This window comes from Bidens hawaiensis, unplaced genomic scaffold, assembly GCF_021521415.1.
Source record: "Bidens hawaiensis isolate Kalapana, Puna unplaced genomic scaffold, B.hawaiensis_p1.1 tig00023191_1, whole genome shotgun sequence".
Taxonomy (NCBI): Eukaryota; Viridiplantae; Streptophyta; class Magnoliopsida; order Asterales; family Asteraceae; genus Bidens; species Bidens hawaiensis.
The window spans coordinates 199,512-271,600 of NW_027493625.1; the positions used below are offsets into that span (position 1 = coordinate 199,512).

Genomic DNA, 72,089 nt, shown 5'->3' on the forward strand with positions numbered 1-72,089 from the left:
ATACTAATGAGAATCCAAGACTTGATAGATTCAAACACACTTAAACAAATAGCAATTAGCAAATAGCATTTAATTGATACAACACACAATGATCACGTTTGCGATTGTTTGAGATATATATGATAGAAAATATGAGTAAGTATGCATATGTCCCCAAAACGTTTGAAAACAGTATATAAAAAGGGAAATGATCAAACTCACCTGATTGATTAAGCCAAACGGGAATGATTACGACAAGAAAGTAGTAAGCACACTCTTCTAGAATTACCGAGACGAATCCTAATTAAATAATATTTTGAGTGAATTATAAATGATATGATACGTATAACGAATTTAGGATTTTGATGTGATTTGAGTTACAATTATGATTAGTACGTTATGGATTGTAAGTCCCGTGAACGGATCTTTCAATGTGATACCAATATACTCGATAATTAGGCGGAAACTAATCACCAAACTGATTCTATAAGGCAACTAAGAACACAAGCAAAACACACAAAGAAGCTTCAAAACACACATATATTATATGTCGGGTGCTTAAGCCCTTAACTTACACGGTTGAATAATAATGAACGAACAACTCACGAACCAACTGGCAACCCTACAAATGTAAACATACATCCTATATATAGACTGCCAACCTAGGCCCAAAACAAAGTAAAGCCCACCGAAATCAATAGATTTAAGTTTACACATAAATGCCCAACTAAGCCCAATCTAAGTCTAACAATACCAAGCATAAACCACAAAATATAGCCCAACAATCTCCCCCTTGGTTTATTGTTTGATTTTAGTCGTGCTCGAGGATATCTTCAAAAATCTGTTCTTGAGTGTGCTTAGCAGCATGAGATGGGCCTTGAGCTGTCTGAGCTTCAATAGTGACAGGCTCAGCAACAGTTGGGTGAGTAGTTGGTATCACATCACTAGCCAGCACACCCGGTCTCGGATCTTTCTTTCGTCGTTTGCGTAGAATAAGATCGGTGGCTGGCTCTTCATCAATATCATCTTCAACATATGTCGCAGTGATTGGTTGAGGAGGCTTCAATGCAGTCAACTGAAGCTTTTTCTTGAACGCTTCGAACTCTTTAACTTGTTCAGCAGTAGGTACTGATTGTTGTACCTTTGAGCAGAAACCACATGTTCCTCAGCTGCAGCTTCACCAGCAGCATCAACATCTACCTCGTTCTCAGCAAATCTTCCAAACTTAACCAACGGATGAAGACCTTGATAAACCACTTTGACTCCCTTCCAAACTTAAGCAAATCTGTAAACAAAACCTTTTGAACTTCTAAGATAACCATCTGGGCCGAGAACCCGGATGAGCCTGAGAACATCAATATTATGGACACATTGGGTCAAACATAATGGCCCAAGGATCAAGACTAGCAACCGTCAAATTTCATGATCTAAAAAACAATCCCGATTCATGAAAAAAACGATTTCTTAAAGACATTTGTTTCGACACAAGCAGTCATGAGGTAAAAATTAAAAAGTAAAATAAAATAAAATTAGAATAAAAACTAAACTAGAACAAAAAAAAATTTAACCATCTGGCCTTCAGTAAATTTAACATATTTTTGGGATCAAATTTCAGCTGTTTTAAACAAGCGACACCTTTTTATGAAAAGATCCGAACATGAAATCATATTGATTAAGATACTTTCACAATGGTTCATTTTCAGCATTATTGTGACATAGTGAAAAGGTTGATAGCAGGTAATTATCATGATTTTCATTGTGCCAGTGATATGATTAGATTCAATTAGGCATAAAACTTACATGGACATCACTTATGGACCTATGATGCCCCTTATCTATTCTCAAGGCGTATTTGGCTTTCCTTAGATCACCCCAATTTGACTCCAACTCTCTAATGCTTGATCAAAAGAATTTTCTCTATACAAAAATAATTTTAAGCTTTAAATTTGAACGTTGGACTTACATGCCATCCGGACTTACAAGCCTTACATACAGGGTGTTTAGGACTTATTTAAATGCCCCACCCCTATAGTTCCCTGGGACCCCTTTAAGCTTTTGCAAAACAAATTTGAATGACATTAATTTTCATATATATTTACATCATTTTTTTTAAATGAAATATAATATTTTTGGTGATAAAGACACTAACGGGCTCCTGTATGACTGGGTAATTACTTTTCTGCCTATCATTCGGAGAGATGTATCTAGGGACATGCAAACATCTTCAAAATGACTCTCCATAATAAGTTTAGAAGATTTAGTTTATATCACTTCAAACTTTTAGTTATCATGGAAAGCTACAATACACATCAATCACTAATCAAAAGCCTTTTTAGCCTAATAACTTCACACGTTTGGCACACAAAATCAATTTATCTATCATTTCTCAAAGGTTGGATCAATTTTCATTTGAAAATATTTTGAGCTTCTAAAAAGCTTTAGCTGAATAATAATATCATTTCCCAGATGATAACCCTGAAGATGATTTAAATTCAATCACCCCAGTTACCTTCAGTTTTCAGGTGAATGGCTATCCTATGTTTCTACAGGTAGACGATAGAACCAAACACATAATAAAATGTGTCCCTCAAACTTAGGCGGCCGACATAAATTTCAGTGAGAGAACTTAAACCGATAGTTAAACCAAAAATAATTAATTTTTATGTATGTTAAGTCGCCCCGGTCACTTTCAGTCCTAATTAATTTAATTTTTATGACGGGACAAATATATAACATATGTCCGTTGAACTTGAGTAACCGGCATGATTTTAAGCAACAGAACAAAACGATTTTTAAATTTTAATTTTTTTTGGATAACGCACACACACTCTTTTTGTCTTTTTCTTTTTCTTTTTCTCCCCCTAAATTTGTGCAAAAATTTTTTACCGAAAACCGAAAAGCTTTTATGTACTTACCTCACGTAAGACTCAATCATCAAAATGAAGCATCTTAAGGAATCCCACAAGCACATTGAACCTGGCTGTTCCGACCGGTTTAGTAAATAAGTCCGCCACGTTATTATCGGTGTGGACTTGTTCAAGATGAATCAGTTTCCGGTCGTAACAGTCACGAATAAAATGGACTTTGATGTCATTGTGCTTGGTTTTGGAATGCTGAACAGGATTTTTAACAATTGCAATAGTAGCATCATTATCACAAAAAATGGGAGTGTCAAGAAATTCCAAACCATAATCCAGCAATTGATGTTGCATCCAGATAACCTGTGAGCAGCATGCGGAAGCAGCTACATACTCGGCCTCGGTGGTAGAAATAGACACCGTCTGTTGTTTCTTGCATTGCCACGAAATCAGGCGATCACCTAAGTACTGACATCCCACAGATGTGGATTTCCTGTCAATATCATCACCTTCATAATTGCTGTCAGCAAAAGCATACAAATCAAATTCTGAGTTTTTGGGATACCAAAGACCAAGCTTCGGTTTCCCTTTCAGATAACAAAAAATACGTTTAACAGCAATTAAATGAGAGAGTTTAGGGTTAGCCTTGAAACTCGCGCATTGACAAACGGCAAACATGGTGTCGGGACGACTAGCAGTGATATACATAAGGGAACCGATCATCGATCGATAGTATGTTTGATCTACGGATTTCCCTTCAGCATCAGAAGAAAGAAGTGGTCTTTCCACCATGGGAGTCGTTGCCGATTTGGAATCTTGGAACTCGAACTTTGCTAGAATGTCTTCGACATATTTCCCTTGATGCAGTAAAATCCCTGTTGCACTCTGACGAACCTGTAAACCCAAAAATGTCGTCATCTCTCCCAGTGAACTCATCTCAAACCTCTTCTTCATAACCCCCTCAAATTCAGTACACAGAGTGGTGTTGGTAGAACCGAAAATGATGTCATCCACATAGATTTGAACAAGGATGAGGTCCTTTCCAACCGTCTTCAGAAACAGTGTTTGGTCAATGGTCCCACGCTTGTAACCATGTTCCAACAAGTGAGCTGTTAGCGTAGCATACCACGCCCGAGGGGCTTTGTGAAGACCATAGAGAGCTTTGTCTAGCTTGTAGACGTGATCAGGATACTTAAAACTTCTGAAGCCTAGTGGCTGATCCACATAGATTTCTTCCTTTACTTCCCCGTACAGAAAGGCGGTCTTGACATCCATTTGATAGACAGTAAATTCCATATAGGATGCATATGCCAAGAATATACGAATTGCCTCAAATCGAGCTACGGGAGTGTAAACTTCTGTGTAGTCCAACCCTTCTACCTGACGAAATCCACGAACTACAAGACGAGCCTTGTTTCTGACAATAACCCTAGTATCGTCTTGTTTGTTTCTGAAAACCCATCTCATGTCAAGCGACTTTTTTCCTTTATGCAGTTCCACCGATTTCCAGACATTTAGCTTGTCAACCTGATTCAGCTCTTCATGCATTGCATCTACCCAGCTAGGTTCCTAAAGTGCCATGTCAACTGATTTTGGTTCGATCTGAGAAATGAAACAGGAGTAGAGACAATTGTTTATGTTTCCTGTTTGACTTCTAGTTGACACACCCGATTCAAGGGGACCAATGATATTTTCGATTCGATGATCCTGTTGAATTCTTGATGGAACGGAATGATCTGGAACACTGCTGGTGGCCGGCAAGTTTGTTAGTTCGTCAAGTGAATCAATTAGAGGATTTCTCCAACCAGAAGCTACTGTACTATGCTGATACGAGCTACTAGCAATGTATTCGTTTGGAATAGCATCTGGAAAGAGAGTACTGCCGAAAACTTGTTTGATGAGACTCTCCCCCTCAACTGATGGAACATTAGCCAAAGATGTTGAGGTTGAAGGCAAACTACTCTCAACCGGAGAACTTGGAGTTGATTCTGAGACAGGTGTCGGATCAGGATCTTGAGAACCCAAGGATGAGGGGTGACTATTGTCGAACAATTCTGGCGGATCAATACCCGCAACCGGCCCCTTTTGAAGAATGTCAAACAACTCTTCATCAGCACATCCCACTATATCAGAAGTTTCAGCATCGACGGCTGAAGGCACATTGAATGGCTTGAACAGTTCGTTGTGATCAAACAACCATTTAGGTCCAACTCTAGCATCCGTCTAGTTTTCCTCAAGCCACCGAATATCGTATGATTCCTCGATTTGCTTTGTGGACTTGTTGTATACCATGTAAGCAGTGTGACCCGCATAACCCACAAAATAGCAGTCATCGGCCTTTGCTCCAAATTTCGGAGTCGAGTCAAGGTTCAACAGTGTGCATGGACATCGGAACGCACGAAAATGAGCAACAGTGGGTTTGTGTCCATAGACGATCTCATATGGAGTCTTCATCTGGCTTTTGTTGATCAGAACCCGATTCTGCACATAGCATGCAGTGTTAACAGCTTCTGCCCAGAAAAGCAGCGGTAGTTTTGAGTCACACAGCATAGTTCTTCCTCCCTCGATAAGAGTTCGGTTTCTTCTCTCAGCAACTCCATTTTGTTGCGGTGTGCGAGCTGAACTGTATTGTTTGAGCACACCCCTTTCCGCACAGAAGTGATTCAATACGGAGTTCTTGAACTCAGTTCCATTGTCGCAACGAATACTCTTGAGCTTCAGATTCAGCTGATTTTCCATTAGTACCACGAACCTCGTGATCAGCTCTGCAGTTTCACTCTTATTTGACAAGAAAAATACCCAAGTAAAACGTGAGTAATCATCAGTACTAACTAAGCAATAAGAGCTACGTGAAAGACTTAGTACGTGTACCGGACCAAACAGATCCATGTGAAGCAATTGAAACACAGATGAGATGGAATTAAACACTTTCGGCCTGTGAGGTTTGCGGTGATGTTTGCCCAAAGCCCAAGCAACACATTTTTCAATTGTTATAAAATCTTTGATTGGCAAACCTCGGACAATTTTGTTTTTAGAAAGATGGTTCAAGTTTTTTGACATTTGCATGTCCAAGATGACGATGCCACAACATGGCATTATGTTCCGATACTTTAGAAAATAGACATGTAATTTCTTCTGGAACATTTCTGTTCATGTCGATCACGTAAGCATTATCTTTTCTTTGTGATCGAACAAGACCCAGTCCTCTGGTATAATTATACCAGGTTTTAAAATCAAGCACTCTTTGTTTGTGAAATGAGTTGAAAAGCCTTTATCACAGATCTGCAAAACACTGAGCAGACTGTGTTTTAATTTAGGAACAAAGTTTACGTTTTCAAATCTCAATACTCCATTACTTACCGTACCCTTCTGTGTGATTTTACCTTTCTCCCCTCCCGCAAAGGAAACATAGCCTCCATTAAAGATCTGAATGTCGTTCAGTTGAGATATGTCCCCTGTCATGTGCCTGGAACAGCCACTATCAACAAACCACGGTCTGATGATATTCTTCCATAGCCGTTCCTGCAACATGTGCGAGATCAGTTAGATTTTAGTACTGTAAGGCCCCGTACCCCGGGAAACCCCACAGCTGGTAATCATACAAAACACTTGAGAAATTAAATAAACTTAAAAACAATTCTTTGCATTAAAATAGCATTACAGAGTATAATTTGGAGGAAAACGTAAAATAGATGATTAAGTTCCCAAAATCAAAATTAATTATACTTTTAAAAGTCTTTTGAAATAAAAGGTTCATAAGTAATTCTTCATTCCAGTATGCCCTTCACCGTCCAAGTAGCTCCGTGCACGTCCAAGCAATAAGGCATCTTCTTCCTAACTTGAAACTCACACTAACACGCACACAAAGTCAGCTTAAGCTGAGTGAGTTCAAGTTTTAAATAAGTATCAAAAGTCTTAAATAATCATTCCAACGGTTTTAAAACGGTAAACGGAAATGCATCGATTAAGTCACCACATTCGATAAATACTCATTCTTACGTATGAGCATCTCTATACGTGTATTCCTATATATATATATATATATAACATTCAATAATAATATTAAGGGCCGAGAAAACGTACAACCCAAACACGTAACATTCAGCGCATGCGAACACAAAGTAGGCATACGCAACATTCAGTAGTCGATACGACTACAAACATTCAGGGTCGAGCAAACGTACAACCCAAATACGTAACATTCGGCGCATGCAAACACAAGGTAAGCGTACGCAACATTCAGTAGTCGAGACGACTACAACATTCGCCAAATATTGGCCATTCTAAATATATATAAATATATATACATACATACACATTCTATGACATTCCAAGGCCTACCAATACTAGAAAGGCTATGTAAAACCATTCAAAATATTTCATCAAGTAAGAAAAACACTTAGGTGTGCATGCTAGCCCAAAATTTAAAAAGAGTTAAACGGGGCTTCAAGAACTCACCTGAGATCGATCGAATACTTGCAATGAGCTAGGAAGTTCCTAAGGGCACAATCACAAGCAAGGGCCTGTAAATTATACATAACGCGTTACTAAACTAGACTGTAGGAACACTCTAGCCTAATGGGCCGTACAAGCCCAACACTTTGGCCCAGGGCCCAACAACGTTTCCCAAGGCCCAACACTTGGCCCAAGGCCCAACAACTTGGCCCAAGGCCCAAAGATAGTCAAATCGGGTCGAATGCGCGTGAAAAAATCTTTAAAACCATTTGTTAACCGAATCAGCCCCGAATGGACCAAATTCCGTCTTAAACCTTTTCATTCATCATAAATATGTCACCCGAGTTGATAGGGTTGACGGTTCCTTTTTACAACACTTACTTTAACATTTAAACGAAAATTCGCGCACCGCCGACTCGATTGACGAAGCACTAACCCCGACAGCCCCGAGCACCAAAAAAATAATTTTTCCACAGCCCTTAAACCTCCCTAGCGCTGCACAAACTGAATCGGTCGGTCATTCGATCAACTAACGCATCAAGCTCAACAATTTGCAATTCTACACCCGGTAAACCCTAGTTTTCGAACTAAAATCGATTGACCGACCTAAACACCTCCAATGACCACAAAATTTTAATATGATGTAAATGCCATACCTGGGGATCTTTCTACACTGGAAACTCTAATTTTTATCCACGGGAAGTGGGTCAATTGCACTCTAGCCGAAATCTGCCCAACGAAAAGTTTCGGCAAAATTGAGCATCAAAACGATTAGGGGTGAGCAGAAAGAGTGTAGGGGATTGTAGTACATACCTTGAACTACCTCTAGGAACTTGGAATCGATCAAAAAGTCAAAGCAATGAGGGGGGGGGGCTGGAGTAGTCCGATCGCAGGCAGCAACAGCAGCTAGGGTTTTATTTATTTATTTTTTATGTTATAATATCAAACATTTTCATTCTAGCCCCCGAAATTTAATAATAATGCAACTTGGAAGAAAAGTTAAGCGATTAGGCGTACCGTGACGACGTAAAGGCTTCGGAGAAACGTCGGATGAATCCCGAGAATTATACATACTCAACAATCTTTAATTCTTGAAATCGGAATCAACGGGCGTTACAGGTACCTAGTCCATAGTCACTTTGGGCACACCAAGTTTATCAATTTTAGATACAGGTAACCAAGACATGTCTTCCCGATTATCTGGAATTGTACATGAAGAGTTCTGAGGTTTAGAAACCGAAGACTTAGGTAACCATTTGTATTTCGGTTTTAAAATTTTGTGGCTTACACAAATGATTTGCTTTGTCTCAGATTTACGATCGGAAGACCGTGAAAGATTTGATTTGTTTTTTAATTTCGATCCCGAAACGTGTGAAGGTTTCGAAACCAAACTCGGTTTTCCGACGTGTTTTCGAGACATAGTAGAAGTTGCTTGTCTAACTTTGGCACGATCGGCCTTGTCTCGAATCCAATTTCCATCAGAAGGACTTGCCTTGAAATACTTTGATTTATTTGAATGTGATTTGTTGATAGTATTTCGAGGCACGCTCCTCTGACGGTGTCCATAATATGGGACATAAGGACGATGCAGGCAGTTTCTAGCAATGTGACCACGAATGCCATAGTTGAAGCAAGTGTGTTGCTTCACATGTAAATCTGGGTGGCCAAGTCCTGGTCTCGATCTACTCTGCAAATTTGGCTGTCTCACATCAACCTTAGTGGTTGATTTACTTGCACTTTTCATGCCTGTGTTTGCTTCTTTAACAGGTTTTGGTGGTGTATATTTACCAGCATTTTCATGTTTAACATCAGTATTTAAAGATACATCACACTTATTAATACTACTAGAACATTCAACCACACAATTTTTTATGCTCTTAAAAACAGAGCCCACACAAGCATTAGTCTTTACGGAGGATAAATCACACAATTCAAAACAAGCATTATTAAAATTGTCTTTATTGGGCAAAACAAGTAAATCTTCCTCGTCGTCCACCCAATCCTCAATAATTACTTCATCTGCACGCGAAGTAGAAACATTAGTATCATTCACTTTCACAAATGATTGAGCTGGTTACAAACCCGGGTATTATCCTTTCATTAATTTCAGGTTTACCATATTTCAGAGATTTCTCTTTATTTTCCTCAATAACAAAAGGAGAGCAGTATAATTATCATTGTATGGATGTGGAACCTCATTATACCCAATTCCCACACCCTTCTTTTCTTTCCATCTTAATTGGTTTTTAATCATTGACTCAACGACCGCACTAGAAACATCAAACTATTTAAAATTGAACTCATCGTTTTCAAATTTATTCGTTAACTTAGCATTTTCCAAAATAGATGCTTCAAGTTTGGCGGTTAGATTAGCAATTTTCTTATTGGCATCTAAGATGTGACAACACTTGACACTGAAATCACTTTGCAGTTTGATGCTTCTAGTTTTTCTGTAAGACCCTTCTCAAGTTTCTTAAGTGTATAGTTTTCGTGTTTTATATTTTCCATTTCCCTAACAAGATTACTATTATGCACACAAAATAGCTCTACCTTTCTAATGTAAGCTTGATAACATAAATTTGAGTTTACCTCAGATGAACCAGCAGGAGTAGAAGCCATGAAAGCAAACTGGAGACTCTTTACCTGATCTTCAGTCTCATTTCCTTCTTGAATATCATCAACTTGAGCGAGGTTTGCATTCTGACCCTGAACAGTGAGTGCCTCCATCTGATCAGCCCAATCAAACTGTTGTGCAACTAATCCTTGCTCGTTTCTTCCAGCAACAGCATTATCTCCCATTGCATCATTCACAGGAACCAGAGCTCTTTCAGTATTTCCCTCCTTTGTTGGTTTTGTGCATTCTCTAGCAAAGTGTCCTGGTTCATGATAGTTGTAGCACATGAGGTTTTCCTTGTTGAAACCCACCTTTTTGTTTGCAGGTAAGTTCCAATTGTTCCTGCCAGTCCTTTTGTTGAACTTCTTCTCTCTGAATACAGCCATGGCAATTTGCTAGGAGATGTCCATCACTTCCACGTCATCAGGATGGATCTGATCTAGTTCAGTAGAACCAACTAGTTGAACAAGGTCTCCAGCAAGAAAAGCATTATAACAGTTCATGAAGCCTGCCATGAGGGTAATATTCTCTTGAGTTTCTTTTGAGATGGCAGGTCCTTGGGCAGGAAACTTGCTGGAAAAAGCAACACTGGGTTGGGGTTGAGACTGTGGAGATGGCTGTGGAAAGAATACGGAAGCAGGCGGCTGTGGTTGAGATGTAGGTGGAGTGAATTGGCTTTGAGTTGATCTGAACACACCCTGAGAAGACTTGAACATGGAGAAGTTGTCTTGTGATATAAGTGCATTGTTTGATGACACGGCGTATCCAGCAGCAGTATACGAATTTGCATGGTTGATTGCTCGCTGTTTGTCATCCATATCAAATGACTTGATGATAGCGATCACCTCAGATAAGGTTAGTCTAGAAAGATCCTTTGTCTTCTTGATAACAGCGTTCATATCCCATCCTTGTGGCAGAGAGTTGATCAACTTGTTGTTGGTTTCCATGAGAGTTAAGTGTATGTTGGCTGATCTCATCTCGGTTACAAGTGTGACGAATCTTTGCAGCTGACTTTCCAGGGACTCACCCAGAACATGATTGAACATATTAAAATTTTGGCGTAGCAAGTCCTGACGACTGCGCTTCATGTCTTCGTTTCCCTCATAGACTTCTATCAGTGCCTCCCATAAGGCCTTTGCTGATTGCAACTCGCGGAAACCTTGAGCAATCTCAGGTGACAGGGCCATAGTAAGAGTGGCAAGTGCCTTCTCATCTTCTTCTACCTTGTCATAGTCAGCATCAACATACATTTCGATGGGCTTGGCAGCAATCTCTCCTTCGGCTGTCTCATATGTGATCGGTTGAGGACCTCTAACTATGCCCCTCCACATCTTAGCATCTTTCATCTTTCATCTTGACATACTTTTCAAATCTGAACTTCCATTCATAGTAGTCTTCATGCTTCAGCAGACGGGGCGCACGGGTAGCAGTACCCATAATGGAGTCTAGCTCCTGGTGAAGTGCTGAGCTAATGGATGCGTTGATGGATTGATCCATGATGATAATAAACCCAAAACAAACCCAAAGTCTTCAAACAGAGAACCCAAAGACTGACCCGAGAACTAGATACTTGACCCGAGAACCCAATTAATTACCCGAGAACCCAAATAATTACCCGAGAACCTGAATAATGACCCGTGAACTGCTGAGTCAACCAGAGAACCAGTAAACTATCCCGAAAACAAAAACCATCGAGAACTGTCAAAACTTTCCCGAGAACCTTCAAACCGTGATCGAGAACTTTGATTATTGACCAAGAACAATCAAATCTGCCCGAGAACGATGAATTGAACCCGAGAACTATAAATTCAGCCAGAGAACTTGAGAATACCCCTGAAAACCTTGAATGCAGACCGTGAACCTTGAAATCTTCCCGAGAACTACGAATTCACCCCGAGAACTAAGAATAGACAAAGATATGGTAAATCTTGAATATTTAACTAAATCCCGAGAAAGATGGGATTCAAATTAAATGCAAGATATACCAAAATCTATTCTGAATTCAGCCTTCCTTACCCTAAGAACACGAAGAACAACCTTCTTCAATCTCCAGAAATCTTCAACTGGACAATACCCCGTAGACCAATAGAATCCTTGATATCACCAATAACCGAGCCTAGAAAAGGTCTATAGGCTCTTATACCAATTGTAAGTCCCGTGAGCGGATCTTTCAATGTGATATCAATATACTCGATGATTAGGCGGAAACTAATCACCAAGCTGATTCTATAAGGCAACTAAGAACACAAGCAAAACACACAAAGAAGCTTCAAAACACACGTATATTATACGTCGGGTGCTTAAGCCCTTAACTTACACGGTTGAATAATAATAAACGAACAACTCATGAACCAACTGGCAACCCTACAAATGTAAACATACATCCTATATATAGACTACCAACCTAGGCCCAAAATAATGTAAAGCCCACTGGAATCAATAGATTTCGGTTTACACATAAATGCCCAACTAAGCCCAATCTAAGTCTAACAATACCAAGCATAAACCACAAAATATAGCCCGACATGGATTAAACGATTGATCTTCTAGGAATTATTGTTATCATTTAATTATAAAAATCATTGTTTATCGTATAATCGAACTTACAAATAATTAGTTTGAATAAATATAAGTTGAGATCTATTATAATAACAACCGTTTAAATATATAATTATCGTAAGATTTATATTTTAGAAATCTTAACGAAATTTGGTGGTAAAATATAGTTAACACTTTTAATACGTGTAATACGTTTATTCTATTTTTGTTTTAAAAATAATACATACATACATACATACATACATATAGGGAGAGGATCAAGAGAAAACTCACCTTTAGAAAGAAAACTAAAAAACTCCTAAAGAATTATTTTTAATTAAAAATAAAAAAATATTTTCAAAATTCTGTTTTAGCAATTATTCTTATATTTTCTTATATTTCACTCAAAAATATAAAAAAAAAATAAAAAAACCCGCTGTAATGCACATACGTATTACTGTGCGATACCGTTGTATTACACATGTGTATTACTATGTATTTTTGAGTTTAATAGTGTTTTATTGCATATATTCAATATTTGTGTATTGTATATGTGTAGTAGTATTGTATTATATGGAAAAATAATAATAATAAAATAAAAGTCGATGTGGTGCACATGTGCGTCAATGTTGTATTACACATACGTACTAATGTGTATTCGAAGTGTGTATTTGTCTTATATTGCATATATACAATAGTGTGTATCAAATATGTGTAATAGTGTTGTATTCTATGCAATACAAACACTTTTGCATATATGCAATGCACACTATTACACATGCGCACTATACCGACGAGGTTACCGACAAGTTTTTTTTTTCTTTTTTTGAACCAATAACAACATTTAAGAATAATGGGAAAAAAGAAACATCAAAAAAAAATTTAAAAAAAGTTAAAAATAGTTTTTTAGAAGTTTTTAGGAGTTTTTAAGTTTTCTCTTTAAAAGGAGTTTTCACTAGAACCCACCCCTATATATATATATATATATATATATATATAATATGTCTAATAAATATAAGCTAATTTATAAAGACGTTTTACAACGAGAAACATCAATATTAGTGTCGGTTTTAATAATATAATGAAGATTTATTACTAATAATATATATGCATAGATACACGAAAACTTATAACAAGACCAATTGACACAAAACGTTAACTTATGATGTCGGCTGGAATAAAATATTGTTTATTGAATATTTAATATTAATTATAATATATTATAAATGATTAAAACAATCTAAAACAATCAATAAAAAAATACCAAAAAAAATATGGCCGGCCTGGACTCAAACCCGCGCCTATGGCCGGACCTGAGTGGAACACACACACACACCAGCCAGCTGTGCTGGTGTGTCAGTTAGTTTAAGCTTGTAAACAGATAAATATATACAGAAACAAATCAAGACCAATTTGATTATAAAACCCCAGATCATGAAATTGATAAATCCGTTAAGCATTTGAATAATTAAGGTTAGGGCTATTGATTATTGTTGAAAAACGACAGTATGAATATTCCAATTACCTGATTTGATGTTTAAACGCGGATTAATTGAATCACGACAGGGCCGGCGAGATAGGATGACGAACAGGCTTAACGAGACATCGATACTTCAATTAAACATAGGGTTTCAGTTGGCGCTGGATGTTGACGGGTGGATTGTAGAGCCACCCTTAATGTAGTAATTCTAACCAAAACATGAGCGTTTACGTGTTATTTCAAGGATTTAGGTTACTACCGTATATGGTGCGTGTTTGCACGTACAGGTGCTAAAAATGGCGATTCAAGTGAACTATGATGGAGAGGAGCAAAGGACTTGAGAGTTGGTGATAGCAGTCAACAAGTCAAAGAAGAACAAAGGTTTTGGAGCTGAGGCTACCGTAGCTTACGGTAGCCACCGTAAGCTACGGTAGAATTCTGGCGTGGAAGGCTAGCGTAAACAGAAGTTTGGTGGCGTAGAGCTTTTGAAGCCACCGTAAGCTACGGTGGCCACCGTAGCTTACGGTGGGGCCTGAACACAGGTGACGGTTACAACTCCAATTTGATGTTATAATTGGCTTTTGAGATCCTTTTCATGGTATTCCGATCTAGACAATTGTGTGGGCTGATTTTGGTGCTTTGGAACAATATTTTGGGTGTTTCTAATTGAAGATTAACATCATAATCTTGGATTACTTCGGATTGGTATGATGATTTTAATTATGTGTGGCTAAAACTTTTAGTATTTCTCTTGGTTGTAAGGTTATTACAAAACTCTTTTTGCTTATTGTTCTTGCACTTAGATTGATTATCGAATTGTTTAGATTAATATAATCACGTTGTTTGTTTGTAATTTGTCCATATCGTTTAACCTAGTTTCATTCTATACGTTCTTGGTGTTGGTGACAATCGAGATTTAGTAGAAGAAATTAGGGTTAAGATTATATTGATTGATTACCAAGTAACGACCTCGCGTTCTAGGAATCCGAGTACTTAGTTCTTTATTAATCACAAACAATTACACTTACACGAAATCAAGGTATTATGATTTATCCATTGAACTTAAACAAAAGAGTTGCGTAATAACCGAACTCTAAGAGGAATGCTAATTTAATCAATTGTTTACAACCTTCGTTTAGTTTATGTAATTTATAAAATCAAATCAAAACCAATTTGAGAATTACTTTTTCGTTATTTACATTTATAATGGTTAATTGTTGAGCTACTCTATTAACACATATTCCACAAACTCCTCGTGTTCAACACCCACTTACCGCTATCTAGTTAGTTGTAATTGGTTTATTTTTACGCGAATCTTCGACCTCGTGTCAAATTTTGGCACCGTTTTCGGGGAGTAGTTCGCAACGTGTGTTATTTTTGTAGTATTTGTTTTATTTGTTATTGTCAGTTTTACGCGGGTTGTGCTAGTGTGCAGGTATCTACAGGTATATGCATACAAGAAGCTCTTGGTTTTCATCACCGTTAGCTTTTGATCCTAAAATATAGCGAACTTTTCGTCAGAATCGGATTTTTCAAAGGGAGAACGAGATTGTTGGGTCACCAAGCACAAAAAGTCAAACAACTGACACCACAATCATGACTTCGGAACAAACTTTACCGCCAATGCCACCACCCTTTAATCCACCAAACCCACCATCCACTGCACCCATTACCACCACCAATACCATAAGTGAACCTACTTCAGCCGTGTTTAGCTTTCAACCACCAATCAACCTTCCACCCTTGATAAGTTTTATGCCCGGTCAAGGACAATCTTCAAACTCATCACAACACTCACCTTTTCATTCTCAACAACACCCACTTTACAGTCAACAACCATACACTTTTCCTCAAGACCCACCCATAACCCATACTTCACCGGGTCAGAGATCGGGCCCGCAGTTATTTGGTGGGCCACGGTATGGAGATGGCAATGAAGGGTATGAAGATTTTGAAGAAGGATACGCAAGTGCGGTTGATGGGAGTCAATTGAGGATTCAAGGGCAATTCGGGTATGGACCCGAAAGTCAACCATAACAACAAGTGCAACAATAGGGTGGACCTCCAATTATTCAAGAACAACTACAGCAACCACAACCATTGCAACAATTCCACAACAACCGCAATATCAACAACCTCAATTTCAACAACCAATTCTCCAACTGCAAATTCAACAAAATGTGCAACAAAGGCCCGTTCATCAGCAAATGGGCCAACCGAGAGTACCGTTGGGGGTACCAAGACGTCATGCAAGAGAAATGGTTAGAGGAATTGAAGCTCACTATAGACCGGTCATCACCAATAACCCATCTCCGGTAGTTATTCCCCAAAACCAAAATGGAAGAACGTTTGAGGTGATAACTAATGCACTCCAAAGTTTACCAAAGTACAAGGGTCTCGCAACAGAAGAACCTTATTTTCATTTGGAGGCATATGACTCTATTTGCAACATAATTGGGGGTCAAGGTTTCTCACCGGATGAGGTTAAGTTGGTTTTATTTCAATTTTCGTTTGATGACAAGGTGAAGAGATGGTTCTATACATTGCCATCCGCATCGATTTACACTTGGTCCAAGATGCAACAAAGGTTTTTGGAAGAGTTTTATACGGCCCAAAAGACTAATGATGCGAGACGAAGTTTGAGATCTTTCCAACAACAATCAGGTGAAATGTTTCATGAAGCATTTGAGAGGTTCAACATGATGATCAAGAATTGTCCTCATCATGGTATTTCTTTGTGGGAGTTGCTATATGCTTTTCACGAGGGTTTGAATTCTGAAGATGAACGGGATTTGATGTCAATCACAAATGGTACTTTCGGTACCAATTATGAACAAGATGATTGGGCATTTTTAGAGCAAATGTCGGTCACTTTAAAGAGAAAATCTCAAGCTGCAAGAAGAGCAAGACCGGCAATTGGAAGACCACAAGTTCATGCCGTGGAGGATGTGGGGGTACAAACTACTAATCAAAGAATTGATGTTTGTACCAATTGTAATGAGTTGGGTCATGGGGCTGATGTGTGTACAGTAGTAGGGCAAGCACAAGTTGAAGAGGTAAATGCACTTCAAGGTCAAGGAGGTGGTAATCGAATTACAACATGAACTCAAACACTTACCACCCCGGTTTGAGGAATCATCCAAATTTCCGTTATGGAAATCAATCAGCTCAACTAAATCCTAATTTCCAAGGGACTTCGCAAACCCATTTTCTTCCTCGTCAACAATACTTTAATCAAGGAAATGCTCAAAGTAGGAATAATCAAGCGAATAACCAAGGAAATCAAGGTCAATTTCAGCAATCTGGTGGAAATCAAAGTGGGTCTTCGGGTCAAGGTTCATCAAGTGGGAATGAAGTGATGGACATGTTAAAGTTGATGCAGCAAGAGATGCAAAAGAGGAATCAGTTGGATGAGCTCGTGTACCAAAAGGATGAAATTCGTGACAAGGCCATTCAATCATTAACAACTCAAATGGGCCAACTTGGAACCGAGGTATCCAACTTGAAAAAGAACAAAGGTCAACTCCCGAGTGACACCAAGGTGAACCCTACTCATACTACTTCTCGCAATGTGCCGATTAATCAGGTAAGTGTTTTAAGAAGTGGTAAGGAGTTTAAAATCAATACTACACCGGAATTAGTTGAAGGTGTGGTAGAGGATGTGACGGGGGTAGAAAGTGAAGATGAACAAGCTTCACCCATTCAACCCCCTAAACCATCCATGTTTTTAAACAAAGATTCAGGTCAAAATGAACTTTTAAACGATAAAAGCAAGGAAGTGGGAGAGGTTCCCATTCCATTTCCTTCGGCTTTGATCGATCCGGGTAAGAAAAAAATTGATTTTAAAATGGGGTCCTCAAAAGGAGGATATGTGGGAGGTATTCAAACAGGTTAAGGTTAATCTTCCTTTACTTGAGGCAATAAAACAAGTACCCGCATATGCAAAATTTTTAAAAGAATTGTGTACTCAGAAATGACAGCAAAACGTTCCTAAACGAGTTGATTTGACTGAATGAGTTAGTGCAATTCTTAAGGGTGATCTTCCACCTAAGCTTCAAGACCCGAGAGCGCCTTTGATTAACATTCAAGTGGGTGACTTTCAAATGTCACGGGCGCTATTGGATCTTGGAGCAGGTGTGAGTATCCTATCGGGGGGTTTGTATGACCAATACGATTTTGGTCCGCTTAAACGAGTCGAACCCACAGTGGTATTGGCTGATTTGTCTCATAAACTTTCTCGGGGGATCGTGCGGGATGTTATTGTAAAAGTAGAGGAATTTTATTATCCTGTAGACTTTTTGGTTTTGGATTACTCGTCGGTTGACCCAACACAACAACAAAATGTTATATTGGGTCGGCCATTTTTAAATACTGCTCTTGCTATTATTGACTACCGGTTTGGTACAGTTGACATGGCCTTTGGAAATAGAAAAATGCGTTTAAATGTGTTTACTAATGTTTCTAATTCATTGGCTAGTGAAGAATGTTTTATGGCAGATATCATAGATGGGTGTGTACCACACGAGTATGAGGAAGGTATGTTGGATGTTTGTGTTTGTGATGATTCTGAACAGGTTCACATTTGTGCAGTGGAGTTAGAGGAAAGGAAACAAGAGGTATTGGCATCGCAAGACGGAAGAGCACCGTGGACTCATCAGGTTGAGATTCTACCAACAGAAATCAATTCGGATACTAAACCCTCATTGATTTGTCCTCCCAAGGTAGAATTGAAAGAATTGCCAAGTAATCTCAAGTATGCGTTCTTGGGAGAAGGTGAGACGTTGCCGGTTATCATTGCCTCTAACTTGGATGAGGCTCAAGAAAAAGGATTGTTGGAATTTTTGAAAGCTCACAAGGCGGCGATTGGGTGGACTATAGCCGATTTGAAGGGTATTATTCCATCTATAGTCATGCACAAAATCATCACCACGGATGAGGCAAAGCCCACTCGGGAAACTCAAAGAAGATTGAATCTTAACTTACGTGAGGTGGTGAAAAAGGAAGTCATCAAATGGCTGGATGCGAGAATTATCTATCCCATTTCAGACAGTGCATGGGTAAGTCCAACACAAGTATTTCCAAAAAAAGCCGGCATCCAGGTAATTAAAGATGAAAGTGGTGAACAAATCGCCACCCGACTGGTAACCGGGTGGCGAGTGTGCATTGATTATAGGAAGTTAAATGCGGCTACTTCAAAAGACCATTTTCCACTACCTTTTATGACCAAATTATTGAAAAATTATCGGGTCAAAAATTTTATTGTTTTTTGGATAGGTACTCAGGATATAATCAAATTGCTATTCACCAGGATGACCAACACAAAACCACGTTTACATGTCCATATGGTACTTTTGTCTCTAGGCGGATGCCATTTGGATTGTGTAATGCCCCGGCTACGTTTCAATGATGTATGATGAGTATTTTCTCGGACATTATTGAGGATTCACTTGAAATATTTATGGATGACTTTTCCATTTTTGAGTCAACTTTTGAAAGATGTCTTGATGAATTGGAAAAAGTTTTTAAACGTTGTGTCGAGACTAATTTGGTTTTAAGTAGGGAGAAATGTCATTTCATGGTACAAGAGGGTATAGTGTTGGGTCATTTAGTTTCAAGTCGGGAAATGGAGGTGGGTAAAGCAAAAATTAAGATTATTTCTTCATTACCCCCACCGAAAAATTTAAAAGGGGTAAAGTCATTTTTGGGGCACGCCGGGTTTTACTGGCGGTTTACTGAAGGTTTTAGTGTGATTACTAAACCTTTATGCAATTTTTTGCTAAAAGACGTTGCATTTGATTTTACTAACGATTGTATGCAAGAATTTGATGTTTTAAAGGAAAAACTAGTGCAAGAACCGATCTTGCAACCGCCGGATTGGACGAAGCCATTTGAGATTACGTGTGATGCAAGTGACACCACGATTGGAGCAGTTTTGGGTCAAAGAATTGATAAGAAGCCGGTGGTGATTTACTACGCAAGCAAAATGTTATCCGAGGCACAATTGAACTACACCACTACTGAAAAAGAATTACTTACGGTGGTGTATGCATTGGATAAGTTTCGGTCATACATATGGGGAAGTAAGGTGGTGGTTTATTCGGATCATAGTGCGATTCGTTACCTCATAGAGAAGAAAGATGCAAAATCCCGTTTGATTCGTTGGGTCTTATTGTTACAAGAGTTCGATTTGGAGATCCGAGATAAGAAGGGGTGTGAAAATGTGGTGGCGGACCATTTATCGAGGATTCCTTTGGAAGGGGTTGATGATTCACATGAAATCAATGAGAGATTTTCGGATGAACAATTGTTAGCCGTTTCTACTACACCATGGTATGCTCATTTTGTCAATTATCGGGCCACGGGTGAGATGCCGAAACATTGGACCAAGAAAAGGAGGCAACAATTTCTATCCCAAGTCAAGCAATATATTTGGGATGAGCCCGATTTGTTCAAAATTGGTGCCGATCAAATCATTAGGCGTTGTATTCCCGAGTCAGAAGTTCAAGAGATTTTGGCACATGCTCATACATCGGCTTGTGGTGGTCATTTTAGTGGGCAAAAGACGGGTTATCGAGTTCTTACAAGTGGGTTTTATTGGCCCATTATTTTTAAAGATGCAAGTGAATATGCCCGCCATTGTGTTAATTGTCAAAAGATGGGCGAAATTTCAAAACGGGATGAGATGCCTTTGCAACCCATTTTGGTGGTTGATATTTTTGATGTATGGGGCATTGACTTTATGGGCCCGTTTCAAAATTCTTGCAGGTACTTATATATTTTTGTGGCGGTGGATTATGTTTCAAAATGGGTCGAGGCTATAGCAACAAGGACCAATGATCACACTATGGTATGTAAGTTTTTTCAATCCAATATTTTTGCAAGATTTGGAATCCAAGAGTGATTATAAGCGATGGTGGAACACATTTCAAGAACCTCCAATTTCGGGAAATTGTTGAAGCGGTATAATGTGAATCATCGAATTGCTACTTCATATCACCCGCAACAAGTGGACAAGTTGAAGTGTCCAACCGACAAATTAAAGAAATATTGATGAAAACAGTGCGGGTTGATAGGAAGGATTGGTCGGTGAAGTTGGATGATGCACTATGGGCGTATCGAACTGCTTATAAAACGCCCATAGGAACGACTCCTTATCGGTTGGTTTATGGGAAAGGATGTCATTTGCCTATGGAGTTGGCTCACCGGGCATTGTGGGCTATTAAGAGTGTGAACATGGATTACAATGAAGCCGGTGGTTTGAGAAAGTTGAAGTTGACGGAATTGGAAGAGATAAGGGATGAAGCTTATGAGTGTGCATCGGCATACAAAGATAAGTTGAAAAAGGTTCATGACGCCAAGTTGAGGAAACGGGTTTTTGAAGAAGGGCAAAAGGTGTGGTTATATAATTCACGGCTTAAGTTTTTTCCCGGAAAGTTGAAAAGCAAATGGATGGGCCCGTATGTTATAACAAGAATGGGTAAGTTTAGTGATGTGGAAATTGAAGACTTGCACAACCAAGCAAGACAAACTATGAACGGACACCAACTTAAACCATATTTGGAGGGTAAGGATATCAACATGTGTGAAGTGGACAACAAGGTAGGCTACCTGTTGCGGTCGCCTGAGGAATCAACCAATTAAACGGTCCAGGTTTGTTGTATAATTTAGTTTAGATTTTGTTCAAATTTGGTTTTAAAAATTACCTTTCTCGTTTAGGAGGTTGTCCAAATCAAGTGTGGGGAATTCGCAGGAATCTCTTCACCGTGTTGAGGACAACTTGGGTTTTTCATGGGGGGTAGGGTAATTTTTAGTTTTTGAATTTTAGTTTTTGGTGTTTATATATATATATATATATATATATATATATATATATATATATATATATATATATATATATATATATATATATATATATAATTTACTCATCAGGTGCCACCATAGCCTACGGTGTCCACTTTAAGCTACGGTGGACCTGAAATCTTACACCAGCCAACTTCTGTTTATGCTGGGTTTCTTACGCCAAGGACCTACCGTAAACTACGGTAGCCACCGTAGCTTACGGTGGCTGTGAAAGGGGCGACGGGCTAATGCAGTACATATAAAATAAATTAATAAATTTTATATTATAATAACCGAAAATCATAAAAATTTCCATCCACATATTTTCCTTATCTTCTTCTTATTTCCATTCATCTCACCATCTTCATCTTACATTCCTCTCTACCAAACCCTAATCCCCAAATTCATAAATTCTTCAAATCTTAACCAAAATTGACGATTTTCGGGTCTAACTTGACTAGATTTTGCAAGGAATCACATTCTTTGCTCGGTTTTCATCAATCTTAACTTTTTGGGGTTCGATTTTGGACGTTTTTGGTCCGAAAATTTTGAACAACAAGTGGGTTTTGCAAGTGACTAGTGATTAGTGTGATTAGAGTGTTTAATTCGGCTTAAAGGTATGTTTCTCTTCACTCGATTGCTATAAAATTCATTGGTTAAGATTACATGTTGGTACATTTTGCTTACACTTGCTTGTTGAATATGAGAAAGTTTGATGTTAGTTTGAAATTGTGCTATGGTTGTGAATATGGTATGGAAAATTATAGTTTGACAAAAGTAGAAAATGGAATATGTTCTATGTTTAAACGAAATGCTGTCAAAATTTTGTGAAAAATGGTTTATGACTTTCATATATTCACAACCGTAAAAACAACCAAGTGTGGGAATGTAAATAGAGATGAATACTGACTTGGTTAATGTTTGTCATTGTTTAGATGCGACGTTCTGCTAAGGATAAAGGAAAAGGGATTGCGGGTTCATCTAGCAACTCTGCCGCCGAACAAGCAAAAAAGTGGAGGTTAGAACAACAACAAGAACGGGAAGAAGAGGTGCAGTATGTTAAACCGGATTGGAGTCATGGGCCACTAACAGATCATGATTTGAGATGATAACTAGAGTTGTTTCACGAGAAAATGAATACATTGACAAAAAAGTACGGCACTTTTTTTTGTGAGAAAGTGGTCCCGGAACGTGAGTTTGGTCCGTTTGATGTGTTTGATCGATTCAAGTCATTGGGTTAGGAAGCAACCCTCAAGTGTTATGATCGAAACGAGAAGTATGTTTTCATCGATGAAATTGAAGAATGGGTGGCAAATTTGAGATGTCCTTCGTTTAATAAACCCTCGGGGATGAAGGTTATTGGTACTGTTAACAACATTGAAGTAACCATGTCGTTTGAAACATTGAGGCAGATTGCATGATTTGATAGTAAGCCTCAAAGCAGTTTTGTTTATCCAGCTTTGAGTGATTTGTATTACCAACCAGACAGGCATCCAACTTGGAGAATAATGTTGGAAGCATTGTTTTTACCCGGCACTTATGATGGGAAGTTATTGAGAAAGAATTTGAAGATTGAGCCAAAAATGTTGCTCGTCATTTGTTTACACAATGTCATGCCAAGAAGAGGGGATATGACAGAGGTTAGATATCCCGATGTCCCAATCCTATACTCTTTGATGCATGGAGGACCACTTGTTTCGTTCCGGTATCTAGTACTTAACAATATTTGGATAAGCCGGAATAATATGACTAGAAAAAATATTCCACATTGTCAGTTGATTACCGCGCTGTTGATGCGGTTTGGTGTGATTGGAGATGATGATATTGGAGTTGGGAAGAAACACACGCCGTTTGATGTGACGAAGCTGGGGGTTGGTTGAGAATACCGAGCAAGTGACAGGTATCACATGTTGAAAAGTAAGGGACAGAGATGGAGGGCATTGAAGGTTGATGCTAGACCCTTGGAACCGGGAGAAGAAGATGAAGTTGAGAGTGATGATGAAGAGGGAGAGAGTGGAGAGGATGATTATGATGATGAACCGGGTGAGCGGGTTGCGATGGAAAGTGAAGGGGTAGGTGGTAGTTCAAGTGTGCAAGGACGGGGACGGGGAAGTACCCTACCATTTGACTATTCGAGGCAAACATTTTACTCAAATTGGGCGCACCATGACAGCATGCAGGATGTAATAATCAACACCAGGCCAGCACACTTCTATAATTGGGCCGAGACAACCCAGACATTGTTTGATCACCTAACATTCATGGGCGCAAGCATGGAACAGGCCCAAAAGCAAATGTATGATCGCCAAGAAGTGTGGAACCGGACCCACGCTTATGCTGCGCAAAGAGAAATCAACCATCGGTATGAGGGTTGACCGTCAAATACAAATGCATGAAGCATGGCATTCGGGGCAACCTATGGTGGCTGACCCACCGATCATTGACTACACCACTTTTCCACCATACGACGGTACGGTGAATTATCCCATGCCACCATTGCATTATTCAGAATGGTTGGATCCGCGACAAACTCAAGGTTCAGGACAAGCTCAAGGAGAAGGTCAAGCTGGTGGAGAGGATCAGGGGGCATTTGGTTTTGGCAAATTCACGGACGTGATGACGTCCATCTTTGGACCACCACAACCACGTTACTATGAGCTGCGTCGGTAGCAAATCAGGTGTTCCCTTGTACATTTTTGTATCTTATTTTTCTGTTTATGTTTTGGTCTTGGGAGGTTGGGTGGAGTAATGACAAGTTGGAATTTAAGGGTCGTGCTCATGGTGGTGTTTTGTTATCCTAAATACCCTACATTGAGGACAATGTATCTCAAGTGTGGGAATGAGGGATGAAAATAAAAAAAAAAAGAAAAAAAACTAAAAAAAAAATTGAAAGAAAAACACCAGAAAGTGGTAAGATAGTAGGGGTAAAGTTTTGGTCCCTTTTCCATGGCCATAATTCCCTTAAAGTCAAGTTTGCTTAGTTGTTTTAAAAAAAAGAAATGAGGTTGAGAAGCATTTTAGTCAAGGTTAGCATGCTTTCGGTATAATAACCTGCATAACATATCCATAATCACTTGAGTATTTGGAAAAAGGAAAACGGTGACGGATTGGGTATTCTCCGTTAGAACTTGTGTTATTAATGCATTTCGAGACCTTAGCTTGACATAAGTGCGAAAGGGATAGAGGCAATTAGGTTTAAGCCTCGTCTGGATGAGCGCGAGTGTGGGTTTTGGCGGTTGGGCCTCATACATTACACATATGAGGGAGGACAATGAGAGGGGCGGGGGGTTGGTCTTTTAGTAAACCTACTTGGACATTATTCTGTTTACTTGATTAACCCCGATGCATGTTGTGAGATGATCCGGCTTGATAGGTTTTTCTTTGTAATTGTATTTGTTTTGCTATTAATTAGCAGAGAGTAGTGAATCTCATTTTTGTACAAGTCTACGTTATTATAAATATATATATATATATAATAAAAATAAATAAATAAATAAAAGAGAAAAGAAAATGATTGGGATTTGATACCCTAAGTGATGTGTATCGAGTTAGTGATACAAGTTGGTAGTATATATAGTAGTCTTCGAGTTTATTTTATTTTTTATTTAGTTTTGATTTAACAAGCCGGATCGGATCACGTGAGTCACTTTAAATATTCTCATTGCATACCTCTACACCTGGCCTCATTACAACCCGTTTTAAGATCTCTTGATTTGCATTTATGTTAAAGGATGAATAGGTGGAGATTTGATGGTGGCACAAGCGTATGCGAGGAGATTATTGGAAAATATGGAACAATCACCGATAAAAGAGTTAATGAGGATGGTGTGTTATGTGTGAATAAAACCGAAAGCATGTTAAGGTTGACTAAAATTCTATATTTTAATACTAAGTGATGCTAATGCAAACCTCTAACAATGGGGGAATAGGGTATGATTAGGGACCTTAACCGAGCTGGGCTTGTGGTTTGTGTGGTGGTTGTGTTTGAAAAACGATTGGTTTGAAGAGTTGCTTGAGGGCAAGCAACGAACAAGTGTTGGAATGTGACGGGTGGATTGTAGAGCCACCCTTAAATGTAGTAATTCTAAGCAAAACATGAGCGTTTATGTGTTATTTCAAGGATTTAGGTTAATACCGTATATGGTGCGTGTTTGCAGGTACAGGTGCGAAAAATGGTGATTCAAGTGAACTATGATGGAGAGGAGCAAAGGACTTGAGAGTTGGTGATAGCAGTCAACAAGTCAAAGAAGAACAAACGTTTTGGAGCTGAGGCTACGGTAGCCACCGTAAGCTACGGTAGAATTATGGCGTGGAAGGCTAGCGTAAACAGAAGTTTGGTGGCATAGAGTTTTTGAAGCCACCTTAAGCTACGGTGGCCACCGTAGCTTACGGTGGGGCCTGCACGCTGGTGACGGTAACAACTTCAATTTGATGTTATAATTGGCTTTTGAGATCCTTTTCATGGTATTCCGATCTAGACAATTGTGTGGGGTGATTTTGGTGCTTTGGAACAATATTTTGGGTGTTTCTAATTGAAGATTAACATCATGATCTTGGATTACTTCGGATTAAACTTGGTATGATGATTTCAATTATGTGTGGCTAAAACTTTTTAGTACTTCTCTTGGTTGTAAGGTTATTACAAAACTCTTTTTGTTTATTGTTCTTGCACTTGGATTGATTATCGAATCGTTTAGATTAATATAATCACGTTGTTTGTTTGATTGTTTGTAATTTGTCCATATCGTTTAACCTAGTTTCGTTCTATACGTTCTTGGTGTTAGTGACAATCGAGATTTAGTAGAAGAAATTAGGGTTAAGATTATATTGATTGATTACCAAGTAACGACCTCGCGTTCTAGGAATCCGAGTACTTAGTTCTAGATTAATCACAACAATTACACTTACATGAAATCAAGGTATAATGATTTATCCATTGAACTTAAACAAAAGAGTTGCGTAATAACCGAACTCCAAGAGGAATGCTCATTTAATCAATTGTTTACAACCTTCCTTTAGTTTATTTAGTTTATAAAATCAAATCAAAACCAATTTGAGAATTACTTTTTCATCATTTACATTTATAATAGTTAATTGTTGAGCTACTCTATTAACACATATTCCACAAACTCCTCGTGTTCGACACCCACTTACCGCTATCTAGTTATTTGTAATTGGTTTATTTCTGTGCGAGTCTTCGACCTCGTGTCAGATATACAAGTGTGAAGACGCGTTTAATTAAGTTATGACCGATCCTAAGTTATATAATTGATTTTTAGGTCAAGACGGTTTAGCAATTGAATCAATACGTATTATACCAGATCTTGTTTCTTAATTAGTTTTGACGGTTAGAACGAGAATGGCAAGAATAACCATAATCAAGATTCAATTCCGAGTTTAGATCGTTATTTGAGGCTCAAGTAATCTAAACGGGTTACCCGGTCATAGGTACGGGTCTGGGTAACTGGGTTACAAAGATAATATGTAAAATTTTGCCTTTTAGTCCCTGGAGAATTGAGATGGACACAATAAGGATTTAGTTATATTTTTGGGTTAAAAATGAACACTTTCTATAGTTATATATATATATATATATATATATATATATATTAAATAAATATAAATTGTATAGTAATTCCTCGATAAACGTGATACTTTTTAGTTATAAATTTGCCGAACGTAAGACGGGTCGGGTAACAAATATAAATTCGTACGTGGAAATGTTGTTACATGTGAATACGGGTCTTCAGATCCCAGTCTGTTAAAATGGGGAACTATGTTGATGTAGGACGGACGGGATTTAAATGCCGGTTGTCCCTGTACGTGAACCTGTGGGACAATCGGTAAGGCGCCATCTGAAATAGCCGGTCTGAACCGACTGTTAACACCCTGAGCCGAGGGGCCATAATTCCTTTGTCTGGCCCTCGGGTTCTCAAAACCTCCTTGATTAACTGGAATTCCCTGTCTTCATTCTTCCCGAAATCTGCCAATTCCCATTCTACCCCTGCCTTGACCTCTACGACCGCCACCCCTCCAATTAACCGGCTCCTCAACGTCATCATAATAACCCATATCTTCTTCGTTAACCAGCTCGAACCCATCATTCTGTATGACTCTCTAGTCACCCTTGTTACTACCATCGTGTCCCTGATCTGACTCATTCCAATCCCCCCTCTTCTTCATCCTCGGTATGAATGCTGACATGGTCAAAATCTTGGATAACCGGTTGTCGGTGACGTGGGGCATTGTTCGGGGCTGATGGCCCGGGTCTGTCAGGGTTTCGGTTTTGGTTTCTGGATTGTCGGGCAGAATTTTATGGTTGTTGGTTCATGTTTATCGGTGGAGGCTGGTTATTGTTTGGTGGGGCTTCATTATTTGGTAGATTCTGTTCGGGTTGGAAAGCTTCAAGTTGTGGGTTTTGGTTTTGATTCTGGTTCTAACCTTCTATTTCTGAATTTCTAATCTGAGCTTAGTTCTGTCGAGCTATACGTTCGATTTGTGGCTCGTAAATCAGTGGAGAATCTCTTTCTGAATGGTGGGTGTGCATAAACCTGTTACCTGCACAAATAACACACCCCGCGTAAAATGGGAAAATAAAACTAAACTAAAAACAATAATAACAACTAACTAAGAAATCAATTAATACAAAAACACTAATCGCACTAACTCCCCGGCAACGGCGCCATTTTGATGCTAGATTGTCGCTATCTAGTCAAAAACTATTAAATCGGTGTCCTAATCACCTAAGCAAGCTAGGGAAAGTAGGGTGTCGAACCACGAGGAATATGTGGTCAGTGTGCAGTGAAATCGATTCCTAACATTATGAAGTGAATTCTATCAAAGTGCTTATCACACTAGCAAACAGTTTACGTTTTATAATAAACGAACAATTAATCAAGTATTCAATCAATCAAACAAAGCAAATCACACCCGGGAATTCAAGTAAGCAAACTAACAGCAAACTCATGCACATAACAGATAAACTACCTTGTGTCAACTACAGACTGACTAACCGGTTAAACCCTAGGCATCCACGCTCGCTAACACACGGCACTAGTTATCAAACAGTCCCTGCCAGTGTGACTCAACTAAGAGTAAACGTATGCTTTCTTGTAATTAACAGGTCAAAACAATCCTACGAGCAATTATTATAGCAACCGACAAACTAATCGTTCTGATCGACAAAAACCTAAACCGACTGAATGCACGGACATACTAAACATCAATACTCATAGATTAACATCAAGACAGTTACAATTAGTTGTTCTATTACATGAGAAATAAACTGAGAGATTACAAACTATACATCCCGGGTATGACTCGAAGGATCTAGCCGCATCTTGGCATCTCTCGGTCTTCGATTATGATGACTTTGAGATGAATGGAAGTGATGGTAGGCTGCTATTCTCTCCAAAAATGCTCAGAAAACTGAATGATAGCGTCTAGGTTCGTCAAAACGAGATATAACATCAAACCCTAACTTTCATGACTATGGGGATCATCGCGTAACGCGATGGTCTCCTCCCCTAGTCCATCGCACTACGCAATGGACCAAAAGTCAACGCTTTCGAATATTTTAATGGGCATCCCGTAGCGCGATGCCCTGTCTCCATTACCCATCGCGCTACGCGATTGGTGGCTTCACTCAGCATATCTGTTTTGTGTTCTCGATTCGCATGCTGGACATCCCGGGTCTTCATCCTGTGCTCTTATAGGTCCAAATTAAGCGCGTTAAGTACCTGTGACCTGAAACACAATAAACACGTATGAAGTACCGAAGTTCCGAAACTAAACGAATAAAACGACTAAGTTAGAACACTAATATATGTACTAATAAACCGAACATCGTGCATCAATAAAAATATTAGTTTTCCTTTTTTGTTTTTTATGCCATTTGGCAACCCATCTCAAATGAGGTTGCCAATAAATGTAGTTTTAGGGAAAAAACTTATTCTGATAATATATTTTCTGTTACTTGAAGCGATTTGTATTAGGATGCAGTGGAGGGTGTGGTACTTGAGGTATCAAACTACCCTAAGGGTTGTCCGTGGTGTATTCGAACTATCCTAAAGAATTTTACTTTTTTTACAATTTAAACACAGATAAATAAAAATACTATTAAAATTAAAAAGACAAACTAAAAATAAATAATTTCACATGTTGTGTATTGACTGATAATAATTTCACATTTAAAAATCATTATCAACGGTCCAACTTTTCTACTATTTTTGTCCCAATGGACATCCGCGAAAAAACACTTAGCGTCGTTAAGTTTTTTTTAAGTTTCAAACCGATGCTTTAAAGCTTTTGATCGGAAGAAGGGTAAGAGTCAACTAATGTAAAACTTATCTCGAAACGGTGATCCAAATGACAAACAGTGTTTCACTTCAGGTGTTCGAATTTCCAATTAACAAGGATCAAGCCATTTGAATCACCGTTTCGAGATAAGTTTTGCATCAGTCGACTCGTATCTTTCTTCCGATAAAAAGATCTTAAAAATATCGGTTTGAAACTCTGAAAAATTACATAATTGAAACTAAAAGAACAAACATAAATCTAAAAATCACAAGGCAAACCTCACTTTTCAGCTATATTGCGTTTATACTTAAGAATTAATTCTAATAACATGCCAGACAAACCTCAACATGACTCCTATACGCCTTCATGCTGTTATCAAACTCTTGTCGTGCCACCGCCACCCGATGCTCTGCCATCGCCGTCCGTTGCTCTTTAAATAAGCGCAAAGTTTCTTCTTCTTGTTTCCTTTTCATTTCCATGCCCTCCTTGTGTTGTTCGCTCCCTTATGATGTGTAGGAATCAAGTGTGTCAAAGAAACTGCTTTTTTCGCTTGACGCCTCATATTTTTTCTTTGTTTTTTGGGTTGATCTTGAAAGCGCGGGATCATCAATGAGGTTTGGCATATGAGCATTTAAATCTACGTCAGGTGTAGTTGTTGGCTTCCAATAATCCTCTGATTTTGTCCGAGTGAGTATCGAACGATTCACCTACCAATGGGACTTGAAGCCATTTAGGATGGTTTCTCATAACCTCCCATGCTTCGACATGTTTAAACCCACCCTTATATTTTTTCTTGAATTCCTTCATAGAGTTTTGCAACACTTGAAGATCAATACACTCACTCTTTCTCACACGATCCTATATAATTAAAACATAATAATTAATACAATAGGAATAAATAAATAAACATAACTAGTATACTTAAAAAAAAGTTTACCGCTTGTTGCCATAATTCGTTAAAATATGTGACATTTGTAAGCATTGGAGTTCACTTTGAATTGCGTTGATAAATAGTTCGGTTACTTCTGCCTCCGAGTTAGTTGAAATGTTCAAGGTTTCTACCCCCCCCCCCCAACTATCGTTTGGTTTCCGAGACTTTTGTCTTCGGAAATACGAACCCATGCTTTCGCCAACGCCACTTCTTCATCGGTTGTCCATGGTACATCACCATCCAACCTTGGAATTTTTTTTGTTGGTTGGGTTGTTCCCTTGGTTTAAAAAACGCGCTCAAGGTGAGGTGAGGCGAGAAACAACCTATGGCGAGAAGCTTAATGCTTTTGCCTACCTAAGGCGAGGCCAATTCAAAAAGAGAACGCTTTCTGCGGAGCAAAAAAGTGAGGAGGCGAAGACTTCATGTATAAAAAGCCACCACTTAGCCCATTTTCAACTTAACCTTTCTAATTAGACATTTCTAGACTTTTCATATTTAGCTATAAACTTTTAAAAGCTGAAACACTTTTGAGTAGTGTTTTTTTTAAAGCACTTCCGAACAATTTGGTACTCGATAACTTGTTTTTATGCTACTTTGGAATTTTGGGCGAGTAACATGACACTCGTAAACTTGTTCTACGCTACTTTTGAAATTTTGGGATAAATATATGTTGACGGTTTAGACGTTTAGTATATATTAAGAGAACTTCGGTTTTGGTCCAAGTGGTTTCTTATAATTATTTATTTTGGTCCAATAGCTTATTTAAGCTTTTATGGTACAATACTTTCATTTAACTAATCAATTTTTGTACAACCCACTAACACCATCCACAAACAATTAGTTAATACAACTTCAGGGGCTTTTTTTTTGTATTTTTATCATACTTTTAAGAAGGAATCAAAATTTGTCATTTATGTTTGTACACAATTTCAGTCATTGTACCTTATCTTTTAACCTAATTTATTTTATCCTTTACGTTTACAAATCCAACAGTGTTTGTCCTTTGACACTAACACAGTTAATTTTTATAGTTAAGTTAGGCCATGTGCCTTGCACATGAGGGTAGATTGGTCACTTTACTTATTTAATGTAAAAAAATAATAGTTGGTCATCCTTTGGTCCTTTCACTTGCAAATAATCATCTTCCCCGTTAGAACCCTAGAATCCTAAAATTTCATTTTAAAAATTCATTCAATGCAAACAAAATCTGAGTTTGAGATCTTGGGGCTTTTGATTGGGATGTGCAAACGAGTTGAATTATATATTTCAAACACCTCACCGATACACCACCACTTGCTGCCATCAGCACCATCCGGCACTAACATGCCTGCCACCACCTGCCATAGATATGAAAAACCTTGGCCACTTCCATTGTCAACCATACATCATCACCACCAAATCTGATGAATCTATAAACTGCTTATATCCTCTGATGCATAGAAACGGCTACCATGGATGAGTCCCTGTCCCGGGGACGGTATGGGGACGAATACGCCGGAGAAACGTCGGAAAAACGTTTCCCAACTGCTTTTGAAAATCTGGGACGGGTCGTAATACCTTTCTGGGCTTGGGTATTGCTTAATCAAAGTTTCAAACATGTTTCCTTTGAAAGGACAAAGGACAAAATTGAAGAATTCCGGCACCGGTTATATGGTTTCTACCAGAAAACACATGAAGAAGAAGAAGAAGAAGAAGAAGAAAGAAAGGAACATGTGTTAGTTTTTTAGGGTTAAATAATTTTATGTTTAACATTTAACCTTTGATATTTCCCTTGTTTGCATTTAGTCCCTTAAACTTGTTAACTTTTACATAAAAAAATTAAAAAGTGTTAGATTAGGTTATGCATATATTTGCCGTACCCGTATCTTGGTTTTTTAATTTTTTATGTTCCTATACCCATAACGTCCCCGCTTTCTGGTCCCGTACCTGTTCCCGTGCTACTTAGCTTATATCCCTAAATATGAGCATTAAACCTCAAATTGGAAAAAAAAAACCAAATAGATTCCTAAATCTATCAAGAAACCAAAATCGTTTAACCCCCCGAACTCAAACCTAAACAACCCGAATCTATTTGACAGCCCTTTAGAAATCAATTGTACAAAGAGAGAATTTAGGTATGACAGTTTGGTGGTCATTGATTGCTTGGAGGCTGGAATTAAGCGAGACAATGGTGTTGAGATCCAAGTCCAAAGAGTGTGGTTGTTTGTCACACCCCGATAAAATGGAAACATTGGTGCGTGACGTCATATATACCGTAAGCATATGATTATCGCCAACATAGTAGCATTAGGATACCAATAGATATAAAAGCGTTTATAAACCATAACATGTTTTTAAATAAATTAGTTTAAGATAAAATTAGGATTTCTCGTATATGACCCCAAATATCAATAGGGGTATACAAGCGAAACCCCTCCAAAAGGTATCCTAATTATGCCTTGAGGTCTCGTCTTCATGATTTCTTAAGTGCTTGTTAATTCCTTGAAAAACATACGTTTTAAAAAGTCAACACAATGGTTGGTGAGTTCACAGGTTTTGAGACTCGATATGAAATCACATTATTCATAAAGCATTGAATCAGTTCACAAATAAGTATACTATAATCTGTTGAAACAAATACGATGATCCTTCGTAGACTATCTAAATCTAAGAATTAATATGACGAACCCTGAGCCTATAACCAAACCACGACTTATATCCTTCTGCCCTGTTCAAATCTCACAAATGGAAAATACGCACCCTGTTTTGATGCAATATCGGAGGTTAGAGCGACTAACCTAAAATAGGGGGAAATGTCAACGTCAATAGTACTATCCGTATATTCCTATGGCTAACTCCGTTAGCTAATGGTTATAGTATGTAAGCAAGGGGCTTATAGCACTACATAGTTTAACTCATGTTCGCATAAGGATTGGTGTCTTGTTTCTAATTATCGTATTTAAAAGCAATTGTGTATGTACCCCCCCCCCCCCCGATTTATAAAACAGTAGAACAGTAAAAGGGGGTAGTGAAACTCACCTCGTACGTTCAGTGTTCAATTCGTTAGCAAATTTCAGTTTGAACCTGGGTCCGCTGCCTTCACCCGTCCTAAACGCGTAAGGTCAGTTAGTTACCGTTATCGACTCACAAGTCGGTTTATGCTAGTCGCTTTCACCCAACTAGCCGTTTTGTTTATTATATTTGTGTTGGTTGCTTTCACCAACCGGACGTTTCGTTTATTACATTTGTGTTGGTTGCTTTCACCAACCGGACATTTCGTTTATTAGATTTGTGTCGGTTGCTTTCACCAACCGGACATTTCGTTTATTACATTTGTGTCGGTTGCTTTCACCGACCAGACGTTTCGTTTATTACATTTGTGTCGGTTGCTTTCACCGACCAGACGTTTCGTTTATTACATTTGTGTCGGTTGCTTTCACCGACCAGACGTTTCGTTTATTACATTTGTGTCGGTTGCTTTCACCGACCAGACGTTTCGTTTATTACATTTGTGTCGGTTGCTTTCACCGACCAGACGTTTCGTTTATTACATTTGTGTCGGTTGCTTTCACCAACCAGACGTTTCGTTTATTACATTTGTCTCGGTTTCTTTCACCAACCGGACGTTTCGTTTATTACATTTGTGTCAGTTGCTTTCACCAACCAGACGTTTCGTTTATTACATTTCTGTCGGTTGCTTTCACCAACCAGAAGTTTCGTTTATTATATTGTGTCGTTTGCTTTCACCAACCGAACGTTTCGTTTGATTTCTGGTGACCCGTTGGTGATAAGGTTTTGTATTCTTTTTTTTAAATTAAATAATTATATACTTATATAAGTATATTTCATATTAGTGTGGTTTCATTTTGATGTAACAGGTTCGTTTCGCCGAGTAACAAATATATACTAAAACTATATATTTATTTCAAATTAATATTTCTTCAAGTTACGATTGTAAAAGAAATATTTGTACGTTTGTTCAAAATCTCTTAACTGACTTTAGATATATCGTCTGGGTCGTTTAGCTTGTATAAATTATCATTCTTACGTTTAACATATATATATATATATATTCAAAAATATATATTTAGGTAAAAATCATTGTTTTGATGCAAAATACCACTTTCTCCATTCCATGTGTATTTTGTCAAATCCATATCTTCATTGTCGTTAATAATATATGTTTGCATTTTTCAACTATAAAATTTATACCTTTATTCAAGATCATATTATGCTTTTTATAAAACTACATAAACGCAATCTCAACATAAAACTTTATAAGAACTTATATTTTGTTATTTTTTTTACATGAGATTGTATAATAAATTTTAAGACTTTGTAAACACAATCTAAGTTAATATTTGATAATCACCATTTATATTCAAAAGAACTCTTTTAACTAGTATTTAAACACCATGATCATTTGAAACATGTTTTTAACTCAAGTTTTATAAGCCTTTTCAAATCCTTAACTAAACTCATACTTATCAAGTTTAAGCCTAAGTTTTAGCACCATGCATTAAACGAATTAGTTAGTATTTTGTTTGTTGGGTGTTAGAGCTAGCATAAAACTCTTTAAAAACATTTAAAGATAGTTTTAGAAAAGATTAGCTCACAGTGCTCTAAGATTCGGGTTCGATTAGGATGATGAAGTAAGAAAACTTAAGCTACTTCCCACTTCATAATGCTCAGCCCGCCACGTTCCTAGCCGTTTCTTTAGATTGAAAACCTCTAACGACCCCGACGCAGTCGATTTATGGTAAAACACCAAAGAGCGTTTTGGGCCGGGTTCGGGTCTAATAGCGGACTTTAGCGGTGTCTCGGGTCGGCTTTGAAGCAATGACTGGTGATGCTCCAATGGTGAGTAGTGTTCGGTGGTGGTAGTATACTGGTGATGGAGGTGGTGGTTCATGATGGTGGTTCTGTGGTGGTGGTTCGCGGAGGCCACTGGAGAGTGAAGATGGCTGTTGGTGGTGACGTGTTGATGGTGGTGTGTTACGCGCGGTGGCGTTACGGGATGGCGGAGAATGGGGCGAGAGAGAGTTTAGTTTGGGTAGTGGAGATAGGCGAGAGTTCAAGAAGGCGGTTGGTGGTGCTTTGTACGGTGAGAGGTGGTTGAGGACTGCTACCTGTGACGGACGGAGGTGGCGCATGTGTTTGCTGCAGATGGTGCAGGTGGCGGTGATTGGTGGTGAGGAGGGGGTGGTGTGCGATGGTGCTGCTGCTGCCATGATGAAGATAATAGTGGCGATGATGGTGAGCTGCTAGTGTTTCCGAGGTGGGTGGCGGTACGGTGGCCGTTGGAACTAGAGGGAGGTGCTGTGAATTAGACGCACACCAAGGAGTGGAAGGAATGGAAAGTAAGTTGTTGAAGTTTGATGTTGTGTTAGGTATTTCCTTTAGTAAATTTGTTTATAAGTTATAGCATGAGCATGGGTTCAATGATATAAAATTCTATGCATGCTCATGATTAATAATAGTTATGATTGTTGAGTGTAGTTTTCATTTTGGAAAGTCAAAGAGGTGTGGTTGGCGCACATGTATGAGATGGAAACAAAATGAGTGATTGAAGATTTGATAAAATATATTCCTAGATATGAGTAGTAGGTTGTTTATTGTCTCAATAGATAAGTGGTTATGAATAAGTAACTACGATAGTTTAAGGTTACTAACCGGATGATTAAATATATTTTTATTTCTTTTTTTGATAACTGAATGGTAATCCAATAAATATAAAACGCCCCTTAATCGTTAATCGTATTCGTTTGATTATATCTCAATAACCTTTTGCAAAACTCGTACCGCAAACAAACAGTAAATGGTCGAAGTCGTTTCGTATTCAATGTTTATATATTATAAAAAGGATTATAAAATATAATCATATTACGTAGAATTCAAAACTTTTAAATACATATATTCGAATAGTTTAAGAGTATCGCCAACGTCCGTGTTCGTCGTATAAATCCGAAAGTTCGAGTAGCATAAATTACTTTAATGCAATGCATCTGTGCGTATGTGGACTTATGCTAGACTCGTTAGGATTAAACTTAACAAATTTTAATCATTAGGGAATTAACGTAGCGAAATCATGTTTAAGGAGTGTACGGAAAATGACTCGATTTACGGAGTGTCACATTGTTGAAATGGTGAATCTAGATGACAATGAAGAAGCAATCCCTACGGAACTCGACATAGTGAATAGCTCCGGAGACACCACGATGCCGATGCAATGAATCGTGTTTGGGAATATGAAGATGTTTGGGGAAAAGACTGATCTACCCTCATGTGTATGGCATGTAACCTGATTTAACAAGAAAACTAACTGGGTTAGGGGCAAAGGACAAATGCTGGTGAATTTGTAAGCGTAAAAAATAAAACAGATCAATTTATCAATGAGCGAAATTGTGACAAACATAAAGGACAATTACTGTAATTCTGCCTACTTTTACTTCTAATCATATAATTTCATATAAGTGAAAGCAATATGGTCAATTGAACTATGTGTAAAGACTTGTTTGACATAATGCAGTAGGTTGTAAACGAAATGAAGCGAATGTCCAGCGGGAAGTTCGTTTACGTTCATCAGTTTAATAAATGAACGGACATGAACAAAAAAAATGTCGTTCGGTAATCTTAATGAACGAATACGAACAAATGCCTTCTTCGATCGATAGTGTTCGTGTAGTTAATACAGTTTTGAAGGTTTTTTTTGTATATTTCACGTACTTCTAATTATACAATGTCGTATTAACGAAAGAAATATGGTTAACTGGACTATGTGAGAAGACTTTGTTGACATAATACCGTAGGTTGTAAACGAACCGAAGTGAATGTATTACGGGAAGTTCGTTTACATTCGTCCATTTAATAAATGAACGAATATGAACAACATAAGTTCTGTTTGCTAAGCTTAACGAACGAACATGAATAGATGTCGTGTTAATTCAGCAGTGTTCGTGAACCGCTTGGTAATTCATTTACGTCCGCCCGTTTGCATGCGTCTGGTTAGGTTCGTAATTCATTTATGTCCGTCCGGTTACGTTCGTGTGTTAATATTTTACTACGAATATTTTTATTTATTTGTTTTTTCTACTCTCATATATTTTCGAATTAATATGTAATTCTTTATATTCATTAGTGTCATTTCTGTCCGTTTGCCCGTTAGGGTCGTTTATGTCCGGTTGTCCAAAGTATGTGAAAAATACAAAAAAGCCCCTGAAAGTTGTATTAACTAACTGTTTGTAACACCCGTTAATTCCGGTTTCAAGAATTAAAGATTGTAGAGTATGTATAATTCTCGGGATTTATCCGACGTTTCTCGGAAGCCTTTACGTCCTCTCGGTACGTCTAATCACTTAACATTTCTTCCAAGTTGCATTATTATTAAATTCCGGGGGCTAGAATGAAAATGTTTTATAATATAACCTAATCAAAAAAAAACTAAACCCTAGCAGCTGCAGCTGCGATCGGCCAAGAGGACCAGCCCCCCCCCCCTTCGTTGCTTCGACTTTTTGATCAATTCCAAGCTCCTAGAAGTAGTTCAAGGTATGTACTACGATCCCCAACACTCTTTTTGTTCACCCCTAATCGTTTTGATGCTTAATTTTGCCGAAACTTTTCGTTGGACAGATTTTCGGCCAAGGCGTAATTGACCCACTTCCCGTGGATAAAAATTAGAGTTTCCGGTGTAGAAAGATTCCCAGGTATAGCATTTGCATCATATTAAATTTCGTAGCCATTGGAGGTGTTTAGGTCGGTCAATCGATTTTAGTTCGAAAACTAGGGTTTACCGGGTGTAGGATTGACAATTGTTGAGTTTGATGCGTTAATTGATCGGATGACCGACCGAATCAGTTTGTACAGCCCTAGGGGGGTTTAAGGGCTGTGGAAAAATTAATTTTTTGATGCTCGGGGCTGTTTTGGTTAGTGCTTCGTCAATTGAGTCGGCGGTGCACGAATTTTCGTTTAAATGTTAAAGTGAGAGTTGTAAAAAGGAACCGTCAACCCTATCAACTCGGGTGACATAATCATGATGAATGAAAAGATTAAAATGGGAACTTGGTCCATTTGGGGCTGATTCGTTTAACAAATGGTTTTAAGGTTTATTGCGCGCGTATTCGACTCGATTTGATAAGTTGGGCCAAAGTGTTGGGCTTGAACGGCCCATTAGGCAAGAGTGTCCTTACGGTCTAGTTTAGTAACGCGTTGTGTATAATTTACAGGCCCTTGCTTGTGATTGTGCACTTTGGGATTTCCTAGCTCATTGCAGGTGTTCGATTGATTTCAGGTGAGTTCATGATGCCCTTTTTACTCTTTTTACTTTTGGGCTAGCATGCACACCTAAGTGTTTTCTTACTTAATGAAATGTTTTAAACGATTTTATATAGGCTTGCTAGTATATGGTAGGCCTTGGGATGTTAAATATATATATATATATACACACACACACATTATTGCTTGGCCTATATTTGGCGATATTGTAGTCGTTTCGACTACTGATGTTGTGTATGCCTACTTTGTGTTTGCATGCACTGATGTTACGTGTTTGGGTTGTACGTTTGCTCGACCCTGATGTTATATGTGGATGTTATATATATATATATATATATACACTGTTATATATATAGGGATGTAATTGAAAGAATGTTTACATATACATTTTGTATATGTATATATGAGAATGTTTAGTTTTCGGTAATGATGATTTGATGGATGCACCCTTTTACTTTTTAAACTCTTGGTATGACTATCACAATTATTACTATTGATATTATTTACTTAAAACTTGAACTCACTCAGCTCAAGCTGACTTTGTGTGCATGTTAGTGTGAGTTTCAGGTTAGGAAGAGGATGCCTTATCGCTTGGACGTGCACGAAGCTACTTGGACGGTGAAGGGCATACGGGAATTGAAGATTTTATTATTAAACATTTATTTTTAAAAGTTTTTATTTAAAGATAATCATGTTGATTTTGGGCAAAATTCCCGGGTTTTGGGAACTCATTTACTTATTTACGTTTTCCGCCGAATTATACTCTGTGATGCTTATTTTAATGAAAATAATTGTTTTTAAGTTTAATTATTTTACAAGTGTTTTGAATGAATACCAACTGTGGGGTTCCCGGTGATCGGGGCCTTACACTGTTGGTGGATGACGTTAATAGGTTGGACTAAAATTTATAGTTAAATGAAAGTATTGCACCAATAAAGACTAAATCAAACTATTGGGCCAAAATTGATAATTTTAGTAAACCACAAGGACCAAAACCAAAATTCTCTCTATATTATAATATGGTTTGTATATAATATGCGGTTTATAAATAATTAAATATTTTTTAAAATATGGCAGCCTCGTGTTCAAAAAGCGTTCGCTTTTGCGCTTTTCGTCTCAGTTGGGGACCTCTTCTCTTTTGTTCGCCTCACATTTTTTAATCCAAAGTTATTCCTCATGCGTTTCTTGAGCTTCCATTTTCATCATCTTCCTCCTCATCATCACCTAAATTATATTTTTGAAATTGAGGTTGATAGTACACTTGTGTTTTCGGGACTTCTTATCATCCTCGTTATCGTTATACAATGGGAGTGGTCGATCTTCGGTGCCTTGAGGGGATCCATAATCCGGGTTTCTCATTGAAAATGGATCGAACACCATTTGATCCTACAAAGAGTAGTGGTATTGCCTGGCTGAAATTAGAGTAGGAGGTCTTACGAACACAGATGGTTGGCTAAAAAACATAGGTTAGTAACCTTGTGATTGTTGACTAGAACCGACTCCTACCCAACTAGAACCGACACCTCTACCGGCGCCTCTACAGGTTCCTTTATCGGTACCTCTATGTCACACCACATTGAGCAATTTGCGGAAGCGTAAAACGGAAATGTAACAAACACCTCTGGTATCAACCACATTCTTTATAAAGAATAATACAAACTAGTTTACAATATTTTACATCGATCTAACTTTGTTTACAACTAGGTGATACAAACTAAATCCAGCCCGTTAAGCGACTTTACTTCTTACTAGCACACTTGCATCAATTCTCCCAGTATTGATTGCAAGTTAAACACGTACATTGACTTTCTAGCCCAAGTCTGGAATACCTGAAAAACATGTTAAAACGGGTCAACTACAAATAGTTGGTGAGTTTCACGAGTTTCAAGAAATCAGTTGTGCGCACAACAATCACAGTTGTAAATACGCAAGTATGTATGTATGTACGTTCACAAGTACGTTCGTTTGTATGTTTATGATATAATTATGCTAAGCTACAGTGAAAGCCTTGACTGTCTGTGCAGCGTGCATCCATTTCCCACGCCCAATCAACCACTGTGGCTCCCCTTCCGCCCACAACATGCCCCGGTAGCTATGTCTAACACTACATAGCCTGTTTGTATAAGTATGGTCATGTGCAAACGGCGCTATGTGACACGGCAACCAAGCCGATTCCGTTTGAGTTTGTCAAACCAATAGTACTATTCACAAGCCACCGGCTCGAAGTTAATCACTGTGTTCGTGGGGACTTTCATGTGTTAGCACTTAGATAATTCCCATCATCAAACAATTCATAGTGTACAGATATGTATCAACATGTTTTTCACCCCAAAAGTTGGTAAAAACAGTTTAAAAGTCGACTCATGAAACTCACTGTTTTGTAGGCACAGTGTGACGTTAGCTCGGGGTTCGTTTCTCTTGCTATCACTTAGTCCCTATAAATAATATTATAATAATATTAATATTTTAATATTATTATAATCTCAATACTAAATCGGGCCGTATAGCTAGTCTGGATATAGATGTTACATCCAGAAAGTGTCAGTAGGCTTAGATTGTGATGTTGTTTAATGTCTAATACTTAAAACCGAACTTGGCTCAGTTTTCCCGTTTTCCCAGCTGGGCCAAGTTGTTCCTTTGTGTGTTCAGAAAACAGTTATGGGGAGGTAAGCTTGAATAAATGTGTTGGTCGATAAAATGATTAACTAATAAAGAAATATCACACATTGGGGTTCCGGATTCACTACGGGGCCCGTTTCCGTTTATTCACTTTTATTTGAGGAGAAACGCGCACAATCTATCCAAATTGTCCAGGTTTATCATAAAAAGGTTCATTTTTACATAATTAATCCAAAAATATGATTTTTGATCACTCTTGGTGTTCCGATATTCCCGCAAGTTTGTTAATCACGAACTTGCCGGTTTTTTTTCAGAATTGAATTTGTTTAATTTTTAAATTAGCATAATTAATTAACTGTTAATTATTAAATTATGAAAATTTAGCCACTTATCAAATAAAATATGTATATTGTTATAAAAAATATCTATAGAATTATTTATTGGTTATTAATTTATAAAATTTCATTTTACCTGCTATATTTAGCCCGAAAATCATCCATTTATACCAAACGATTTCCGAAAATTCCACAAAAATTGCTGGATGCTCAAATTATATCCCAAAACCATCTTTATCAATTCCAGAATGTAACAACCTTGTTCAATATTCCTTTCGGGCCAAAAACGACTATAAAAACTCATATGAACGCAAATGCATAAAGCGTACTTAGGCTTTTCCAAATGCTCCCAAATTTCATGTTTGATCAAAATATACCAAATCTGAGTTCCCCAAAACTTTTCATAATTTTTCAAGTATTTTAACTGTTTTTTCCAAATAAACGTCCCAATTCGGTAATAAATTCGCCCAATATTCTCGGATGGTCGAAAAGTTACCGAATTTGAATATGGACTCAATGATATGGTCCCTAATGTACCTGTAAATTTTCATGACCTAACAATATGTACATAATAATCGAATCCTAAACAGCCCGTAATCGAGTGTTTCGGTATTACCTTAGCGGTTTTGGTTCGTTTTTGCCCTTCTAATCAAGTTTTCGGGTTCTTGTGCTTCTATATAAGCTAGATAAAGGTCCTATATCACAAATCAAGCAAGTTTCATCAACACAACAGCCCTTAACTTAGGGTTTCGGCTAGGGTATAAAACCGAACTTTTGAACCATAAAAACACCGTTTAAACCCTCTAATCCGTGTTTATGGCCAAAAAAGAGTATGGCTCTGATTCCTAACCATTTTTATGATCAAAACATGTTTTTGGACCATTCTTAGGATTTTTGCATGGTTAGAAATGATTTTTGGTAATCACACTATGTTTATATGCAATTAAACTTAATTAAAACAAGTTAAAAATAATGAAATTAAATAAAATACCTTGGGTTTTGAAGGTATTTTTGATGGTGCAGGTTTTCAGGTCCAGAATTTGATAGAAGCTTTCACAAAATATCTTTAGAACTTAGAAAATAATATATGTTACTTAAGTGGGGGGTAACACCCCTAGGGAGTCTCCATGGCCCATTTTGGCCCAAGTTAGTAGAGTTACAAGCCCAAACGTGAAAGGCCAATTCCAAATTTAGTTCGGGTTCGGTTTTTGGCGCGAAAAACATATCGGGTACAACAAACAGCGTGAAAACGAGTGTTTTTCAGCTATTTTTGTATAAATTTATAAAAACATACTATACGTTTTTAAAAATCGAAAATATTTTCACGGATCACTTAAAACATTCCCACTAAGTGTTTGTAAATATTTTTCGGCTTAACGGATGATACAATGCTTGTTTTGTAACTCTCTTTCGCGTTTAAATCTATAGTGGGTAGCATGTTTTCGTTTAACTGGTTTGCTATCTAACTAAGGTCATAATATTAATATGTTGACTTGTATTAAACGTATATCACTTACAGATGGCCCCCCGGGATATCTGGGTCATAACCAGACCCGTTCGGTTAATCGTTCGATCGTCACGTAATAAGCGTTTAATCGTTAAATCGGTAACTGTATATTAGGGTGTACCTGGTTTTCGCTCAAATGTCACATTCTCCACTCGTTAGAAAATTTCGTCCACGAAATTCGAATATGCCAACTTTACGCTCCTTATGGACAACCAGGAGTATTTGTTTTCATTTTCAAATATATATAATTTCCCGTTAAGGCATTTTACCGAACTTTAGCCATTGAAATTCTGTTGAGTCATAACTATTTGACTTTCCCGCCTGTTATTTTTACGGGTTCTTTACAAAATTTAGTTATGTGTGAGTTTCCAAGTGGTACTATCGTCACCTCGTCAATAAGGCACTTGGTTGTTTCGGCATATAAGAAATTTGTCCGTAGAATTAAAATCGATAGTGGACTCGATTCTTGAGATAGTTTATTCATTATGTTATGGGTTTAATTTTTTAGACAACTTTGTACATTTCTATGTATGTTGATGTCAACGTATCAGTTTCCTCAACTCGAATAACACTTTTCAAAGGTCAACAATTCATTACGCATCGGTACAGTTCTTTTATTAGTCTTATACAGCTTTAAGTTTGTTTTTGAATCTTACGAGTCTAATCAGTGGTTTCCGAAATCAAATCAGATTTTGCAATTTAAATGTTGCCAATTTTCAAACTAATAAAGTATCAATTCATGTTCTTGCTCGTATTGTACTGGTTACAGTGCTGCTCGTATAATATTATGATAACTATTAGTATTCGAGGATTAGACCAGTGAAAACGTTGGTCATAAATTTCTCTAAGGTTTGGTAATTCTTTCAGTGTTTGCATAGTTTGTCAAAATCGATCTTTTGTTTGGGAACGACAAGTCATGGTTAAACTGATTTAGTTTCTTAAGTTTTTCAGAACATAAGAGGCGAAATGACTATCTCAGTCAGAAGTAATCAATATAGGCATACCATATCGAGGTATGATTTGTTAACATGATTGTAGGCATGTCTTTCAGTTGTGTAGTTGTTATGGATCGGGGGAGAGTATGCAATTTAATTTAGCCAGCCAATTTAGTACCCGGACTATACTATGTTCTCGGAATGAACAATTGTGTTATGAGGCTTATTATAATCTATTCCCACTTCTATTGGGAGTTTCCGGTTGTTATAACATTATTGAGGGTTTTAGATACTTTATTTTAGTTCTCGCACAATTCAGGTATTTATCGATATGTGTAGTTACAACTTTCTTCATACCGGTCACCATTAACATTCCTTAATTCCTTGTACATCTTACTGGTTCCTTAATAGTTGAAATATCTAGACTTGTGTACTACGTCCATGACCAAGCCTCGTAAGTTACCAAGATTTAGAATCTAAACTCGGTTTGTTCGAGGTACAGAATTTCTTCTGTTTTCCTTTTTTAAATTTCTTCTTGGTCCCTGTACAGGATTTAGTTTTCTAAATATTATACTCTTAGAGTTTTATTTTGGGCCATATGAATAGGCCTGATTATGTTTGCCTAACCAATCGTTTTAAATACCCGTACTTTCCAATGTTTAAATTTATTCCTTCATCTTAAGGCATTGTTTTTTTTTTTTTTTTTTACAATTGTTCCATACTCCGAATCAAGGAAAGTGTAATTTTCTCGTGTGTTTTTGATTGTTAGGAAGTGTATGTTATAACCTCGTTTCTCTGCATTAGTACACATTCTAATTCTTCTCGTATGTATCACATAGATTACAAGATCATCAGTCCCTTCTGGGAGATTTAGCATGGGTTTTGACAAAGTTTATATTTTAACGATTAAAAGTCATTTCTTGTTCTCTTTCCCAATCGTAAATTCAGTTTTCTGGGGTTGAAAGGGTTAGAGGTTGGGGTTAAACTGGAAAGTGTACAATGAAGCGTCGATAATACTCAGCTAGTTCCAAAATTTGGCGAATATCTTTTGTTGACTATGGCGTTTATCAGTTTTGCTCGGGTGTATGTAATATCCGTGTCAACTAATAACGTGTTCGGAAAAAATCATATTCCTTGTAGCTAAAATTCATACTTGGATAATTCCTCCTGCCTCAACGCCTCCAATTTTAATCATAATTGTTGTTCAGATTCCTTTTCAGTTTTCGAATATATCAAGAGATTATTATTAACGTTATAATGAATTTGTCGTGGTACGGTTTACAACTCGGTTCGGGTGATCCATGAAAACTGCGGGTGCGTTAGTCAGTCCAAAGGGCATAACTAAAGGTTCATAGCGACCATACCGAGCTCGAAACGCCGTTTTAGAAACAACTTCCTCTAGATAGCCGGATCGGAGGTTGATTTTGAGAAGTAATTCGTTCCTTAGAGTTGATCGAACAATTCGTCTATTCATGGGAGGGGATATTGGTTTTTGATGGCAATTTTGTGTATTTCCTGGTAATCAACGCACATCCTAAGGCTTCCGTCCTTCTTCTTTACAAACAATACCGGTGCTCCCCAATTAGGATAGCTAGGTCCTATGAAATCTTTATCTAATAATTCTTGTAGCTGGCTAAATAATTCCTACATTTCGGAGAGTGTCAGACGATAAAGTGTCCTGGGTAATAGGAGTTGCTCCTATGATTAGGTCAGTTTATAATTCAACTTGTCGGATAGTGATATTCCAGGTAGTTCATCAGGAAAGACATTAAAGTATTCGAGTACTACGGGGTATCTCCTATATGGTTTGTTAAGGTTTTTATGGTTACATTTTCCAGAAATGCCATACACCCTTGGCGAAAGCGCAATACTTTAAGATGAGACACGAGAGGTGATATTGCGCCAACCTCCTCTCCTTGTACCATAATTGATTCATTATCCAAGAGGGGAATTTTAACTATTTAGTCATCACACATTATTTCCGCCTTGTATTTAGCTAACCAGTCCATACTGACAATTACATCGATGCTTCCTAACTAGACTAGGAGTAGGTCAATAGTTATAGGTTTTCTGTTAGCGAATTCTATAGCATAGGGGTCTACTAGTTCATTAACCGATACATTTCTCGGGGTAAGAAGTTAGTGGCAATAAGACCTCTATCAGTACTTATATCAAATGAATTTGAAGCATATTAATCAGGAATTACAGATGTCTCTTCCTCATATTTAAGTCTTATTGTGTCTTTATCGGTTATGATCACTAATCGCGGCCTCTAGCCAAGTTAGACGTCGATGTTTGTTCTTGGTTTAATTTGGGACAGTTCTTTTTGGAGCGTTTCATACTTCCACACTTATAGCAAGGAGAAGGGTTTACCATAGGTTGTGAGCGAATTGGTTATGATTGGGATAACTGTAAGTGGTGAGTTTAGAATGGTCGGTTTACAGTGTTCATAATGGTTTCACGACTACAGGCATAGTATCTAGTTTTCCCGCTTTTATGACATGCCTTTTTTTTTACATACCCTTTGGCAAAGGTTCATTGTATATGTTTAATTCTGAACTAAAATTGATTGTCGTATTATTTTGAGTTGCAGGGTGCGCACGTTTAGATTGTTGTAGCTTGTGTACCCTTGTTTCGTGATTAGTTTGTCTTGTACTAGATGATGCTCCTGTACTCTCAACACATCTTTCCTGATCGAATTCAAAGCTACCACCCCGGCTAGCGTCACGATGTTCTCAAAAGTTAAAGTGACTAACTGGATTAACTAAGATCTCTACTTCTGGAATAATAACCATAGCATTAGTCGAATCAAATTGTTAAAACTGTTTGTGCATTCCAGTTGACCCGTCCCTTTCGTTTTGGATTTCTCGGGTTCGTGTTTTTAATTTCTAGATTTCACTCCTTGGGCGAGAATGTTTCAATATAGAGATTTTAAGTTTTTCCCAAGTCATGTGGATAATTGCCTTTTTGTTCCCGAATTCGTACAATCGTTTTCTACCACATAAGGTCATGGCCAAGTAGTGTAATAGTAACATAATTAACGATAAAATTTGATGGAAAACTAGTTGTATGGATAACAGACTTTATCATTTCGATTCATTTTACCAACTCGTTTGATTCTTTAGTATCATTAAAATTTTTTACATGTTTGCACAATTTAAAACGTTTAAACGAGTATTCCCGTTGTGAAGGATCACGGTTGTTATGACTAGTATTCATGTTCGGTAAAAGAGTTGTTGTAAATGGCATTTAGTTGGGGAAATTATCATTATCGGTAGTAGCATTAGTGCTCAATGGGGGAGTATTATTCGTTACAATGTTCGTATTTATCATGAAAATAACATTTGTAACCGTATTAGTATTGGACGGCGAAATAATATTCGTGGCCGTATTAGTGTTTGGCATTTAATTTGTATTCATTGTCGTATTAATGCCGGCAGCGAATCTCGCTGCGATTGTTAGAGTTACCAAATGCAATTGCCGAACAATCATTTCGGCCACAATTGTCTCAATTCACGTGTTTGTTTTCTTCGGGGCCATTCTATAATGATAAACAACTAAACTTCACATAATAGTAATTTTCCCTATAACTCATTGCGCAGGGAATCACATTGGCTAACAGTCAGGTAATTCAAATAGCAGACACGTATTACACATACCAAATCATGTATCCATATACTCAGGATAGCACATAAATTTAGCGTAACAAGGCCATTGTTTGAATATATATATCGAAAATTGTCATCCCGTGACAAGTAATTTTAACCCGGTAAGGGTCAATGTTTGTATTATTAGATCCAAATCGTCTCCCATATCAGCATAGCACACTACCAAATGTTTGCATGGGGTATCGAAAGTATACACAATTGTAAGGCCCCGTTACCGGTAACCCTACTTTCTTGTTGGATTTACTCATAAACACAGTTCTAAATATCAGAGTTAATTAAAAACTTTACGCGGAATATAAAACTTTCATAAAACATTACATATCGATTCATAATCATGTCTTAAAACATTCCTCTTGTCTTTCAAAATCAAAACATAACTTAATAAACATATCAGATCTTCAGATGCCAGGCTTTAGTCTTCTGCCATGTGTCCTCCACTCAAGCCAGCTGTCTCAACCTACTCACCTGCGTGCATACTAAAAGTCAGCTACGCTGAGTGAGTTCTAGTTAATCATACAATACCATACAATACCATATTACATACATACGTACTTAACCTCATAACTTTCTTTCATACACACATAAGTACTCATGCCTTCATTCTTACTTACATACTTTCTTTACATTCATAATCATACGTTTTAAAGAGCCTTTCGCCCTATAACCTCACAGATATTATAAGGGTCTGGTCCCTAACATCACAGATATTATAAGGGTCTGGTCCCTATCATCACAGATATTATAAGGGTCTGGTCCCTAACATCACAGATATTATAAGGGTCTGGTCCCTAACATCACAGATATTATAAGGGTCTGGTCCCTAACATCACAGATATTATAAGGGTCTGGTCCCTAACATCACAGATATTATAAGGGTCTGGTCCCTAACATCACAGATATTATAAGGGTCTGGTCCCTAACATCACAGATATTATTAGGGTCTGGTCCCTAGTTTTCGAATATTAGTAAGGTTCGATTCCCTCTTCGTTACCATACATCATACCTCGAGTATTAGGCCTCGGTACCCTTTTCGTAACCATACAGCCATACAACCGTTATTTCCTTCTTTTATTAACTTTATTACGTTCATACACATAAACATACATATCATACTTGCCATATTTATAACGTTACAACCTGACAGTACGTGCAATATCCGAAGATCGTTCACGTACCATCAAGCAATCATTCATACATATCATACTTACCATGTTTATAACGTTACAACCTGACAGTACGTGCAATATCCGAAGATCGTTCACGTACCATCAAGCAATCATTCATACATATCATACTTACCATGTTTATAACGTTACAACCTGACAGTACGTGCAATATCCGAAGATCGTTCACGTACCATCAAGCAATCATTCTTACATATCACATATATCACATATGGCATACACTTATCACTTAGGATAAATGTATTAACAACACATCAAGTATGCACACAGCCCCGAAAACATAACAAGGAATGGGGCTAGAAACTCACCTGGATCCTGTTACGCTCGCCGTTGATCGTAATTCCTTTCTTTAACTGGGCTCGGCTAACTGTATAATATTTACACATATCAATTAACTACTACTTCTCGTTTTGTATTTCTATCTATATATGACCCACAACGAACGGGGGTCCGGGGGCAGCGCCCCTGGCAGCGGGGTTCTAGGGGCGGCAGCCCCTAGCGGGGTCCAAGGGGCAGAGCCCCTGGCTGGGGTTAAGCTGCCAGGTCAGCTTGGAAAAATTTTATTTTCGATAACTGCCTTAACACATTTTCCATTAGGTTTTTAATTTATTTTCTAAACGAACTTCACTTCAGGCGAAGTTAAACCTCGGGCGAACTTGGCTTCAGGCGAAGTTAAACCTTAGGCGAACTTGGCTTCAGGCGAAGTTAAACCTTAGGCGAACTTGGCTTTTAGGCGAAGTTAAACCTTAGGCGAACTTGGCTTTTAGGCGAAGTTAAACCTCAGGCGAACTTGGCTTTTAGGCGAAGTTACCATTTAGGCGAAGTTGCCATCAGGCGAACTTGGCTTTTAGGCGAAGTTACCATTTAGGCGAAGTTGCCATCAGGCGAAGTTGCCATCAGGCGAACTTGGCTTCAGGCGAACTTATCAGGCGAACTTGGCTTGCAGGCGAAGTTCATCAGGCGAACTTAGCTTGCAGGCGAAGTTCATCGCTTGAAGGCGAAGTTGCCCAGATGAAGGCGAAGTTGTCGCGCTGCAGATCTGTTTGCCCATAACTCCTTCGTTTCTTAGCCAAATAACTCGATTTTGGTACCCACGGAATCGTATGATCGGCGCCTACAAATCCCAACCATCAAATCGGCCTAAAATCGACGTTTTAGGGGTCCGATTTGGGCAGTTGTGTTTCGGGTCCGATTAACCCGTCAAATCCTAACCATTTTCAGTAATATTAGCTTTGCGGGATTAGTTCTTACCTTTCCAACTCAGATCTACCAGCACAATCTCGGGTCTCGACTTCGGATCTCGGTCGGTTATGTGTGTGTTTTTGAGTGTGTAAAAGAGAAAGATGGAAATAAAATGATATCTTGGGCTTGGGATGGGTATTTATATCTCTCAAGCCCACGGGCCCAAGGCCCATTCTCATTTAACCCATCTTACGTAATCTAAGCCCATGACCCGTTCCTTACTCGACATTAAATAACTAAAACGTGAAATCACTAAACATAACTTTCTTTTATTTAACATTACAAAAATTTTAGGATGTTACAACAATAGTGTCATACTATCCTTGTCTATCCGAACACACATTATAACAATCACGAATAGTTCACAACTTGTACAACAATCATTCAGATGTAATCCCACCATTGGGTAACTGTTTTATCATGTCTCTCCCGTAAGTAGACATTTATTCATTATGAGTTTAAACAGTATGTTGTAATCGGGAGGTATTTGTATATTCCCCTTGACCTTTGGGGATTATTAAGTATAATTACAGAATGTTCTTTTATCTGGTCGTTTAGTATATGCAAGCGTGTTAAATCTACTAAAAGTGAGAATTTATTAATTAGGAGTAAGCATGATCTCTATAATCCAAGACACATCACTGGTCCACTAGCGTGAGGGTTTTCTTTTATGATAAACTGATCGGAGTGGCAACAATATAGGAGTGGTTGGAGATGCTCATACACAGATGATTTGATAATTTATTAGTTGAAGAGGGTTCATCAAGGTCGGTGGTATTGGTGAGGTATAGAGGAATTATTATTTTCATAGCTGGTGTATGATATATGTAGGTGGTTATGGTTTGTTATATAATTAAAAATTTAATAAGATAGCTATTATATTTTTAATTTGATAAACCATACTCTTTCCTAAATATTTTCTTGAGGGTATTGTTTATTTTTAAACAATGGAAGTGGAGAGATGGCTAGAAAACAGTTCAAATTGCTGTTAGAAACTGGTATGTGAGATAAAGATTAGGTCCGAATCGAGAAGTTCCGTGTTCCCTTGAGATGAACGTACATATATCATACCTTCCACAGTTCCTTTCTAGGCCTTGAATTTACGCTTGGTCTATGATTCAATCATACAACAAGGTTTAGTTTTGACTCGATAGAATGTCCTTGCATTCCCATTTACAGGCAACATCAGTTCTTCATCCGATACGAGACTACCGATTTCAACATATTTCGTTTTCACAATTTGTTATAAAAATAATATTTTTCAATAGTAGGAATCAGAGTAGAGAATATTATTACTTAAGGCCAAATAAAATATTTTATTTGTTATGGTTAGGTACAGTATTAATTATGATAAGTATAATATTATTTTTAATAAAGAGATGATAAGTATAGTATTAATTAGGTACATATATTTTGTGTAGAAAATTGGAAGAGATAAGGTTTTAAATAGGAAAATAGGGTTTATTTATTAAATTGGAATTTATTGGGAAGGGAAGAGGGGGGGGGGGGGTAAAACAGCTTTTGAACGGCTATTTTTGTTTGAGTCTTCTGGGACACTACCCCTAAGAAGTACCCGGCGGCGAAAAATGGGAACTTGGCGGCGGTGTTCACCACGAGGACTGCTACTCCTGCCAAGGTACCCGACCTCCACACCCTCCACGCTATATGCGTTTATGAACCATGTCAAATCAAGACAATTTGGATGGTGTTAACCGGCTCGAGCATGGTTTAGCTTCTGATGGTGGTATAAATGACATTTGTCTACGTTTTTTTATCATATATATTTTCTAAATTTAAATATGTTTTTTATATTTAAAATTATATACTAACTAATTATATCGTTTTTCAAAATAGTATTTGCGTCGTCTTTTTTAAAACAGAGGAATAAAAAATGGTTATATCCCTAGAGTTTTCCAACGAAAGGGAAAGGGGAAAAAACTTAATGTTTCTCTCTCTCTATCATTCTTTTCAAAGTCGAGATTTGAAAGAAAGTAAAATAATCTCCTGACTTTGTTAAAAGTTATTTAATTTCTTTCAAACACGAAGTTAAATATCTTTTTTTTTTGTCTCCTTAATTTCCTTTTTCTTTTTTTCATTCGTTATCAATCTTGAGAAGAGAATGTTACCGAGCTAAGTGAGGGAAAAAAAAAATAAAGTGCAGTGCTGATAACTAATGATTGACTGAATAAAATGGCAATGACAATTATCCAGACATCCATCCATATACAACACCTTAGCCTAACAAACATATAAATTCTAGAAAAGCCTTTCTTAGATTCATGTAGTTACACACAAACACACATCATATCATTAACTAACTATTCTCCTTCCTTTTTGCCATATCCTGTACACAAACAAATCCACAACAAATTACATTCATGCCACTTTACTACATATATATTACCTTTTATTTGTTATTTACCTTTTGGATTGGAGTAACCTTTCTTTGAGTTTTGTGTTGCATGTGAAACAGCAGGTATCTTTGATACGCTCATAGAACTCTGCAACCCTTCTAACAACTGCAATAATCATTTATAACAAACTCAGTCAAAGCTGCCAACTTTAAATAAAACATTTACAATCAGTGACTCACCCTTGACGTCGGCTGAATTTTGCGGTTTGATCTACGCGGCTCACCAACTTCTGGAACCGATTTTTCAACTTTGGCTACTTTTGTCGGTGCAAATTTCCGCCTATTCAACCGCTCAGATTTATCATCAATACTGGAAGAAGACCCGTGATCCACTTCTGCTTGTTGGTTTTTCACCGTCACTAACAGAATCCAGACTGCTTTTGTTGGCTGTAGATTTAGCAGATAACGCTCTAACGGACGGAACCGGCGGTTTTCTAGATTTCAACATTTGTGGTTTGGATTCAACCGCTTTGGGGTCATTTCTAGAACTGTTTTTCCATCCACGGGATCCAGGTGGATGAGGGATTAAGTATCTGGTAAACTTGATTGAATCGTGCGGTGTAACATTGGACCCGTCAGCAACATAATGTCTGCTAACGTCCATAAATTTTTTATTTTTGCCGGGTTTTGGAACGCCAAATGTTACTCGTGGACCTTCTTTTTGTAAACCACTTCTCATTGTTCTATTAGTGCTGATCTTATTGTCTTTAGTGCTACCAATGTTAAATACGCTCTCTTGGGTTGACAAGGATAGTGGTCTTGATCCTTCTTGTTTTCTCGGGTCAACAACGTCAATGTTTTCTGATGGCCCAGGTTTTCTTTTACCATCCATGATAGGACTTCCCAGTTTTAACCGCTTTTCCTGTTGCATATTGCCCTGTAATTACATATAAACTCTAGCTTAGACAACACACAAAACACAAGGTTTACTTTCATGGTGACACACAATGGGCAGGTAGAGAAATGGGCCAAAAAGGATGAACTTTTGCCTTATGGTACGAGTGAGGTCATAATGACATATTGACTGACATAGGGCTGTTAAAAAAAGCTTGCGGCCCGCTTAGAAGAAGCTTGTTCCAAACTGGCTCCTTCGTAAACGAGCCGAGCTGAGCCGGCTCAGTCTGTAAACATCAAACGGGCCAAGCCCGAGCCAAGATTGGCTCGCCTCGTGGCTCGCTTGTTTAATTTAAATCCCACTTTATGTGTTTGCCATTTGCGTGTGTATTTCTAACTTAAAGGCATGTTACATTTCTTATAAAAAATACTGAAAATTCTCTTAATATTGAAAATTCTTGTTTTGCTCATTTAAATATAAATAAACTATAAATTATGTTTATAATTTTTGCACTAAATATATATATATATATAGGGGAGGGATAATTTGAGAGAGAACCTTGTTGAGTTTTAAGAACTTTAACAACCTCATTCTTAACCTCATTCACTAATTTAAACGTCCATTACACCCATGTAAAAAGTCGATTCGGTGCGTAAAAAATGTTGTAATTTTTCGACGTACATGTAACCTACGTATATTACATATATGTAAAAAAATTCAAAAAAAAAAATTGTTACGTTGAGTTTTCGAGTTCTTAAAACTCAAATTGGTCCTCAAAATAAATCAGCCCTACACACACACACACACACACACACATATATATATATATATCAATGTGTGTAAAATATGAAAAGTCAAAAACAACTTAAAAAATTTACAAATTAAATGAGCCAGCTAGACGAGCCTGGAGCTTGTCACGACCCGGGTCTCAAGCTCAATATTTCAGTTTGTTCTGCTAGGCTCCCTAGAATGACAAGACTTTTTGTCCACACTTTTTGTCCAATTTGAATCATTTCCGTTTAAGCTAACCTTTTAATTTGACCATTGGAGATGAAACAATCCCAAATTGACCAATTTAATTTAAATTTCCTAAAAAGATGTAAAACTGACCGGGGAAGAAACACGTTTCTCAGATGTCTGACACATAACCCACTTGTCATCCTTCCAGATGAGAGGTGGTCGGACAAACCATGACCGAACAACTAATGTCTCTCCTCCTGCAGATATGCATAATGAAAGATAAAATAACCTGATTCTATGATCAGAACTTGTTTTTATTTAATATACCTGGAAATTTAACAGTTAATGAAGTAGCATCAAGTTTGTTTGTCTCCATCACAACTCCCTCACGCCAACTGCAAAAGAAAAACAGTAATGTATTCAATATCACACAAGCATAAGCAACACAACCAAGGTATTATCTTTTTCTCATTTATATAAACATACTGGTTTTGCATCCACGCGTCAACCCGATCCCCACTAGACCACAAAAAATCGGTTGAAGCCGTCCTACGTCTCTTTGTAGTCCCTTGCATGGTAGTTACAGGATGAGCTAGACGTATCTTGGGTACCTCACTGCCCTCAACTTCAAGTGGCAGCCATTCCTTCAATTTCCTTGAACCTACTTTGTAATAATAATAGTAAGCATCAAACACGTTTTATAAGCTCAAACCTTCAATTTACATATTACCTTCATTTGATTGGATATCCGTATAAGAAACAAGGGCTTTTCCGTCTTTCAAACTTAATACGTTAGCTCCAAACCAGGCACGCTTATATTTATCATCATCCTTGTACACCTAAAAACACAAGTATGTTAATCTTATGATAGCAGTTTGGCATTGGTCCAACAGTCTTACCTCAACAAGACAACCTTCTTTGACATCACTCTCTTTCATGTTCCCTGAAGAAACTTTAGACTCGGGTTGACCAACAATAGAGGTATCAGTTGGCCTGTCCTCTGATTCAGTTACAGCCCCAATGGTTTTCAAAACCTCAGGACCTTTGCGATTCTTCGTCAAATCCCCACTAGAACTAGTAGCTAGATTTCCTTTATCAGGGGCAGTTTCGGTATTCCTTTTCTCAATAATATTCAAATTTTCTGAAACTAAAGCATGCTGCCTGGATGCTAACTGGGGAGTCATCCAGTAACCCTCGGGACCACCTTCAACCAAATCTTTTAAAGAAAACGGTTCACTCATTGCAACAATTTTTCCCGCTTGAGATACTGCTTCAGCCGCCAGCTCAGAAGCTTTTACAATGGCATCAAGGTTTTCAGTACGTTTTGAGGAAGCTGATGCAAGATTCTGACTGTTGTTTAAACTGTTGACCATCAATCTTGCTTGCTCAGCAACATCTGATGCAATTTTAGCAGCAGCCGCTGCCACCTTGGCAACAGAAGCAGCTGCAGCTAAAGAAACAGCTGAAGATACTAGCTTTGCTTCATCATTGGAATTCAAATTATTATCATACCACCGTCTTTCCACCTGGCTCCATACACCTTTGCAATGAAACATAGCATTATCAGCATGCTCAGTAGCTTCCTTTGCTTGTATCTTTGACTCCTCAACTTTCTCCACGTTTTGATCACCACTTTTAGCATATGGTGTTTTAGATGTCATGAAAGCAGACATTGAAACCGCAACCGGTGTAGAACAAGGAATACCAACAATTTCAATGCCCTTTTTCTTTTTTCTGCTCTTTGACTCACTCGAAGGTTGGTCAGACGACACGGTTGACCTTTTCACGCCAGACATGGAAGAAGCCTCTGGAAAAATGATAGGGGAAGAACTGAGAACGGGTGGGTTAGACGTATGTTTAACAACCGAACCACCTGATTCTTTAGCCGGGGTTAATTTAACCGACTCGGTTATAGGCAATGAAGGAAAATGAGGGGTGGGGTTAAAAGTGGGAATTGGGGAAGCAGCTAACCATTGACCAGAAAATGGACCTTGAGTTAACCAAGAAGAGTTATAATTTGGAACGGGTGGAGTTTGAAAAGTAGGGCGTAGCGGAGAAAGTGTTTGGTGAAAATCAAAACAAGCAGCTTTTGCAATTGCACTGGACTGTAAACTATCAGAAAAGGTAGTTGGACTCCATAGAGGCGATGAGAAGGGAATCATGGGACTAACATATTGTGGCGTCCCCTTGTTGTTTGGTCCTCCAATAGGTGAAGATGGAATTTTGTTTTGGACAGAAGCTTGTTTAATTACTTGATCAGATCTGCTACCTGCATCTCTCGTGTCTGAAAATGATACAAATAGTAGTTATGTCATGTCTTTGACTGGTCAAATGGGTAAAAGTAAGTAGCCAACTATCATGAGGTACCTGATCTTGATTGGATAGGAGTACTAGGTTTGGGCTGGGATTTCTGGATATTGAGTCTTTCTAGACAAGCGCGCCAAACACCCTCCCAAATTCTTACACCATCTGTATACAAAACATATGAGAATTCTGATTCAATATGTAACAAGACTAATATGTTGTTGCACTAACCAGACTGCCCAAATGCAGCAACCATATGACTTTCTTCAGGTGGAGACCCTGATCTGCAACCAAAATCATGATCAATGTTTCATTAGCGCACATTAAAATCAAAAGACTTGTATGCATGAAGAAACTAACAACATGCACATATATGAAGACAATGGAGTATTTACATCAATGATCCATAAACCAATATTTGTGCACGCAATTGCACTTGTTGATTATCAGTAAATGGCTTCTGAAACATAGAAGTTGAATTATTCAAATCTGGAATCTTCGGCGGTTGAAGAACAGCCCCAGGTTTTGTAGCATTCTCATGGTACTTAACCTCTTCAAAACGAGTAACTTGACTCGTTGCAGGTGGAGTTAGCAACACAGGTGTTATTTCTCCTCTTACTAGATCTCTTGCAAGAGGTGTTCCTTTCTTGGCACTTTCCTTACCAACTGATTTTCGTCTAGGTTTACGATCAGTTTTCCCTTTGACTCCTGTTTGAGAGGTCAGACCACTAGGATTCTGAGGACCAACAGAAACATCATGAAACTTCTTAGGATCCATTTGGCTGCTGCTAGAATCTTTTGAAGGTCCCACTGTAATCTACACAAATTTACAATAAATCCATGTTTACAATGGTAAAGGAAATGTGATATAGATCAGATGAACAAAGTACAACATAAAGCACAGACGTGAAGGTACCTTTGGCAAATTAGTAACTTTATATGTAGGGTATGATATGGAACCCTTGCCATCTTGTCCAAGATCAGCCCTTTTATTGATCTCAATAGTTAAGTTTTTTTCTTCTGGTGTAACATTACCTAAAGAAACAGACTGCACTTTATTTTCCACATCATCCACGGTCTTGGAAGGCACGAAACTACCATGTTTCATGCCATCAGATGGACGAGCTACATCAACAAATGTCGGTTGCTTATTTGACTTGCTGACTGTAAAATACAAAACAGAGGCAGAGATAGAGTTTAGATAATGAATTTTGCAACAAAACTTTTTCAGTTCTTTGAACTAACAGAATAGACTTAAAAGTGTCCCATGCATCTCTCTATTAGACAAAAATATTGATTATTAACTTGACATGAATGAGCAATGTTAGAATTTTCCTAACATTGACCAGTAATGCCATAAATGAGTCTCCCGGCTCCTAAATAATACAGTAATGTAAAGCAGCATACACTTTTGCTTACAACATGATCCTAATGTCCTACTTTTAGATTTTACATAAAAATTAATGCAGACATCAATAGAAGTTTAAAGTACACAGAATCAACCACCAAACTAACAAGTTATAAGTACACCCAGGCCACACTTTATGCTTACCTTCTATCATTGATTCCTTCGGGTCCGGTAGACAATCTTGACTGCCATTTTTAGTCCCAGATTCTTGTTCAATCTGGCTTGCATTGCAGCTTTCTGCGGGTGTCACGCAATGAGCATCAATCTGATGTACAGCTTTTTCAGCAAGATCAAGTGATGCTTCTTTGTCAACTAAAGCTGATGGATTCTTTGAATCAGAAGCAACCACACTTTCAGCTTGTGAAATCTCATTTTGGGAAGTTCCTTCAGAAGGATATCCAACTTCTATATTATCCTTGCTACCCTGGTGCACTAAACTCACCCCAAAAATAGGCGACTTTGGTTGCTCATAGTTTTCAGCTGTAGTTGTGTCAGGAGATGACCTTTGTTCGGATACTGCAATTAGTAATACAAAACAAAAGAAAAACAGGGTGAAAATTTTGAATACAATATAAGAATGAAACCTAGATTGTAGGAGTGAAAAATTGTGTGTGTGTGTGTGCAGTGAGTTTTTTTTTTTTTTTTTTTTTTTTTTGGGGGGGGGGGGGGGGGGGGGTTGGTGGTGTTATACCTTTTTCAACCTCAATGTTCATATCATTACTTTCTAGTGGCAAGCTTGCGTTTTTTTCATTGGAAGAATCATCTTCATCCAAATGTACAGCACCCGCTTCAGATGAGATAATTTTGCAGTCCACCTGCATTGGACCTGAACTCTCACTGCCTGTTTCAGGTAAGTTGCTTGAAGACACCATAGATGTGTCAGAAATGATCTGTTGTGCATCCTTTTCTATGCCGGTTTCATTTTCGTCAGTAGAAGAAATCTTTGTGGGAGACATGTTGGACAAAGACCCTGCACCTGACTTTTGAGAACTAGGATCCTTTAACTTTGATATTTGAGACGAGCTTTCACTGAATGAGATGCTACTTTCAGCTGGCGGTTTCTCACTGAAAGAGATGTTAGTTTCAGTTGACGGGTTTTCATTCAACGGGATGCTAGTTTCAGATGGTTGGTTCCCACTGAATGGGATGCTAGTTTCATCAGTTGGGTTCTCACTGAACGAGATGTTAGTTTCAGTAGACGGGTTCTCCCTGACTGGGGGGCTATTCTCAGTTGACAGGTTCCCACCGAATGGAATGCTGGTTTCAGCTGAAGGGTTCTCACTGGACGGATTACTGGTTTCAGCAGACAGGTGATCCACATATTCGACATTTGTTGTATAACTTTCAACAGTCATGGTGTCGCCATCCACTGGAACATCTGTGCCAATTTGTTTAATTTGACAACTTCCTTCTGCTGCACCAGTAGATATATTTTCTGACAAACCAATAGCACGGAACGCCTCAACATTTCCACCAACATTCTCTGAAGAACCCGGACGATGCTTTTTGGGCTCCTCTAGAATTACATCATCAGGTGTGTTATCCACTTTCTCCTCGGAAACGGATATTTGAGATTCTTGAGTCAAGTTCGGATCCATAGGTTTAGTTAAAGTTAAGCTAACTGTGTCATTAGTTAAACTAGGATCCAATTGGTCACTTACTGCTTTACCCTCGACTTGTCCAACTGACTTCAGAAGCATTCCAACAAATTCCGAAGATGTTGCTTCAGAGCATACATTGCGTGCACGTGAATATTCCTCAATCCACTGGCTGTCTTCCTGACCAAGAAAAACCTCGTTTCTAACTAAACTATTAAAACTCAAGTGGTTGTCGTCAAAGTCAAATTTGGAAATTTGGGAAGAGGATATGAATGCAGCAAAACAGGAGGTGGTTTGGAAGAAGCTTTGGCAGCTAATTGAGGATTTTGTAGTTGAAACTCATCGTCGTCATAGTCCATTGATATATCCCTGCGGGTAATGGGGAAATTATAATTGGCATAAAAACTTGTCCACAAAGTATGAAAATAATTGAATGGTAGAAAGTTGTAAAGTAAAAAGCAGCTTCTGTTATATTAGTTAGGGGAGGATTTCATCAATAAAATTAATAACATAACATATAACTGATAGAGCAACACTAAGTAAATGAGAATAAGTATAAGAGTAAGAGAAAGAAGGTACCTCCATTAGCCTAGTTAATCAATCTTCATAACAAACTCCAAGCCCTAATTCTATTCTATCTTCACAGACAAATAGAAACTGAATTCAACTTACTTTACTGATGATTTTCAACAAGATAAGAGAAATACTAGGGCGACCAGAAGCTGAAACTGTCTTTGACTATCATCATCACTCTTTAGTCTTTAGAGGGAGAGGGAGTGCAGATTAGATTTATTAGAGGACGTGTTCAGATCAGAAATGAAACTTTCATAACAAATGGAGGGTCAAATGGTAATTCTCCTGCCACGTCTAAAGGGACCCTTTTTTTATTTTCATTTTAAGAAAATGAAAATCAAGATTAAATACTACCAGTCAGTACGGAAGGAAAACTTTGTCAAATATTATTTGTTTTTTCCTTCTTCTTTTCAAGTTAGATGATTTATTACGTCTTCCTCTTTAGGGGTGTTCAAAAGAATCCGTATCTGAATTATCCGATTATTCGTATCCGAATTATTTGAACTATTCAAAATATTAAATTTAATAGTTTTAGTTTTAATTTATATCTACCACAACCCTAATTTTCTAAACATAACTCATATTTCCAACTCTCCATCTCGTCCATCTGTTCACTATCTCTATCAATCTTTCTTTCCAAACTCCCGGCCACCACGAGGTCCACGAGCACCGTAGCTAAGACGCCGGCCACCACGAGACACCATAGCTGAGATGCCGGCCACCAAGAGACACGCTATCCCTAAGACGTCGACCACCACGAGACACCATAGCTAAGACACCGGCCACCACAAGACGCCATCGTTGGACTCCGACCACCACGAACCACCTCCAGCCCTCGTCTCACGTCTCCACGACCGTTGTCCGTCACCACCTTCGTCTCTCCATTCACGATAAGGATATTGTATTAGAAGTTGTGTCACTTAGATTTAAACATTAGATCTAAAACAAGGTTTTTTTTTCTTACATAATTTCAATATCCGAAATTTTGGATATCCGAAATTTCGGATACGAATAGTGAAATCTACTATCCGAGATATCCGGTTTTGAACACCCCTGGTCTTCTGGTTCAACATTGAAGAATTTTATTATTATTTTAAACCAAAGGAAAAACTATTTAGTCAAACTAATTTGGTATCTTTTTTTTTAATTAATTTATTTTAACACCTTTTTCATTGACAAAATATCAAACCCATTTAATTTCTTTTAAGATGTTGCATGAACTAAATCTTTTTTACAGTTTTAATTTAAAAGAAAAAACATACTTTTTTATTACCAATATTTACATCCGCAGTTACCATAAATGTTTATTTGGTCAAGTGTGAGCAGTGACACGCATGCGCCGTATATACCAGACGCATATCTCTTTCAACAAAGGAACGAGTTATTTGTGAGTGAGTTTTTGAATAAAATATTGTAATAAAATTAATGACATATATTGTTGTCACCGTCCTATTGTTGAACAAAATGAATTTTTTCCTTCATGGCGTGAGCTCAACCTTCCCTCTCACTCTCATGTCCTCTCGCAGTGTTACCGTGATCTTGAGATGATATGGAAAAGGATCCTCACGCTCAAGAGTGTAGGGCCCATAACCTTACATGCAGTATATACATCTAAAATAGAATATAGTTTTTTTAATATAATACTAAATGTGTTATTGTATTTCAAAAGTTATTATATCACATATGTTAAAACTTATATTTCTTGAAATAATCCTAGATCATTCATGTCTTAAATACTAGCACGTTTTAAAGATTTCTAAATGACGAAAGAGTATTTTAATTCGGGTGTTTGAATTTCCAATTAACAAAAATCAAGTTTTTTGAATCACCGTTTCGAGATAAGTTTTACATAAGTCGACTCGTATCTTTTTCGGATCAAAATCCCTAAAATATCAGTTCGAAATTCGGAAAAACACTTAACGACGTTAAGTGTTTTTAACAGAGGCCCTTTGAGAGAAAACCAGTCAAAAGGTTAGACCATTGGCAGAGATTTTTAAATGTTAGTGTAACATTCTACGTTTGATAATAATGAATAAACGAATCTTATTTATTTAATGGTGTGGTATTATTTAATTAGGTTAAATAATAATAAGATGAGTTGTGGGCTTGGAAAATAAAATATGGATTAGGAGATGGTTATACTATATAAACCCCTTAAACCTCCCTAAAACCCTGAAACCTTCATTTCCACCATCCAAGCCTCTCTACATACTCAAAAGCACACACAAACACACTCCTTCCATTCGGACCTAGATCTGAGGCGACACAAGGTGTTTTTCGTGATTCAATCTCCATCAAACATCCAAGAAAACATTCCAAGATCCTAGCTCAAGCCAAGCTCGAACTGGAATCGAGCCAAACTCGGGAAAAGGTACAATTAAGATAAAATGTTATGTATTTGATGTCGGTTTGCCATGAAAATCGATTGGGTACTAGATTGGCTTATGTTAAGTAGAAAAAATACAAACTTTACTAAAAATGAGTTATGAATGTTGTTTCGGGTAAAACGGATAAGATTAGACTCAATAAAAAGATAGGTAAATGAAGTTCGGGCCATGTAAGAATTGATAGGTGGAGTTGTTACAGCCCGAAACTCGTTGTAGTAGTAGAACAGGCCTTTAAGTGATGAAAGAAAATGATTAAAACTGAAAGGCACGAAAACCATATTTTGAATCCAATTCCTGAGAGTTCGATTCAATTGGAATGAAATTCGATTCGTTTGAGAAACTCGATTCGATTCGTTTGATAAACTCAATTCGATTCGTTTGAGAACTCGATTCGATTCATCTGAGAAACTCGATTCGGTTCGTTTCGGATTCGATACTGTTGGGTTTTATATTTTAGACCGACAGAATATTACTCGTTTATAATAAACTAGATTTTCTATCCGGCGCGTTGCGCCGAGGCAGTTAGCAAAACCCCAGCATTGAAACCCAGGAGTTAGTAAAACCCGAGCATTACGACGAGTTGACACGAATTCAATCAATACCAACTTAAGGTATCGGAATTAAAACAAAAGGGTCGGTAAAACACGGGCGTTGCGTGGTAAGTCGGTAAAACCTGACTGTTGTTGGTCTCGGGATTTGTGGTGGTAAATCGACACAAATTTAATTTGTTTCAATTATGCTCGTTACGATACTGGAACTACGAAACAAAATAAAAATACAAAAAAAAAAAAAAACTTTGTCCAATATCGGACCACCACTTGGACCAATAAGATGCTAGCGTCGCCAAACTTTCAAATTATATATATTAGATAATATTAATTGCAAATCTAAAAGAAAAAATAACGAGTAATTGAAGGATGTTCGGGTGAATTATATGAGTTTTATAGTCTTATCCAAGAGGCAGATAGAATAAAGACCAAGGCACAAGACTAGTATAAATAGATGATTAGGTCATTTGTTTTAGTCATGTGTGATATTTTGATGTATTGAGAGTTTCACCCGGGGATGAGCTCTCCCCAGGTGGCGAGCGTTTATAATTATGTATGTATGTATGTATGAGTGTTCTTTTGAGAATCATTCGGCTAATGAAATCATACTACTACATTTATCTATTTGTGTTTCGATTGAAGTTGTTCATCCTATTATTGATTGTTAATCGAATCGAAATCTCCACATCCGCCATTATTATCTTTCAAGAGTGATTACATGTTGTAGATCGATCCTAGATCCGAGCTCGTTTATCACCGTTTCTACGATTACGATTCGATCCTTGCTCAAATCCGAGCTCCTTCGTTAAGACTGACTATTCACGCTTCCGCACCGGAGCTCGGGTCTTGTCGGTTGGTATCAGAGCGGGTTACCGAATCATTCAGACTAACCACTGAACTGAATTCAATTCGCTCTTGAATCCGCCATGGACGTTAAACTTTGGAGTTCGTTGAAGTTTTTGTGGTTTTTTGCATTGATTTGGATGAAGTTTGATGATTCAGAGATGATTTATGTGAATTGATGCTTGGGTTGATTATTAGTTCGGAGATTCAACATCGATTCCACGTTTATATGTTCAGTTTCGTCCAGATCTATAATTTTTGGTTCGTTTTAGGTTGAACTCGTTTATATTTGATGTTTTAGATCTGAATGTTTGATGATGTTAGATTGGTGACAAAATGATGATTTCGTGATGATTTGGATTGATTTCGAGGTTCAATTTCGTATATCAAATGCTTAATTTCATATATAAAAAATTAGGGTTTATATGTTCAAAATTTGGGGAAATGGAATATGTCATGAGTAGGTGTTAGATACTCTGTCCCGAACACTTAGTGTGTGAACACAGATTTGAAAATTGGTGCAGCATATCAGATTGATATATCATGAGTAGATATCAGTTACATGTTCAAACAAATGATATTGTAACGAGATATTTACTCAAAATTGATGTCTGATTGTGATATAATTTATCCATGAAATGGTAAGTTATTTTTATCCAAAAGTTTTTATGACGACAATTATTTTTGTTAACACACTTTCCCAATATTTTTTTATCCTTATTTACTCAGTCTTGAGTTTGTTTATCAATTGTGTTATTTTTTTGTCAGTCTCGTTTCTAACTCAATTGATGCTCTCATATTGATAATATAGGCATTAGATACACAAGCACTTTATTACTGCAAGAAAAAACTGACTTAAAAATGTAAGGCCCCGTTCCCCGTAGCCCTAATTTGGTGTTTGATTTACGCATAAACACAATCCTACAATCAAAGCTAATTAAAACTTTTGTGGAATACTTAAAGCATCTACCAATATAATACAAAACAAGGATATTGTCTTAGCATAATTTAACTTGTCTTAGATCATACAAATTGTCTTTTCATAAACATTAATATAAAATAGTCATGACACTTCTTTGTAGATGCCAGCTTCTTCAGTTCATGCCATGTGCCTCTCCTCAAGCCAACTGCTTCAACCTATTTGCCTATGTACATACTAAAAGTCAACTACGCTGAGTGAGTTCTAGTTTATCAAGTCACAGGATTATTCTTACACGTTTCTTTATTTACGTACAAATATCATTTGGTACTATTCTTACATTATTCTTACATAGCATACAACTATTCTTACATTCTTGCACAGATATTATAAGGGTCTGCCACCCAACCTCTTGCATAGATATTATAAGGGTCTGCCACCCGACCTCTTGCACCAATATCATAGAGTCGGCCACTTTATTCTTGCCCAGGTATTAGAAGGGTCTACCACCCTGACTCTTTCGTTATATTCTATTTGACTCTTACAATCATATTTAGCTATCAAACTAAGCACATAAACATTCTTACCACATTCTTTCGTTCTTGCATTAGTTATTCTCCTTCAACATATATGTATATAACTGTATGTGTATATATTTACACTTCTAGTCTTATAAGTATGCACGCAGCCCCGAAAACATTTCAAAGAGAAATGGGGCTAGAACTCACCTGTAGTCGATTTCTCTCTGAGTTAATGGCAATGCCCTTCTTTAGCTGTGCACGGCTAACTGTGTAACATGTCACGAGTATCAATTATCCAATACTACTACCTCATACATCTACATTAAAGAACCCTTCAACTAACAGGGGCCCGGGGGCAGCGCCCCTGGTAGCGGGGTCTAGGGGCGGCAGCCCCTAGCAGGGTCCAAGGGGCAGAGCCCCTGGCTGCGGTCGAGTTGTCAGGTTAGCTTGGAAAAATTTTATTTTCATTAATAGGCCATTTATAAAAAATGCATCAGAAAATGAATCGGGTCACGTTTTACAACAATTTGAAAGAATTCGCATGGAAGAATTCGCTTCGCATGGCCATTTGCTTCGCATGAAAGAATTCGCATTCGCATGGAAGAATTCACTTCGCACGGAAACCATTCGCTTCGCATGGCTGTGCGATACGATTTGTGGAATTCGCATGCAAAACCATTCGCTTCGCATAGCTGTGCGATGCGAATTCTGCTTCATGCGATCAGAATGTCTTTTCTTCGTTTTTACCATTTTAAAGCCATTTTCCTCCGTGACTCTTTCTTAGGACCCGATTTTACCCCTTTTTTACGGGTTTTGGGTTGTACCAACTTTGTATACCCGTGTTTTATAAGGTCCGGACATCACCTCTTTGTCCTATAACACACCTGTGAGGTTATAACTCACCAAGTTTATGTTTTTCTTACATCCTACGACCCGATCTATGATATCATTTTGCATGTCGAATCCAACCTTAAAACTTAACCTTTTGCCAAAGATTGTTTTCTAATACACTTTTATATAACGTAACTATCTAATTATTAATTTCGGGTTAACCGGTCTGGTTAATCAGGTATCTTAAAATTGAAAAATACATCTAATGTCATAAACGAGATAAGCCAAGTCGACCTTGTTGTGTAATAAAAAAGCTCTTTTATATCAACAAGAACTTGAAATCAATAATACTAAAAATATTATTTAGAACTTTAAACAATTTTCAATCATCTCTAAAATATCTTCATTATTTTGATTCTGTTGATGATCATAGGTGTAACGAATGAGGTTATATTATATTTTTCTGTTACTATTGCACCTGTCAAACAAGTTATAAATCAAGAAAGCTCAACTTCATTGTGTCAGTGCATATACCTTTACATATGGAAAGAAATATGTTCGGGTCAATACGGGTAATGCCCAAATATGTTTGGTTCAAAACGGGCTGTTCCCAAAATATGAGTTTTCAAAAAGCTATCAAAATCAATCATGCTTTACAGAACTCTATTATCAATTACTATCTGAATATAACTTCTTTTGTAAATAACATATGCCTAAGTGGTGAATTTAGCATAAGACTTATACAAATGAATAAGAAAAAGTTTAAAAATACACTTAAAAGAATGTACTTTGCAAATGCAATTCTGACCAAGGAATAGACTTTCAAATGCAGGCTGCAATGAAATTTTCTGGAATGGATCCACTAAGTTTGTTAAAGCTGAAGAAATAGAAACATTCTGCAAAAAATTAAAAGCAAAATCAATTTCTGCAGCACTCTGCAAAATAAATCATACTGTAGCTTACAACATTATGCATAATTTTGTCTCAGTTTCATAAAAGTCATCTTCTTTGAGTTAGCTTACACCATTATACTAACATAATCTCGTCTCTGTTCAATAGAAATTTAATACTAAATCCGAGTAAATCAGTTAATGGGCTATTTGTGATTTTGTGCAATTAGGGCAGATTCAGATCTCAAAATACAGTTTGAAATGTTCATAAAATGGCTAAGAAGCCTACATCATTATATAATATATATACTAAGAAACAAGTAAAAAACACACCAACATACTAGTTAAAATGGGTGAATATACAAATTTAAAAGCTTCAGTAAAAATAGGGTAAAATAACTCAAAATAGGTAAATTTACAAATTTTTTAATTAATGATGAGAAAATATGCAATTGAATTTTTGGGTCGGCAAATATGCAATTAAATCAGAATCACACATGTATGTAACAATACTATGTTGAAACAAAATAAGTTGGAGGTGTCTTTTTGTTGTAAATATAGTTTAGGATCTTAGTGCTTAAAAGATAATAACAGCAAAGAGTATAATCTGTTTAATGTATCATAATTAAAGCAACATATACAACTATCTATCTGATAACTCTATATTGAACAACCCGTCCTAAATAACAGAAGTATGATGAGTTTTATCAATATAAGTAGCGTGTATACCGAATTTTAAATTAATTGATAGATCACTAAACCTGTTATTATCTGTTCTACTTTAAATAACAAATATTTGAAAAGAATTTCTCAGTTTCAACTGCATTGGTCTAGTCGAACCGCTATGATGATAGCCTTCCCATTAGAATGCCACCAAACACTAGGGCTCCAAACCACTTGTTGGACACAAATCTGCAACAAAACAGGAAAAAAAAAACATCCATAATAGATTAGGCAAATATTCCAAGATTTTATACTTCAATTCATGAAAAGAACAAAGACAAACCAAATTTATCATGGATTCATGGGTAATAAGAACTCGAATCATATGATATCTGGTCAGCAAGTGTTTATAGGGGTTCTTTACATAAAACAAGTTTTTTAATGAAACTGTTTTTCATCCAAAAAGTACAAATTTTTTGGCAGAAGATACTCTGGGATATGACTTACTTGCTACTGCAATCAGATGCAGAGTATGTGTCCACTGTCCAAATTTGCCATGCTAATTGACCAGACGCCGCTGCCAAAAACACATATTATGGCAATCCTGCATCAAGACCGCGTTTATATAAGTACATTATTTACATTGTATGGTATTCATCATTCATCATCATCATCATCATCATCATCATTGTTACAACTAAACTAATGACTGGTATCATATAGTAACAGGTTTTGTACCGGCTGGATCTTTTGTGTTGACTCGAAAGTCGAAACACTTTTTGTCTAAAAAAGTCAAAACGGGAAGTGAAATATTACCAAGATTTGCATTGAAGCCACTGAGTGCAAGACCGCTAATGCACGCGATTCCAAATCCACTGACCCATATTTTTGTGGAATCCCCAAATCTTAAGGCTGTAGACTTCACTCCAACTATCTTATCATCTTCTTTATCCTGGATGCATGTAACCGACAAATGTATTAAAACTCAAATTTCCAATTTTCGACACAACAATACTTGATCATATCCATTCAGATTTTTTATTTTTATTTTCTCCTTTGTGTTCTTTGGGAACTTAAATCACTTAAAGTATTTGCATACTATAGTTTTGTTAAAATATCAATGGTTGAATCATTTTTATAATTAAAACTTAAAAGCACCGGTGGGACCAACATGCATGATTTTGGTGCCAAACAGACATTATGCCATCATTTTGATTACTAAAGATTTAGACATAATATGATAATAGACCCTGAAAAGCATTCTGCATTTCTAGGTTGCTAAAAAATAATATCATATGTTTCCTACCAGAACAAGAAAAATAGTATTAGAAATGTGCAATTAATGCAATTTTTAGTTCATTGAATGCCATTTTTTAGAAACTTATAAATAAGGGTGATGATTTGCACATTATGGATTTAGTTGTCCAATAGTGGGTAGCTTTTGAGTAATGGGACTTATGTTTTGATCAGTAGTAAATCCAGGATTATAAAAGCAGTCTGATACGATCCCAGCTTCCAAGCAGCTTCACATATTTTCGGATCTGGATGGTTTGAGGGCAGTAAGTGCGTCATCAAAGTCGGAGTAATTGCTTCATCAAAGTTTACCTTTAAATACTTTGTTCTTGTTTTTAGTTTCCATGTCTTGTTAATTTGAATATTGGTACTTTGTATTTTGGAGACTTGCCCTCTCGAATCGGGCCACTTTCTACCTATTTATCTTTTTGTTCCATCCGAATTTCCAAGTTCTTATCACAGTCATATGTCTTTCTTCAAGAAATTAAATGAAAACTTGACAATTGGCCCAAGTCTCGTCTTCTCCGTTGAATTCTTGGAGGTTGATTCCATTGAACAAGATCGTATCAATGAAAGCAGAATGAAGATGAGAGTTGAAACAATTTTCTCAAATTTTTTCGTTCACATCCTTAAAACAGAGACAGACAATTGTCTTTTATATTAATTGGATCCACTACTCAAAAAACTAGGCCCATTACTCAAAACTACCCACTATTGAACAACTAATACTAGATGGAAACCAAATCCATCATGTGACTTTCATCCCACTTTAACAGGCTCGCCATTTAGCTACTCATTATTATTAATTGACAAATTCATAGGTGAACAGGCGGAGCTCTAGACCAACCATATAAACTTCCATTTTCGACTTTTATAGTACATACTAATGATTTTACCTGATGAGCATATATAGTATCATAGACGAGTGTCCAACATACTCCCGAAAGATAAAGTGGCAAGACGATAGCAGGATCAAGGCTTCCTCTGATTGCAGACCATCCCAATAAGGCTCCCCAATTGAAAGTCAAACCAAGAAAGGCTTGAGGCTGCAAAAACTTCCGATGAATCAAAAAACCATAACCAAAAAGATATAAGACAAATACTATGAAACAAAAGTAGTTGTTTTACCCAAAATGTAATCCTTTTCATAAGAGGATATGTAAACACAAGTAGCAAAGATGAAGCCCCCAATACAATGCTGTAAGAAATCAATTATAATCATCATATAAAATGAATATCATGCGTTAGAGTAGAATAACAATATTTGAGGTTAATATGCAAATAGAAACATTAGAGCTATAGTCAAGTTAAAGTTAGTCAAACTACTAACCTATAGTTATTTAGTTGGAGAAGAATAGCAAAACACAAAAGCAATTGAATAACAAGAAAAGAAATCCCCTGAAATGGAGTCAACGCACCACTTGCAATTGGTCTTGACTTTGTTCGCTCCACCTAAGTCAAATAAGAAGTCAAATCATTATTTTGTATAGAAAATGCCAAAAAAAAAAGAAAAAAAAGAAAACTAGGGGTGCTCAACGAATCGAATATCGAATTAATCATAGCGAATTATTTGAATATATTTTTTTATCTATAATCGTATTCAAATTAGATTCAATTTATTCGTTTCATATTTGAACTCGAATTCGAATCGAATTCAAATTTACCCAAAATAATACATTATTTTACTTTTATTTTCTGAACGACTTCAGTTTTGAATATGGAAGCATATGACACTACTAATAAATAAAATAGTTTTGTGTTTATTGAACTAAATGGTTGTTTATTGTCAGCAGTTTCAAATATGAAAGCATAAGACACTACGAGGTAAATCGAACATGGAACTAAATGGTTATTTATTGTTAACAGCTTTATGTATTATATATCTGTAGTGTATATATGTATATATTAACAATAAAAAAATAAAAGAAAATATGTGTATTATATAAAAATAAAAAATATGTACATTCGAATTTCGAATTGAATAGAATCGAAAATCATGAATTCACATTCGATTGCTGGACTTGAATTTGAATCGAATTCGAATGGAGTCGAATTTCAAAATTTTCGAATCCGAATCGAATATTGAACATCCCCACATAAAAAAAAACCAATGCCATATCTACCAAGAAAACATTGATATTATACAGTTTGCAGCACATGTCTAGATACAGATTCTACTTTTGATAGCAGCGGTGACAAAGTTATTATTGCCAAAAACTTCAAAATACTCAAACAAAACACTATCGAATTGAAGTCATACAAAGTCAATTTCTAATGCATACACTAGATTAATATTGCACCAAAACCAGATATCAGAACATGTTGAAAGTTGAAACCTTTGTATCGATATCGCGGTCGAGCAAATCATTAA

General features: G+C 37.3%; 3 protein-coding genes and 1 pseudogene across 3 annotated transcripts in view; 1 reads left to right on the plus strand and 3 right to left on the minus strand.

Moving 5' to 3' along the window:
- Positions 1-16,554: 16,554 nt before the first annotated feature.
- On the minus strand, positions 16,555-16,655 carry LOC143566985 (small nucleolar RNA R71; annotated as a pseudogene).
- A 369-nt stretch (positions 16,656-17,024) lies between these two features.
- LOC143566982 (uncharacterized) lies at positions 17,025-20,825 on the plus strand. Its single transcript, XM_077053519.1, has 3 exons — positions 17,025-17,802; positions 17,942-18,981; positions 19,407-20,825. Exons 1-3 carry the CDS (start codon positions 17,025-17,027, stop codon positions 20,823-20,825), a joined length of 3,237 nt encoding a protein of 1,078 aa, XP_076909634.1.
- Positions 20,826-53,054: 32,229 nt separating this feature from the next.
- On the minus strand, positions 53,055-60,609 carry LOC143566983 (protein SWOLLEN 1-like). Its single transcript, XM_077053521.1, has 15 exons — positions 60,535-60,609; positions 59,385-60,430; positions 58,797-59,236; positions 58,161-58,408; positions 57,640-58,061; positions 57,476-57,528; positions 57,308-57,409; positions 55,840-57,224; positions 55,671-55,779; positions 55,427-55,601; positions 55,268-55,335; positions 55,091-55,197; positions 53,326-54,022; positions 53,155-53,251; positions 53,055-53,076 (listed from the first exon to the last, which is right to left on the minus strand). Exons 1-13 carry the CDS (start codon positions 60,607-60,609, stop codon positions 53,450-53,452), a joined length of 4,803 nt encoding a protein of 1,600 aa, XP_076909636.1. The 3' UTR covers positions 53,055-53,076; positions 53,155-53,251; positions 53,326-53,449.
- An 8,327-nt stretch (positions 60,610-68,936) lies between these two features.
- The window catches only part of LOC143566980 (4-hydroxybenzoate polyprenyltransferase, mitochondrial-like), a 3,692-nt gene continuing 539 nt past the window's right edge, over positions 68,937-72,089 (minus strand). Inside the window, exons 2-7 of the mRNA XM_077053517.1 lie at positions 72,055-72,089; positions 71,049-71,170; positions 70,847-70,916; positions 70,615-70,764; positions 69,242-69,377; positions 68,937-69,029 (exon numbers count right to left, since the gene is read on the minus strand). The exon at positions 72,055-72,089 is cut by the window's right edge and continues 101 nt beyond it. Coding sequence (XP_076909632.1) covers positions 69,019-69,029; positions 69,242-69,377; positions 70,615-70,764; positions 70,847-70,916; positions 71,049-71,170; positions 72,055-72,089 — 524 coding nt within the window. The 3' untranslated portion in view covers positions 68,937-69,018. The remainder of the gene's footprint in view (positions 69,030-69,241; positions 69,378-70,614; positions 70,765-70,846; positions 70,917-71,048; positions 71,171-72,054) is intronic.

Coding starts and splice junctions, on each gene's coding strand:
- LOC143566982 (XM_077053519.1), top strand. CDS start 17,025: ATGAACTCAAACACTTACCACCCCGGTTTGAGGAATCATCCAAATTTC. Junction 17,803..17,941: donor AAAAGGAGGATATGTGGGAG/GTATTCAAACAG, acceptor TGACTGAATGAG/TTAGTGCAATTCTTAAGGGT. Junction 18,982..19,406: donor CCATTTCAGACAGTGCATGG/GTAAGTCCAACA, acceptor TCCATTTTTGAG/TCAACTTTTGAAAGATGTCT.
- LOC143566983 (XM_077053521.1), bottom strand. CDS start 60,609: ATGGACTATGACGACGATGAGTTTCAACTACAAAATCCTCAATTAGCT. Junction 55,336..55,426: donor GACGCGTGGATGCAAAACCA/GTATGTTTATAT, acceptor TTTCTTTTGCAG/TTGGCGTGAGGGAGTTGTGA. Junction 54,023..55,090: donor AGAAACGTGTTTCTTCCCCG/GTCAGTTTTACA, acceptor ATGTAATTACAG/GGCAATATGCAACAGGAAAA.